Source organism: Anthonomus grandis, chromosome 9, assembly GCF_022605725.1.
Source record: "Anthonomus grandis grandis chromosome 9, icAntGran1.3, whole genome shotgun sequence".
In the NCBI taxonomy this organism is placed as follows: Eukaryota; Metazoa; Arthropoda; class Insecta; order Coleoptera; family Curculionidae; genus Anthonomus; species Anthonomus grandis.
This window is the reverse complement of record NC_065554.1, coordinates 24,274,297-24,346,385: the sequence shown is the minus strand read 5'-3', so window position 1 is coordinate 24,346,385 and position 72,089 is coordinate 24,274,297. Positions and strand designations below refer to the sequence as shown.

The window sequence follows — 72,089 nt, the reverse complement described above, 5'->3', positions numbered from 1 at the left end:
AATTCCAAATTAGGCTTTCAAAACAGCCATATGTAGAAAACTATGATCTTGCTATTGAAATAAAAAGAACGAAAGTATAAAGAAGCTTTTAAAATTATAAGAAACCTATCTATAGTTTCTCCTTAATCGACTATCAAAGTTAGAGATCACTTCTGACTATTTTTTCCTATTTCTGATGAAGTAGATTAATTGTGGTTTCTATTCCTGCCCAATATTTGGTATATCGGAGCCACTACATTCTCTTTCTTCCTAAACCCTTTTTTTCCCTCTATTTTTCCTTTTAATAATCGTTAATTTTTGGGACTTTCAAGATTCTACGATAGATCCACATTTCAATCATACTAACCGTCAACGTCCTACCTTTCATACCATTGAACAGCATGGAAAATAAATAATATTTTGTCAATCTCATGAATAAGCTCCTCACTTTTTGTATCGAGCATTTGATTTCTATTTTATTCGCATTCTTGAACTTATTAGGAAACTCTGGATCACTAAAAATTTTGTCTTTTTTAGGTTAATTTCTCTAAGTCAGCCGTGATTTGTATTGCTGGACTGGAACTATGACGAAATAACCTATAGTTTCCACACCATTACCATCACCAAAATTTGGAATTCTTAACAATGGGTACCACCGGTTATAGAAAAAATATTTCATCATAAATTTGAAAAATCCATTAAATCGCCAATGCGTTAAAAAATAGTCAATAGAACATAAACTCCTCTAAAAAAAATGCAACTATAAAACATTTATACGATATTTCTTTATAGTAAACCATTCACTCAATTTATATCAATATACCCGCGCTACATATTTTGTAACCGTTTATTTATAAGCAGTCACCTGTCAAATTCACGTACCCCTTTTCTTACTCCCCAATTATGCCGCACCGCAGAAACTTTCCGGGGTAAAAAACAATAAAACTCCAATCACCTTCTGATATTCATAACCGCCGCCTCGTCTATGCCTCGCGATCTTACAAAACATCAATCTTAATTACTGGCTGTCAAAAAGTTGGTGGGTCTGTGGGCGGATATTTAATTTTACAGTGACGTAGGTCCGTAATAAAGAAAGGCAAAACATATATTCATTTATTTACCATCAGTTACTAGAGGATGTTCATTTATTTAAAATCAATAATCAATAAAAAAATTATTTCTTTTAAGATCAAACTTTATTAGAGCTAATTCTGTATGATTTTTCAACAGGAGCTAATTTTTCCCTGCGCCGCCCCTGCCTCCGTCCCTTATTAAAACAAAATTTTCAAAGTATCAGGATTTATCAGGCATCAGGCTCCCTTTATTAACCGCCATCCTGATTGATTGTAATTAGCTGGGAACGATGTTTGTTTTTGATGCATGTTTTGTTCCTGGAAGACGTTCGACGGTTCAAGAATTCCCTCCCTTTTCTCTCCCATTTTCTGTCGCTTTCTTGCATTATTATTGTTCGGGATACGAGGGTGTATAGTTTTATTTAATTATCCAGAGAAAAACCATTTTTTTCTTATAAGTAATTATTCAGGATGTTTACTGAAGATCATTAAAAATCGTCAAATTATTGAATGTTTTTTTTCTAATTTGATCAGAAATGTGACACAGTCAAAAGCCTTGCTGAGGTCCCAGACACTACGACGTTCATTTCATTTTAAGCTGTAGCACTTAGCTTTTGTTCTAGTATACTAATTTAATTTGGAAAGGAAAATAATAGATCAATTGATCAAGAATATCAAAACTGAACTACGTAAGATCAGGGTTGGACAGAATGGAAATCTAAGCAAAATATGGGATGTCATCAAGGCCGTAATAAACCATTATCACACTCAATGTTGTAACTAACTTTAAAGAGCTATTTGTTTGACACACTATGATCTGACAGCAGTAATTGACAACCACTATTAAACTTCAAAATGTTGCTATAATAACAGTCTCAACAATAACCAAGAGTTCCCTTGCAGAATTGGCATAGATATCTACGGGTATTAAAAAAAAAAACAACAAAAAGTACGGTTCACAATGTAGGAGAATAACATTTTTTGTATTTATTTAAGTGCTAAATTTACAAGCATTTTTTTTCATAAAAAATCCTTAAATATACCTCAAAATAAGGTATCACTCGACCCCCCGTTCCATTTAAAATTCTGGGGGCCCTTGTCACCCCCGCTAGGGCTTTGCCCTCAGGGGGGCGAAACTAGTATCAACAAGACCAATTTTATGACCACGAGAAAATCAGTTCAGCAACAGAAAAACCTCTGGATCAACTAATAAAGAAAGTCAGTAAATACAACTACATAGAAACGACAGATCAATGAAGGTAATAAGTACATTGAGGAAATTAAATCACGAATTGGATAAGCTATAACCATATTTAACAGAATGTAAAATAAGTTATGCAGTGGAGATCTGCGAGTCAGAATATCGAGGTGCTGTGGTTTCTCGGTGTTGCTATATGAGATGGAATCCTGGACGTTTAAAAAGAATTTAGGAAATCGACTGGAAGTATTTGAGATATGGCCATATAGAATGATCTTAAGGATAAGTTGGGTGCATATAGTAACAAATGTGGAGGTACTGGGCAGAATGAGAAAGGGAAAAGAAATACTGAACGCAATTAAGATAAGAAGGGTGCAATATCTGAACCACGTGGTGAAAACACAGAAATATGTAATATTGCAGAATAATATGTAGGAAAAGAAACACGAAAAAACAAGCAGAGGTAGAAAATCCATTCCCTGGTTAAATGACCTGAGTAAATGATTAGCTTTGATGATACCGAATCTTCTAAAAGGAGATGGAGCTTAAAGAAATAGAAGATGTTAGTTAATTAACTAAAAAACCAATACTAAATTTTTCAACCAACCCTCATATTTTCCACAGAATCATCAATTTACGTTTCGGGCCGTATGGCGTAAATAAGATCGTATATATCCCCTTAAGAAAATTTCAAACAAGTTTTGTTGCCTATATTAATACTTTGCTAAAGTTCACTCATGCATAGGGTGAAGTTTTAACGATAATATGGAAAATAATAACACTCTTCTTTTGCGAGACGAGGCGTTTCGTAGATGGCGGGGCCGGCTTTTAGTTAATTAATTAATTTATTAATTAAAGGGAAAACATTAAGCTTAAGAATCTTATTTGGCTTTAACCGTTATAGTTCGTCATCATCTGTCAAATCAGAAACAATACCAGTGACTCAATATAAAACCCATCAATACTAATATCGCTCATAAGGGAAAGTCCATTGTGCCTAATCGATTTCGTTAATTGTTCTTTTATTGGGGCTAATTTGCCCTTATGGATTAATTTAAATTTTAACGAATATCGTGTACAATGTGTGTTTTTAAAGAATGAAAAAAAAAAGAACGCAGTCGAATAATCAACCTTGGCCCTGCAGCCTAATATTCTCTTATTCGTTAATGATGATGGCCTTCTGATTGATACCCGGGAGGAGCCGCACCGATTTTTTTCGAAATTGACTAATTCGAAAAAGGCCTGATGTCCTCGGGTGATGCTCTCTCTTAATGACACCTCATTGATGAACCGTGAGAAGTATTGTGTCGATTTTATAATTTAGTTTGTTATAGGAAGCGGATTTTTGTTGTCTGTCTCCTAACACATAGAGAATGTATCTTTTAATGAACATGTGTCACGAATATGTTATGTAGAGTACAGGCAATTCCTACTGAAGTTATGTCTTTTGCGTCTGTTTTTATTTTTTTAGGTCTGATAACCATCATTAGTTATTTATTTTAATCTGTGGGTCCACCTCATTGGACCCCATCTTCTATCTCACCTGTTTATCTGGCTATGTGCCCAAAGAAACTGAGAGATGCACTATTGATAACGGTTTTTGATTTTTAGTTCTTGCAGAACAGAGTCTGTGTCCTGCCCATGACACTCTTAAGATTCGTCTGTACATCTATCATTTAAAAACATTAATTTTTTGAAGATGTATTTTTTTTAGTCTCTATGTCTCTATTGTAGTTTGAATTGGCCAGCATTACTTTCAATATTACTGTAAAATTAAAATCTGTCCATATTTTTATGGCTTAGTTGTAGCTGAGCTAGCTATTGCTAATCTTCTCTTTATTTCCTCTGAACAACCTCTATTTTTGGTGAATCTGTCTCTACTTTTGGTGAATCCCAGGTATATAAACTTGTCTACCACATTTTATCTCGAAACGTTTTTGATATTGGATGTGTCATTGGATTGATCGGTTATTACTACTTTCGTTTTTAATTTGTTGATGTTTAAACCATATTTTCTACTGAAGTTATCTAATCTCTTCAATGTATTTATGAATTTTTCTTCGCCTGCTGCAATAATCAAGGTATCGTCCGCATACCTCAAATTACAAATTTTTCTTCTTTTCCAATGGTCAGGAACTTTTCTCAAAAAAATATTATTTCACTCCCCATATATCTCAACACCCATTTCCCGCATTACTTATTTATTATAGTAACGGTCTATCTGAGAAAATGGACGACTTAACTTTTCTATATAATTTTTATAAAAAATAGTATAGTTTTTAAATTTAAGACTATTTTTTTTTATTATTTTGTTGTATTGTTAAATTATTTTTTTAATAATGTATTTCGTCTTAAATAGGATTAGTATTTATTTTCAAAACGTAATTTCAAACATATTTATTATAAAATTTTAAATGCTGTTTTTTTATTTCCACGTATTTGAAAATCGTAGCAAATTTTTACTAAAAAGACAAGTATAATTTAAAAATAATTTTTTTTTAAATTTATAAAATTTGTTTTAATTTTAATGTTAAATTTTTAGAATTATCTTACATTAAAAAAAGGCTTAATATTCATTCATTGTATTTTTACTCACTTATTTTATTTTAATTTTTAGTAATAAATGGTTATTCCCTTCATCAGAGTATTTTAAATAAAAAGAATAATATAAAGTTGATTTAAATTCTTTTCTTACAGACCTTTTAGTATGATATTATATTTTAAATACTTATGTTTTTAATACTTAAAGAAGATTTTAACATTTAAAAGGATATTTTCCTTATTTTGCAAAAATCCCTCTAATTAAAAAAAAAAATACAATTTCGTGAATTTAAAAGCCCAAGTTTTTTCTTTTTAGGTATTTTTGTCTATTTTAATTTAGAAAATATAAAACTGATAAAATAATCGTTTTAGGAAAAATATATATATTTTTTTTATTTAAAAAGGTTTTAATTTTGTATTGACTTTTTTTTAGCTATTTTTTGTATGGCTTATGCATTTTTTTAACCTTATTTTTTAAATTAATATATCGTCTTTACATAACAGTAGAATAACTAGTTTATTTGTTAGAATACATTATTAAAAAATATACCATGACAAACTTTAGCATAGTTAGTATATTATATAAATGAGCATAATAAACAACTGAGACATATACAGGGTGTCTCACGACGAATAGACGCGATCGATATTTCGAAAACTAATTTTTCAAAAATTTTGAAAATTTGGCAACATGGCACAGTCGATGGGGGCTACACAACTAAAATATTTTGACAGTTGTGACGTTTCCGGTTATACCGGAAGTAGGTGTCAACTTCGTTATTTTAAATGGAACATCCTGTATATTTTTACTTTTTTGGCTTTTACGTGAAATTCTAAGTATATTTTGTGTATAATGTCCTATACCTAAGTGTAACCGTTTTTGACATATTTTTAATTTCATGTGAAAAACTATGTTTATAAGCCCTAACATAATTACCGATTACTCCCTTTTAGTAGCTTTTATTTATTGGTTAGTTTTGGTTTTATTTTAGAGGAAGGACCACTTTAAAAGACTATTTTAAAATTTGGCTAAAAAAAAGATACAGGGTGGTCAAAAACTAGCATTAAAAATTAAAATGAAAAAATCATTAAAAGTCAATTTTTTTAAATGGAAACCCCCTATTTTTATAATTTTTTCATAAAGATAATTAAAAATAAGGTTAACTTTGTATAAGGTTATCTAGTCCAAAAATTGATAGTTTCCGAAATATTGGCAGTTTAAATTTGGCCTAATATTAAAAGCCGTATAATACACGGCTCAAGGATTGTTGATTAGTTGGGCATGACGGTTGTCATAGTAACTGCTGGAAGCGGCAGTAAGCCAAAATATACAGGGTGTTCCATTTAAAATAACGAAGTTGACACCTACTTCCGGTATAACCGGAAACGTCACAACTGTCAAAATATTTTAGTTGTGTAGCCCCCCTCGACAGTGCCATGTTGCCAAATTTTCAAAATTTTTGAAAAATTAGTTTCCGAAATATCGATCGCGTCTATTCGTCGTGAGACACCCTGTATATCCAAAAAACCGGCCAAAAAGTTAAGATATTGCCTTTTTTGAGATCTATATCCTGGACACAGCTTAAAAATAAGTAAAGAATTATTATAATTTGAGTGATTACTTATTTCATATAATATAACTTTTATTTTTAAATATTTTTTAAATGTAGCGTTTAAATATTATAAGAATTCTTTTCTTTAAAATATTCTGGTTTATAAATTTATATATTATTTTTAATCAAGATGGTCCAGCTCTAACGTCATTAATTTTAATACGTCATAGAGAATTGAAAAAGAAATAGACTTTCATTATAAAATTTTTCTCAGAAATGTTTAATAACAAAGATACAGGGTGTTAAAGTTAAGAATAATTAATTGTTTATTTAACATAACTTTTAAACTATCAGTTTAATTTTAATTTAATTTCGCATGCGGGTTATTATAGTGAATTATCAATTACTGATGGAGTCAACTTTAACAAAAGCAACAAAAATGCAATGCATGTATATAACAGATAAATTGTACTTACATTTTCTAAAGAAATGAAAATACTTCTTGAACTTTCGAAAAAAGAAATTATTTAATTTACAAACTCTTTTATACACATATGGTATGATTTTATTTAAATTTCCCACTTTTCAGCTTAACGCCATTTAAATAAACAATAAAAGTAGGAACTTAAAGCCTAAGTTTAAATCCAAGATTACGTGTTCAAACCCGCTGAACCGGCAAAGACTGATTTGAATGTATTTTTTTTACGTTTTCAAGCATAACCTGAGCTGGATTATTTCAGTTTTTGATTTTATCGTCTTTTAGGAATAATACAGTTGCCCCCCGGGGGGCATTTATTCTACTCCTAATTAATTTGTTCTTGTTTCCTGTTTCTGGGCGTTGTGAGAAATGGATTTTGCTGAATCACATTTAATTAACTCGGTAAATATATATTTTTATTTTGGATACCGATAATAAAAAAAAAGCAAAATCTGTTTTTCCATCAACGAAAAAAAGATCCGCTGTCTCTTGCATTGACATAACAATAATTGGAAGAGGCAACTCTTGTATTTCTAATATTTAATTTAAATTTAATTCCTGATGTTTTCCGAGATTATTTACGAACAAGCGAGTCGGCTCGAAAAAGAAAATAATGCCAGATGGACAGATTGTCTTATTAAGGAAATTGAGGGACGATTTTCGAATGTAATTTGGCATGAACTGAAAAAGGAGAATTAAAAAAATCGTTTACCTAAAACAGGATATTAGGGAGGTTTGTGGAAAAAAAAGGCTGAAAATGTCATCGAATTTATTATATCCTAAAAAATTGAGTCCATTTGAGGTTTAAAGTATGTTTTATGAGCTTTCTAAGAAATGTGATGTTTGCTCAAATAATTCAACTTGATGCAATTTTGCATCTCATATTCTTGTATTGTAATTTATTTGTGGGTTTTTGAAGTTAAATTTATTAAGTAAATTAAGAGAAATGGATTTTTTTTAAATATTATATTTATTAGTAACAGTTATTTTTGATTCTCTTCTATTATTTTAATTAATTTTGAGTAATGTTCTCCATCAGAGTCGTCGAAATTACTAGTAATACTTTTAAAAATTCCAGTCCAGAGTCCATACCACTTATTAGTCCTCTCTTTAATATGCGTGGGTCTGGAATTATTTATTTGGAATGACTGAATATCTTTAATCGCACTTAAATTTTCTTCTAATAAGGAAATATTTACTAATAGGCTTAAATTATCTGTTTCTTGTAGATTTGTTAAAGGAGCACTTAAATCTAATACCTCTTCATCTAAAGTGAGCCTGAGCAGGCTGAAGGTTCAATATTTAATTTATTTAAAGAATTACTTAATTCATTAAATACCATTTATGAAACAATAATATTAGTACATAAGTTGCACTCACATTGATAGAACAAAATCCTATGAGTAAAAAGACTTGGTGGTGAACCAGTATCAAAATCTTAGTCTCCTCATGAAACTGGTCAATTCTTTACTGCAATTCTTAAACTCTTTCGACCGTGCTTAATATTTGTCAAATAATTGACGAAACGAAAAATTCAATATTTGGTATATTGAGTTTTTGGAAAAGTCTACCGACTGCACCAATTAAAAATTTGTTTCCTGAATGTTTGTTTTTAAAAAAATAGAAAATTATAAAGTACAATAGGTAACTTCTCTTTTAAAGCCAAGCTTTAACTATTTGCTAAAGACATAACTAAAAGCTATAATATAAAATAAATGCTAACATAACAATCTGCCTATATAATAATATTGTCTATACAAAGGGGCATCTAGCTCACTTGTTTCAGCCTGTATCAGGACATCATCAGATCTCCCAATACAAATACACTACTTTGAGAGTAAAGCTGTCTTAAAAACTCAGATAAACAGTACATCTTAAAAAGAAATATGCAATAAAATAATATTAGCCTTCCAAGATGAATTGCAAAAATAAATTTAAGTTTAGCGAATAAGTAAGACAAAGAGTTTATTGTAGAACATCAAATAAAGTGATAAATTCAGGTCGTTGAACATTCAATATGGGTCGAAAAATGTCATTGACACATGATACAATCAAGCTTTGCATGCAATGTAGTAAAATAGTTACTGAGTATTTTCAGGAAGTCGATGTTAGAGTTTTACGCTGGCCAGCAAGCAATCCGAGCTCATAAAGCATATTTGGGATTTGCAAAAGAGTGAGATCTGGAAACAGCTAATCTTAAAGACCTACTACGGTTATTAAGTACAGAATAGGAAAATCATTGATTAGAAGTATGTTACAACGTCGTTAGGATGTGATGCAAGCCAGAGGAAGCAACACACGTTACGAGATTTTTTTTAATTTAAAGGTGATTTTTTTTTATCTTCGATTTATATCTCAATTTATCAAGTTAATTAAATAGAACCACTGTCTATTATTTTTTACTAATTGGACCAACAAAAATTTATTTATTTACCTGCCAATATAAATATTAATTAATTAGCTATTAAATTAAAAGTTCCTATTGAGGATGCTAATGAAAAAGTGTAATCATACAAACAATAACATTTTTCGATATTATTTTTAAATATCATCTTCACAACAAATGCGCAGGGTGTATAGAAATAAATCATGGGTAAATCGGAACATGAAAATATGTTCCAGCTACAATAAAGATATATTTTTTTATAAAATTTTAACTAAAAATCTTGCAGATACTTTAGAGTACAAAATTAAATGGGGGTCAAATTATAGATAACCCATAAAATAGTGCTGATATGCAAACATATTTTTCCAATAAACTTAGTCAAAAAAAATGTGCATATAAGTCAGTCAAATAACCCAACAATTTTTCTTAAGTAAGTTGATTGCCATTCATTTTTAGAATAATAATGAGTCTACCAAACAAATTTTCATCTGGAGTTAATGAGTTTACAAAATGTGTGTAGCACAATAAAACGTGTACACGTATACGCACAATATATTTGTCAACCATTAACTGGCATTGTATACACGAAACATTGATTACATACTGCTTGTAAGCAGTTTTTTTTTCAAAAAAATTTAATCTTGCAAAAATTATGTTTGAATACAAAAAGGACCTCAAAATTATAGCTGACAACTATAGACTGGTTTCTTTTTTTTTTATAGATACACTTTTTGTTCTAAATTAAATACCCTGTCCATTAATCGAACATTCATGAAAATCGGTGGGAAATTAAGGAAATTATACCTGTTTTTCTACTTGGGAGTTCTATTAATTTTACACATTTTTTCATATGTAATTTTTTTACTGTGAAAATATCCAATTTTTAAAATTTTTCATAGATATTATTTTTGTCCTTTTTTTTGCCCTTAATCGGCTATTGTAATAATATTGCGAAAATGGGCAGTGTATACTGAAAGATACAAAATTACAAAAGCATATAGCAAGGCAATTCGGTAGTGCCCATTAGAGCCACATGTCTTTTAAAAATATAAAAAAAAATTACGTGGTGTTTTACTGCATTATTTATTTATTTCAGTTTCTAAGCAGTATCAATAGCCATAGAAATAGAGGAGTGGACTATTTTACGCTATTACCACCCGAAGACTGCTACATTTCCGATGTTGGGTCCTCATCAGATGATGAAGAGGTGGACACAAATGTTTTGGATTTGAATAATCGTGAAATTGATCCACCACATGTACCAGTACATCAATCTAATGATTTTGATAGTTCTGATGACGATATACCATTATCCGTTATTACGGAGAATTTAAAAAACAAAAAACAAAAACAAAAAAAAAGATAAAAAGGCATAATTTGGTCAAATTATATAATTACGTCAATAAACACGTCTCTTAGTGAAATAAAAGCCTTTTCAGGCGTGGAACTTCTTATGGGAGTTGTAAGCATGCCATCCTTTGAAGACTACTGGTCTCTAAATCTTTGATATAACCTTATTGCTGATGCTATGCCGGTAAAAAGGTTTAAAAAATTGAAACGACTTATTCATTTTCAAGACAATAATGCTGATGCCCATAGAGATCGTCTTTTCAAGATAAGACCTTTGTTAGAAAGAATTAGGACTAACTGTATAAAAACCAAGGATGAGAACCTTTATTCGATTGACGAAATGATAATAGTATATAAAGGGACCAAAGCTGGAAATCTAAGACAATATATGCCAAAAAAACCTAAAAAATGGGGCTTCAAGATGTTTGTAAGAGCTGGGATATCTGGAATAGTGTACGATTTTTTTATATATACTGGATCTACTACTTTTAACAACATGATTTTTTCTGGAACCGAAGCTGAACTTGGATCAGGCGGAAGAGTAGTTGTACAGCTTTGTAAAACGGTTCCAAACCCCACTAAGACTTATGTATATTTTGATAATTGGTTTACTTCTTTAGATCTGATTATTTTACTAAAAAACGATTATGGCATAAACAGTTTAGGTACTGTGCGAAGTAACCGATTACAAGGTTGTACATTAGAACAAGATAAATCTTTACTCAAGATGGGTAGGAGGACTTTTGATTATAAAGCTGATAATAATGCAGGCATTGCAGTGGTAAAATGGGCTGACACAAAGTGCGTTACCCTAGCCAGCTCGTACGTATCACACACTCCTACTTTTCAAGTAAAGCGATACAGCAAAGAGGAAAAAAAGAAAGTTGATGTGGTATGTCCACAAATTAAAAAGCAATACAATACCCACATGGGTGGTGTAGACTTAGCTGACATGCTAATAGCTCTTTATAAGACACTCTGTAAGTCACGGCGTTGGTATTTGGGGATATTCGGACAACTTATTGATATTTGTGTAAATAACGCTTGGTTGTTGCACAGACGAGACAGTGAAGTCCTTGGACGGAAATATGACCATTTCAAAGAATTCTGAGTAAGTTTGGCTTTATCGTTGCTTAAAACCGAGTAAAAGACCAAATTTCGAAAGTCTGACTTTGCAAACAATCAGCCAGCAAAAAAGATTAGGGTTCAACTGATGATATCAGATATGACCAAATTGGACATTTTTACAAAAAGGAAGATGTAGGCTGGGTACTAGTGGACAAACCACGGTTTTTTGTCAAAAGTGTAATGTAAGATTATGTTTTGTGCAAGGACAGAATACGCGCAATTGTTTTTTAATATACCATGTTAAAGATGCCTGAACGGTCAATGTATCCCATAGGATACGTAATTTTTCTTTGTATGTAAGCAAAAAAAAAATTTTTTTTTCGTATTTTTTGTACTGTAAATAATATACCAAAATATTTTTTTAATGAAATTAAAAACTTGCTTGATTAAGGGTTAAATACCCTGTCCACTGATCTAATTTTTATTAAAATCGGAGGGAATTTTACCTGTTTCTCTACTTGCGAGTCCTATTAATTTTAGGCATTTTTTTAATTTTTTAATTTAATTTTCAGTGTTTCAATTTTTTATAGAAACACTTTTTGTTCTAAATTAAATTCTCTGTTCACTAATCCTTTTATATCCAAGATTTTTAAAAGGTTAAAAATTAAGATTATAATATTGTATATAATATAATAAATAAGACAAATAATATTGTAAGTACACATCAAAAAGCAGGCAGATGGCTCAGGGTGTCCTTTAAGGGTCAATATAATTCTATTTGTTTTTTCTTTATATGGACTTCCTTCAAATATCAATTAGAATACCTAAAGAACAAGGCTTGATTGTTTAATTTATTGATTATTGCTAAGTTACAGTCACTAAACAATTCAGGGCATCTCCAATTATACCTCAAATTATCTGCACATATAGCAAAGTGGAAATCTAATCCAGAAAAGACTTGTTAAGACGGTTAGGAGATATCGTGAGCATGAACTATTTTAAGGCGTACTATTTTGCTCAAGTTCAAAGTATCATTAATTTTAAATTAATCTTCCGGAGCTCTTCGAAATTCGCAATTGAGATCTTGCAACGAGGACATTGTGTAGAACGAATTTCTTAAAACCAGGCTCTCTAATTTCTTCTAATATTTTTAAAGTTAACATTGATTTTCATTAAAACTTAAACACAATAAAAATAAATGAGTGAATCACACAATAATTAAAGCATTACTTAAACTTTCTAAAGAAATACAAATAATACCAAACAATAAGAATATTAAGAAGGCAGTCACTTTCTTGTTATTAGATAAGCGTGATTACTCATTCTATTTTTCAATTTTCGTGATTATTCGAAAATTTCTAAAAGAATACATAAAATCAATTTTGAAAATAGTCTTATAATGAACTTTTGTGTTATTAAATAGTATCTTTATTTTAGATTGGAATAATCATATATATATACTATAATAAATAAAATATAATAAATAATAATTATTTTAGATGGAAAAATCCTTAATAATTTTTTTTTTCTTTAATTGGCGTTGCTTGTATCTTTATTTATATGAATTTGTTGGCAATAAAGAATAATTGCATTTGTATATATGTTTTCTTTTAAAATATTCATTATTCTCCTGATTCTTGCTAATTGATTCAATGGCGATATTCTAGTTTGTATTTATTAAAACAAAAACCTTGACGTTTAAACTGTAAAAAAAAAAACACAAAAACAAGCAAAGGCGGACCTGTTTTAAATAGAGCTGTCAACCCCCGGTGACATACAGGTATTAAGCCGCGGCTCGCATTGTGCAGAAAAATCTTCTCCTTATTACCGAGAGAAGGAGCAAAACATGGCCGATCATTTCGGAAAATTAAAAAGGCCCGCGGCTGAGGGATCATTTTCATTTTCCTAACTTGCGATGCTTTCTTTTTGTTTATGCAAATGACGACAAAACTGAACGTAATTTAAAAACCGTTTGTTGAATAGATCATATACAGAGTACCACTTTTATTTTAATTAATGATGCCAGACTGGTTAAATTAAGAAATTATGACTATTCCTGAAGGTATCAAAAGAAAACGATTATTTTTTTAATTATTTTAAGGTTCTCTTTCTCAAGCTATTTCAGGCAGGATTTACAAAAATAAAAATAAACCTCATAGTCGAAATTTTTAGAGGCTCCTAGTAAATATTAAATTTTTTTTTCCAACATCGATTAACAATTGTTAGGACTTATATAATTCATAAAAAGCACAGGCATCTATATATTGGGAATTTGAGCATCATGTCCATTTTAATTATGCATTCAAAAGAAAAAAGTTCTTCCTGAAGAAATTTTTGAAAAAAATGTCATTAAAATCTCATTAAATTATTAAACCATAAAAATGATGTCATTATGAAATATTAAAAAAAAATATATTTAAATATTAGAAATTGCTTGAAAAAAACTAATTAGACCTAAATCAAATAACTACAGAAAGACTTTGAGAGCTCTATATAATATTCACTTAGTACCTTTTGCCAGTACAAATTGTGCCAATATTAAATTTTCACGTTCCTATTAAAGCGGAACATAAAAGGAAATAATACCGAATATTCGTAATATTATATGACGAGGAGAAATATTCATTTCGATGTGGTCTCATTATTGGCTAAATTAGAGATGGCTAAATTAGAGATTATTGATGTGCATAATTAATAAATATAGAGGGTGATACGGAAACATTTTATATTAACAAACTGGATTTGTCCTAAAAAAATCATCAAGACAAGTAGGAAAAAGGCCCCGAAAGAATGCAATAAACCAGATAAATATGCCAAATATATACATACATTTAAATATATATTCAAAGAAGCAATTTAATGTCGACTGACCGTCGCTGCCCTTACCCTTCATTCCAGAGGATTTATTGGAATACCGCATTGGCAGCGGGCGCCCTATGATCTACATAAATATAAAAAACCGGACAAAATAGCCGCATTTATTTGTTTTGCCGAATTTACATGCAGACTTTTATGCCAAATTAGCAGTAGTTCTCATATTTTGGAAAAACCAAGATTGGTTAGTTTGTTAAAGTTATAAAGAAGATTTTTATAACAAATTGTATGATTAACTCAAGTTTAAATTTAAGTGAATATTATACAGTTGAGGTCTTGATACGAGGGAGACACTATTCGCATTTTAAGTGTTGGTTCAGAGCTGTTACGATTAAAGATAAGAAGTAGTGATGTGTTTTATAGATTACCAAAAATATATAAATATAAACTCGTTAAAATGCTATATTTAAAAGACATACGCTATTTTGAAAACTTACACTGGAATCTATCAGCTAAAGATTTGGCAACGAATTTAGAAAGGCAAAAAATCATTTAAGGTGTAACAGTGATGTGTCTTCTTCCCACTTTTGTTAAACATTTGCTCTAAAAACATCTTCCAAAGAACAACAATTAGTTATCAAAGTAAGAGGCATACGAATTAGCAACATACGTTATGCTGATGACATAGTCCAATAGCAGATAATATGAATGACTTACCAAAGGCGGAAGGACATAGGTAAAATACTCGGTTTATGGGAATTAACATCAGTATAAAAAAAATAAAATTTTTAATAATCAGCTATGACTTCTTGAATACAAAACTATCATAAGGAAAGACACAGAACGAGTGAAAAAGCTTAACTATGTATGGTCCGCACTTCTGCATGGTATGGAAGGACGAATATTAAAATTAAAGGTTAGTATAATGAATAGGGTAAAATCTTATTATTTATCTTAATAAAATTGATGACATTTTTTACACACGTCAATAAATGTTGAAGTAGATACTAGGCCTAGAATATAAATGTGAAAATAGAGATGCAAAACATATATACAATATACAGTGTGTCCCAGGATGAGCGAATTTATACGTAAAAATAACAAAAAAAAATTGAGGTTGAAATTTGTCCATTTGGCATCCAGCCCTGCTTGATTAAAAAATAAACTTAAGCATATTTTTATTTTTTTTTAAATTAAGCATGCCTTGATGCGAGCACTTTTTAAATTTTATGAGTAGGTAAAGTTGCATTTCTAGGTAAGACAAAAAAAAAAGTTAAAAAGAAAAAGTTGTTTAGAATGCAAAATTACGCCCGATCACTAGATTTCATAACTATAGGTCTACTTTGATTTTTACGTTTAAATTATTTATTATTTATTAATTATTTAAATATTTATTCTCACTTTTTTAAAAGTTTAAAAAAAAACAAATAAATATTAATAGTTAAAATAGTAAAAGTTCTTTAAAAAATTATTGCCCAAATTGTTTATTTCGAGCCAATATTAAATGATAGGGAATTACTAAAATAAAGAATTAGAGATGCTTGTAATTTAATTTCCATTGAAGAACTTAGAAATTCTTTAAAACTGTTAAAATTATTAATTGAATAAATTTAAAATAAGTATAAAATAAATTTTCTTGTTAAATTAGACCTAGATCAGTGATTAAACTATTAGATAGATGAATTAGTTTGTTTTTCTCTAATAATTAAATATGAATAAAAAAATTAATTGGTACACAAAACGTAAAAATCAAAGTAGGTCTATGATTATGAAATTCGGTATTCGGGTATAATTTTGTATTCTAAACAACTTTTTTTTATAAACTTTTATTATATCTTGCCTAGAAATACTACTTTACCTACTCATAAAATTTTAAAAATGCTCGTATCAAGGAATGCTTAATTTAAAAAAAATAAAATATGCTAAAGTTGGGTTTTCACTCATGTCCCTCACTTTACTAGGTCATTCATTAAAGAATTTTGGCCCACAATGCTTAGTCTTAAATAGCTTAGCCTGATGTCACTTTTAAGTCGAGTGATATAGTAATCATATTTACTTTGAGTCTGGTATTGATTCATGTTTCGATATGTATAAACTAAACACCCAAATATATAAAGTGAGGGCAGTGGCAGTTTGTTAAGACCATTAAAAAGTTCTTTCACATCAGACCTGAAGTGGAGACAGATTGAGTAGTCACAATGCAAGTGAAACAGGATATAATATGAACAAGGTTCTCTGATTCATATGCTCATAAGGATATTTCTTAAGAGTTATATGACAAGGAAATTTCTTTAAATCCGTCCCTAAATTATAGCAACAAGAATTAATTCTTGTATTATTGAGAAACCGAAAAATGTTTTAAAGCTAATTTTAGACTCTTAGTCTAGGCACTTAAGTGAGTTTTAGAGCCTGGAATAATCACTTAAATACTCCTAAGATCAGGTACTTACAGAGTAAAATTGGGTGCCTGGAATAAAGATTTAAGTACTTAAAAAGATCTTTCAGGCAATTGAGAAAAATTTGACTGAGTTTAGGACTTTTTAAATTTTTTTTACACTGCCTAAGGGATTTCAGAATTATAGCCTTGGCACTTAAGTCAGTTTAAGTGCCTGGAATAACTCTTCCAAGAACTTGGAGTTAGTTTAAGAGCCTGAATTAATCCTTGAAGTCCTGAAAAGCATCTCTCAAGCACTTGGAGAGAACCAATTTGTATTTAGGATTTTTTTTTCAATATACACGTTCTAAGGTATTTTCAGAATTTTATTTCTGGAATTAAAATAAGTTTTAGAGCTTGGAAAAATTATTTATAGGCTTCTAGGACCCTTCCAAATACTTGGAATTAGGTTAGGTATCTGAAATATTAATTTAAGTGCTCAAAAGCATCTTGAAGACATTTTAAAAAAATGAGTAAATCATGTTTTTTTTTAATTACTTTAATTTTATTGTCTCATTTTTCGTTAATTTTAGAATTTTAGTCGATGCACTTAGGTCACTTTTAGTGCCTGAAATAATCATTTAACACCTTAAAAATATTTAAAAAACATATCTGCCGAATTTAGGACGTTTTAATTTCAGAATTTTATTTCTGATACTTAAGGTAAGGAAAAATCATTTATCACTTCCAGGCACTTGGAGTCAGTTTAAGTGCCTTAAATAATCTTTTAAGTACTCAAAAGTAGGACTTTTTTAATTTAATTTAAGTTACTTTTAGATCCAGGAATAATTAATTAAATGTTCCTAAGGCTCTTTTAGGGAGTTTGAGTTAAATTAAGTGCCTCAAATCCTCTTAAAGGCCTTTAAGCAACATCTTACTGAATTTAAAACATGTTTTTAAGTTCTACACATCTTAAAGAATTTTAGAATCTTATCTCTCTCTCTCTCTCTTATTACTCAAGTACAGCGAAATAAAGTTAAAAGGATACTTACTACAGTCATAAAATATATAGCAGTGTAAATAGATTCTAAGGTACTGGTATGAACCAGAACTTCGATAAATTTCTGGAGTCTCACCTAGAGTAATTAGAAGTCAAAAAACTTTGAACAATGGCAATAAGTCATTTTGGTTTTACGTCTTTAGCTCGTTTTATAGTTTTCTAAAATAAGTGACAAGATTTTTTTAACAGAATATTCTAACTGGAGGTGATATTCGTGGGTATACATGAGATCCTAAAAGGCAATCTAGGAAACTACTACTATTAATATTAAAATTTACATTAAAAATCGCCTTCAATTACAATATTACTGGACTTGACTGAGACGTGTTAATATTTCTAAAAATAGAGTAAAATCTCCACCTGGAGGATAGAGGAATGGTGGACCCATCAAAGAATTTTAACAGCAACAACAATTGACGAGAACGCAAATTGATTGGGACGAAATAACGGAGGAAAACAACAAAATTAACTTGAGACTTGTGTTATGCACCAAAACTTAACTAATAATATAGGGAAGAAGGGGTTTAGACACAAAGAGGATTTCGTGGCTTTAAAATATCAAACCTTGGAAACACTGGATAGATGTTTTTCCTCTAAATAATTTAAACTAATAAAAAAATCACCTATTCATCTGTTTTTCCTTTAATCACTAAACCCACATATTGTTCAACAAGTTTCCTTTTGTCGACAAAAACCCAATAAAACAAAAAATAAAATAAAAGAACCGAGGGAAATCGCAATTGAATAGAGGCCGCGGTGTCGACAAACAATCGACAGTCGGCCTTCGGGGCATTAATCAAACTTTCCCGCTCGGAAAATTGGAAAATTCGTCAAAGGAGGAGAATCGACAAGTTGCGGAATTAGTGGTGTTTTCATTGTATTTTTGTGTTTCCATTGTGAGTCGATTGACTCGCTGATGAATGAATGATGTTTCGAGGGCCGGCACACCATTGTTAACAGATCGTGTTTTGTTGTACCACAAAAGAATAAAAAATGCTCGGGCTCTTTTTTTATTAATGAATCAAATTTGCTAATATTAATGGATTTTTTTTTATTCGAAAATTGGGAAATACACCCACGGTAGTTGATTACTTATAGTTACATGGGCAAATTAAATAAATGATTCCTTTTAAAATAATTCAATCTCTTGTTTGTTTATTGTCCCTTGCTTTTTCTTGTTCATCTCCTAGCTCTTACTCTTATTCTTTTTCTTTTTCTTGAGCTACTAGATATCAAAGTTTTCTAGCTTCAGTGCCTAATACTTTGGCTTTGCTGCTTTTTTGTTATACTTAGTTTAAAAGTCCACCGTTTACAATTTGCGGAAGACCACACTGTATAACAGCAATCGTTTAGAGGCTAAATAAAATCCTATAAGCTGATGATTAGCAACAATTGCCACTGAAGATTTATCTGAATAAAAAGCCGTCGACAGGCAATGGATTGTCGACACTAAATCCTTCGACGACAAAGACATAATAATGCATCATAACAAATACACATCGATGACTTGAAGGTTGTACAAGGTCTGAGAAGTCGAAAAAAATATTTGAAAATTCAATCTTATAATAGTGCTGAGTCATTTTAGTAAATTTATGTTGGTAGAAGAGATATATGGGGACAAAGGTGGAATTACTTAAGTTTATTATTTTTTTATATAAAATAAGCAATAAATGTGCGTTGTATCTTACTGCTTTTCGTACTGTAAAACGTCAAAATAGCACCATACGCAATTACCAATACACTGATTGGATTATTCTAATTATTATTGATGAGGGAGACGTCGGGACGCCAGAAGACGCTCTTCTCGATAATTGGCACGGGGAACGTCGTCGCTACTACGAGATGACGCGGAATTTTGATTATTCACTTGATTAGGCAACGTTGCCGAATCAAAATTCCTCGATTTCTCGTTAAATTCGTTTAAACTCTCCATATACGACAATAATATTGCGATACATCTCTTTTAACGGGTCGAATACAAAGAGAGGCAGGACATAAAAAGTATCCAATTTCCCTGCCAATCTTTCGAACAATCAAATATCAGAAAAGAGCAATTTTGCGCTCGGTTTTTCCGCCCGAAGTCACGAGCCCCGGACAAATTTAAATCACTGCAACGACGAAAAAACTGATAAGCGGAATTGGTTGTGCCGGATCCGATTCCCTCGAGGTACAAATTGGCGTCTTCCAATTCTTTCCTGTTAAAAGTTTTTCTCGACGCCTTTCTTTTTTTTTTTTTTTTTTTGATACAGAGTGACTACACTTAAATATTATTTTTTTGTTAAACTAAAATTACATAGATTTAAAATCTACTTGCTATGCTAATACGATCTGCAAACAAGTTTATTAAAAAAAAATATCAAGAATATCAAAAAAAAAAAATTCTATTCTGCCTTCGAGTATGAAAGTAACTTTCGGCTTTCAAGCTGATTTCTGTTCAAATAGTTAAAAATTCACCAATTTTAAGATCTAAAATTGGCACACTTTGTCCTTCTATAAGTAATTAAGTACTAATTAAGACTATAATTAAATAAATTAAATGCAGTTTAAGTTTAAAATATGTTTTTCCTTAAAATTTACCTTTTTTATTAAATATCATCAATATTAAACCAAAAAAGTTATATATATTAAATTTAAAATGAAATGTTCATATATATTTATTATTATTGATGAAGTTTATGAACGTTTTGGAATAATATTATTCTTAAAGTAATCAGAAAAAATATTCATAAAGGAGTTTTAATAATTATAGGTTTGGGTCAAAAATTTGAATCTTCTTGGTATTTATTGTAGTTTATTTATGGTTTTTATTAAAATAAAAATAGAATAACTGTTTATAATAATTCTCTAAGAAAACAGGGTGTTCCAACTCTATTTACACACAATTTTTTCCCCTTGTATATAATATGAAAAAAAAAAGTTAAAGGATAAAAAGTGTTGAAAATTCGAATTTTGTGCAGAGTGCCTCAACAGCAAAATTTTTATTGACAAGTAAATTTTGTTCAATTAAGCGCCCACAAATTTTTCTCGTCATTTAAACCTCAACTTTTTTATTTAATTCTAATTAAATTAATACGTCAAATATTGATGATTTTGGCATCCTTAAAGTTCCTCTAGCAGAACGACGTGATATGTGACTTCATCAAGATATAAAATTTCCTTGATGATGAATTTGGAAGGCACTGGATCGGAAATAGAAGTCCTGTCAAGTGGCCAGCTCGGTCACCTGATTTTTTCTTGTGGGAATATTTAAAGCGACAAATTTACAATGAAGAGCTAAAAAAATTGGAGGATTTAAAAAACAAATTACACATCTAATCGTCACGAGCTAATAAAATGATACGAACTCTGTCAAACCGAGAATTGTCAGCAGTTTAAATATTTACTATAAGTTTTTTTTAAATTATTTTAGTATTATATTCGTTTTTAACTCCTTTAACACGTTGACTGCCGTAATGCTGGAAAAAAAAATCAGTTCCTCCGGCCAACTTTTTTTTCTTTCAAAAGTTAATTGTGGTGTTCTAGAACACTAATGAACATTTTGTTTTACAAAAAAAATTTAGATATACTAGAAACTTTTTGGTAATTTTTTTATGAGACTTTCGTATGGTCACTCGTGGCCTCAATACATAAAACTTAAATCAATGGCCGTGTGCAACAAATGTTGCGTCTCACTTGCACCTGCCTGAGAAAAGTAGTACTCACTCTTGCAAGTGACTGACTTGACAAAGGACGTATTATTTTTACAGATAATTATTATACAAGTGTGGTTTTCGCACATGCTCTACTTGCCAGAAAAACCCACTTAGTGGGCATTCTTCGATCAAATCGAAAAATGAATCCTAAGCAAATTGTTAACAAAAAGCTCAGGAAAGGAGAAACCGAGGCAGCTGAAAGCACCTCAGGTCTAATTGTCCAAAAGTGGAAGGACAAGCAAGCACAGGAGATGTGCTTACCTTATCCACAAAACACACTGATGAGTTAGTAACCATGATAAAGAATTTCGAAAACTTGCTGCGATTGTTGACTACAACAAACATAAAGCTTACATTGATCTTTCGGATTAAACGAAGTCTTACACCAGTTCGTTACGCAGAGGGGTAAAATGGAACCGTAGGCTTGCTTTTGAGCTTCTTATTGGCAGTGCTTTGGTAAATGCACATATCTTGCACATCAAGAAGTAGTAAATGAAAAACTGTCCATCACAAAGTTCATGTAGAAGATCGTAAACAGTCATAACTTATATATACTTAATAACTTATCATAACTTATATAGGACTGAGACGCCGTTCAAAGCTCACACGGCTATAGTACACAATTACCTCTGAGACACCATAGATATATCACGTGGCTATTATTGAAAGTAACACGAGACACCATATTTATGTCTCACGGCAGTTAACGTATTAATAGTAGATTCACTAAGAATTAAACAATATCATTATAATAAGCAATTATCTGAAAAACCATCAATATTTGACGTATAGTGTATTATGCATTTTAAAAATAGAATTAAAAGATGAGTAAAAATTTGATAAACATACAGGGCGTTTTCTTTAAAAAATCTTGTTTTTGAGACACTCTGTACATAGATGACAGGTGTTCCACCTTGTGAAAGCCGACACACACAAACTACATGGATGTTGAGTATCGTCTTTATTTAAATCGAATAAGCATAATCTGCAATAATTTAATCCATTTAATAGTATTCTATTTAAATATCTATTAACTTTAAATGAAGTCTCTTAATTTTTTATACAAAGAAGTAATTAATATATCATAAAACTCGAATAAAATAATAAACAACATATGAATAAATCTAAATATAAACGCATAGTCTATATAAATATAGATGATAAAATAATAATTGTCGTAGTTAACACAAGATCGCGTTCTAAAATATGGGATGCTCTGGTACCTAACTGTAGTGTGAATGCAACGAAATCTTGAATAGAATACTTGATGATCAAGGAGATCTAATCTACATTAATTTAGTTTGTAATAAAATATGAAACTATTTAATTAATTAAACAAAATACCAATAAATCTATACTAAATAATTAAAGAAATAGTAATTAACATAGGAGTAAATCGAAACATAAATGCATGGTCCATTTTAATGAAAACAAATTAATTGATAATTCTCGTAATTGTAACACGACAATGCGTGCTACAATATGGGATGCTCTGGTATCTACTTGTTGTATGGATGCAACGAAATATTTATTTATCGTCTTAGCTTATGAATCCGGGATAGAGTACTTCGTGCTTATATTTATTATACTATCTAGTATGCAAATAATAGGAAATCTTAGGGCATAACTTATCCACCATAATTGGGAAAAATACGTTCACCCTGGATTTTTTTCTTATATCAAATGATTCTTGTTATATTATAAAACTATTTATTTAACTATAAACCTTAACCGAAACTAATTACTTAATTATGCAAAAACGAATTTAATCTATACCAAAAAAAAATCATAAATAGCATAGGAATAATTCCAAACATAAATGCATGGTCCATATAAACGTAAATAATATCATGACATTTCTCCTAGTTAACACGAGATCGCATGCTAAAATTTGGGATGCTCTGGTACCTAATTATTTTAAATTATAAAAGTTCAAAACAAAAATCTACTTTCTAATTTATTTATATTTTTTTGTTTTTATTACTATAATGTTAACCTAAAAATTTTTATGTATTTACGTAGTGTGAATGTTGTGAAATGACATCGCTCTATATGCAAATCTACAATAGTTAACTCAAGTTCCTTAAATTTCTTTGACCTCGAGAAAGTTGTCTCTCAGAAAAACTGCATAGATGACAAGTATTTTAGCCTGGAAAAAGCGGCTGCACACAAACCACATAGACGTATCGTCTTCATTTATATTAATTAAACATTATCTACATTAATTTAAATCATATTAGGCTACGAAATTACTTATTTAACTATACACTTCAAACGCAACTATATAATTAATTTAAGAAAAAAGCAATCAGTGTATACTTATTTATAATTTTAAGGATAATAAAGGGATCCGAATTTTTGCAGATAGAAATAAAGCACTGAATACGAATCTCATAAATTAGAATTTGTTGTTGTTGTTTCAACTTTATGATAATGTATTATATAGTTTACTTTAGTTGCAAGTCTACAATGGTTTACTAATTTTTGTTAATTGGGTTCACACATTTGATTTGGCAATAAAATAATTTTGCTTTTTTTTGATAAAATTATACTTTCATATCATCTTCGTTTCTTCATTCTATCTTCGTTTTAGTATAGAAACGATATAAAAAATCAATGGCGTACATATTTTGCTTCCCAAATATTTTCGATAAGGTGATGTTCTCTGAGATACGACTGGATTTTTTTAAATAATTAAACCCTTAGGGACTACATTTTCAAACCGATGGTTATGTAAACTTTATTTTCCATATATGAGTGACCAAATCTTAGACGTTAACTAAGTCAAAAATTAAGTCTATAAAAAAAAACTTTATTTTGAGTGTTAGATATCTTGAAAATAACTAGCATAAAACACAATTTAATCGGATCTTCTATACTCTTGTCGGCATCTAGTTCCATAAGCACTTAACTAAAACACCCCTAAGCCAAACAACGAGTTTTTTTTTCCACCCTTAAAACTCATATTTTATTTAAAACAAAATTAAACCCCCGTACCTTGGAAATTAAACAGAAAAACAAGAAAAAAGCTGCTGCTACTGCTACTACGGGATCGGGACACGGGGGTGCCCAATGAAAGAATTAACATCTGCAATGCTGATCAAAGTCGATGTAGAGCGATTTTCGGCGAGTCGAATTTTATAAAATATTAAGAGGATTCGACTCGTAATGGAATAAATTAATTTCTAAAAGCGATACTTGGCTCCGGATTAGGAGCACGGGAGGAAATTAAAGAGAATAGCTAATCGGTTTGCTGACGCCGGAAAATCGATCTATGGTTAATTGATTCGGTTGGTGCGAGATTCTCTGTTGCCTGCTGGATTCCATATATAATTATTATTTCCGTATACCTCTGATTATGTTTCGTTTGATTGTGTACGTTATAGTTTGCTCTTGTGTGAATGCCTAACTTTGTTCTAATTGGTATTTGAATACTTAACTATATGATGATGATGAGTTTTTGAAATCTGATGAAAAATAGATAGATCTTAATCAAGAAACCTATAACATTTAAGGTTGCTACCATGTATATTTATTAATATTTTTATTATAATTTTTGCCAAAACGTTATAGAAACATAAATTGCAAATATGGTTTTTAGCATCTAAAGATTGATAATTTTTTTGACTACATTATTTAATTTTTCTATAGTTGAAGCAATTCCTAAAATAATCTTTTTGATATAATTTCACATGTTAAGAGAAAAATTCCATAAAGCCCCTTAATGATTGTTATGTCTGAACTTAGCTGAGTCTAAAAATAGGAAATTTAATTTGCTTATGTCTATCTCATTTAATTTTTTTTTATAAATAATTAAATAATATTATAAATTAATATTATTTAAATAATATTTAACACCCGTTTCTAATGAACATACATCTGGTATATCATAGCTTGGTAACATACGTTTAATATCTAAAGTTTAAAATCTGGTATATATACGTTGAAATCGCGGACATTTTGAAATTTATAAAACATTTTACGTATATGTTAACGTGAAGGATTGTAGTAGATTATTTTTAACGTTTAATATACGACTCAGTGTTGCTTGGGGTATATTTTTATTATTCGGGCTTAGGTCCGTTGTGAAGACTTTTGTATAAAAAAAATTTTTTTTGATATACTCAGCATATATACATAAAATGCTTCAAATTAGTAATTTGCCTTACTCAACAAGTTTCATAGCTAAAAACTAAACACCCAGGTAACACTAATTACCCGTTTCGCGTGCATTTTTATTTATTTTAAGCTCATTTTTTTGCCTAAATAAGCGCGGTCGTAACGAAGGTGGATCTAGTTTGCATTCTAGCTATATTTCCCGGTACTGTTGCTTGTTAGACCGAAGAAACATTAAAAATAACTTACCTGTAGAAAAGGGCTAATAGCGGACATAAACGGTAAAACATTACGTCGTTTATTAAAAATATGAGTTTCGTATGAATAAAAATGTCGGTCTAATCAAAAAAAAAGTTTATATCTTTTTTTAAATAAAAGTATCATAATGCCGCCCCAGTTGGCATCATTAAGGAAAAAAACTAACGGGACGACGATCCACCCTATAAAAGAAAAGGCGTCGTCACAAATAAAAAACATGAATCAAATACGCGATACAATCAAATTCGGATTCGACAATCGCGACACTTGTTTGGGGGGGAATCAAATTGGGGTAGTTTGTGAATAAGAATGGCTTTTGATAGGCATGTAAAAACTTGGACGAGCTAAAAAATACAATTTAGCAGTTTCTCTTAAGTTATTTTATTGATGTATAGCAACTAAGATAAATTTTCTTTCGATACATCTTCAAAAGCTTACTACCGAATCATTATACTTAATAATACTGAAATAATAACAAGTAAATTATTTCCAAATAGTGAAAGTAGAAAAAAGTATGAAATGAAACGGGTTTTTGCTTATAGGCTTCTCCAGAGCAAAGCAACACACTTTTAAAAGCTTTTTCAAATGGTAAACATTCTTTATAAAAAAATAGCTAAACAAAAAAATTTTTAATTGTGGACTTGACCTTGGAGACACTTATTTCTTGATAGTATATTAACTACATATATTAATAGCGCTCTTCCCTTGCATTTGAATGTACTAAGCTTAAGTTTGTTATTACTGCCCCATGTAGTTGATAAATTCAGTTTGTTCTAAAGGCACTGGAAATCGAGAATTGATGCAGTCTTGAAATCATCGGAAAAAATAGTCTTAGGCATGTCAGACAGTCTGCCAGGTCATTTATAAATAATAAGAACAGTAAAAGGGCCCCAAGTTGAAAGTCTGGGGAACTGCCGACCCAATCACATATCCTAGAAACCTAAAACCTTTAACCTCAATATACTGATATCTATGTAATAACTTTAATAGTTTTTTTGTAAATGTTCCTCCTCAACATCTATTCTTAAACCAACCTGCTGACAATCAATTTCTAATTTTATGTAATAATAATGTTTTTCTCACCTGTAGGTAGACTTGATGTTTTGAAAATAAAGTTGCTTGATAATTATCCCTTATTTCTCTACCGAGTTCAGTCTTAAAGATTGTTAAGAAATATTCTTGTTTTGGAGCAACTAACTTTCTGTTTGTGTTTATGTTAGATTCTTACAGATTACAGGTTTTACTAAAGGTAGAAGCACTAGTTTGGCGGTAGTACAATTTCTGGACCAACTTTATTATCAATATTATCGCCTTTTTATGGACTTAAGTAAGGCTTTTGATTTAATAGGTCGTTCACTTTTTCTTTTGAAACGCAATCATGATCTCAGAGGCTTAGTTGAAGTCTTAATTTAGTAATATATTCTAGATTGTTGAGATTAAAGGAGAGAGATCAATTCGCCTGTACTATATCTTTCACTATACTGAATTTGGGTAAATGACTGACCTTCTTCAATTATGGATAATCCAACAAATGTGGTTATGTTTGACGATGATAATAGTGTAAAGATAATTAGTTACATAAAAATTGTGTGCCGTAATTTGCACATCTAAAGGTCGTTTTCTTAAGAAAAAAATTGCGTTTAAATCCAGATAAAATGGTTTTTATTTATTATTCATCATGATTATTACAGACCCACGTTCATATGATTTTTTTTATGTTTTTGGTCTACGCTAGAAGTTTGTAACATGATCAGCAGAATACCTTATATACCATCCAATTGTAATTTTTTTTTATCACATAAGGTATATGTTCAGACAGCACATAAAGATTTAAAATTGTTGATAGTAAAACCATGCTTAGTTCGGAAGTTAAGTGGTTACACATAATTTGTTTGAATATTTTTGCAATGACATTTATTAAACTTATAGGTCTATAGTTTTTAACATCATGGGATTTACCGTATTTGTAAATTGGTGTAACAGGAGGTGTCTTAAGTGCATCAGGAAACTTCGTGCTCTATGGGGATAGGTTAAATAAATAAACTAGGTGCTTTACTTGAAATTCAGCAAGGCCTGTAGATGTATTATTTGTACCTGTAGATTTTTTGGTATTAAACTTTTAATTATATTTAAAACATCATCCATTTCTACTATTTGGGGCAGACTGATGAGAAGGGAATCAGGATCAGCCCTGTAGCTGCAAGGGTTTTCTGAGACTTGATTGACTGGTTGAAAAAACGTTTGTACTATCTCTAAACTTGTTGAGGATAGAATTATTTAAATGTCTCAAAATAATTTACTCGAGCCAGACTTGGAGCGAATAAATTTCCAAAAGGAGTTGGGGTCGGAATACATAATAGTTAAAAAAATATTTAGTCTTCGTTTTCATTTAGGACATAGTAGCATCCTGTATTTACATATGTATATTATAATTGGAATAAATCATCATAGTACATAGGTTTTAAATTGTTCATTGATTAATTTAATAATGATATACATATTGCATATACACAGAAAAATTCAAGTCGAATTTACAGAGCAATAATATAGAACACTACAAGTTAATTCGTCATAAGTTTAATATATAGTTTTCTTTTATAGAGCAATGTCTTACAGAAATTAATAATTCTTAAATCGTCAAATTTATATGGCAATATTAACTATTAATATTGCCAAATAAATTTAAGGCATTAACTAGAGAAGACTGAAGTTAAAAAAAATTGAGTCAAGTCGAATTTATGACAATCAGACGCATTGTAAAGGAACTTTTTTAATTTTAAAGAAGGCCGTAGATTGATTGATGTTTCTTTTAGAATTTTTTTTTTCGGTAAGAGAACCTCCTTGTAAGAAAACTATAACCTATGTTCATTAAATCAAAATTCATAAAATTAAGTCCAATTTATAAGGCAAGACCGCAAGTAAATTAGTCGCTGTGCGTTATATGATTTATTTTATATGAGAAGGTGTCAAAGAAATTAAAATTTACGTTTGAAAAATCATAAAAAATTTAAATCAAGTCGAATTTACAGGGCAAGACCGCAAGACCATTGGTCGGTATCAAATATACGATTTGTTTTCATAGTGGAAAGGTTTGAAAGAAATTAGAATTTACGTTTGAAAAATCATAAAAAATTTAAATCAAGTCGAATTTATAGGGCAAGATCGTAAGTAAATTGCTTGTTGTGAGATTGCTTGTTATCACAAGTAAGTTGTGAGATGCATAATTTTTTATGCGAAAAATTTTCAAGAGAATGTATAAAAAGAATAAATCAAGTCGAATTTATGACATATTGTAGAGACTATTCTTTAAAATTAAATAGAGAAGGCCATAGATTAATCGATAATTTTCTTTTTATTAAGAGAACCTCCTTGCAAGAAAATTATACGTTATGTTTGATAATTCGTTAAACAAAGTCTATTTTATATAGTAATAATAGAGAAAAGTGCAAGGTAATTCGATGCGATGGTGAAATATATTGTTTTTCATAGCGCATAGCTTTACAGAAATTCATAAATTTTAAATCAAGTTGAATTTATATGGCAATAAATCTATCTTGCTGAGGAACTTTTTAAGCTAATTTAACAAAAATTAAATGCAAGTTAACTGATAATTTTTATTGTGAAATTGATTTTGTCATAGAGAATTTCAACGCAATTATAATTTAGGTTTAAAAGTCCGTTAATTTAAATGTGTATGTTTGTATAGCAAGAGAATCCAAAAAATTTAAAATCATGATTAAAATTTTAATAAGAATTGACTGACGTTGAATTAGTATTATAGTTATATAATATTTTTTTTGATATTTTGTTTGTAAACCTGATATTCATGATTAATTTGATGTTTCATATTATTTGTTAGTGCATTATACATATTTTTTTGTACAGAATTAGCTTTATTTTTATGTGTTAGTTGTAAAGATAGTTTTTTATTAAGTCCAGTGATAGATCAGACCAGTCCATACCTTGCTTTACATAACACTTACTTGATATTTGGGAATTGCTTTGTCTAAGATGCAATATGCCATAAAATTAATTAAGAAAAACATCAACATTTTCGCTTTTAAAAAATTCAAACCCGTTACACGTTTTTACTAATTTATTCAGTAGTAAAAACTTACTTTTTTACGAACTAAGAGTACTAATGTATTTTGTGACGCATGTAGATTGACAATGCTAAAATTTGATATTACCAGATCCAATGATAAAATTTTAGATATAATTAAATTGAATCAGATTATTAAAATTAAGGCACTTATGTATTAAAAATCTTTTTTCGTTATTACAAGTTATGTTGTTTGGTTAGTTAAGATCTCTCATTATTTAAAATATATCACAAATACATAAAAAATAGTTTTAACATTAACACATTCAACATCACAGTTCTAAGTATCAATGATTTCATATTTTTGTTAAATGCTAGGATTACTCCTCATCAGCTTAGGTGGCTATACTATTTCTATCTTTTCTCACAACTCATGCATTCCTGAGCATTACAACTTACAGGACGCTACTTGCGATTCTCGAGTACCAAAAAGTTTGCTCATTTGTACCAGTGTTTTCCGTAAAAAAATAATAATAATAAATTATGCTGTATAAAACCCAAGGTACTTTACATTCAAATTAATTAAAAGACCTATTTGCATTTAAAACCATTGAGAAGAAAATATATTTTATTACACCTAAATACATGTATAATTATATATGTTAATTCGATGATAATCAAAATCACCGAACAAAGCAGCATGCAGCAGAAAAAAACCACATAAAATAAATTCAGCACCTAACAGTACCGCAATAAGATAAATAGCGATCGCGGTACAATAAAATGGTTTTTCGCCTTCTTCCGCATTTTAAATAATTTTTATGTGGGGGCCTTTAAAATGGAGAAAACAAGAAGTACCTGGTTTTTATTTGCCCATTTATCCGTTTGCTCACACGATTTAAATAAAATTAACTGATTAACTTTATAAGATTGCCGGTCCGGACCGAGCAGTACTATTAAACTACTAGATTTAGGGGGCCTACAGGTACGAACGTCGGTTAACTGCCCCTAGAATCTTATTTTATAGAACATTTTATCACTGTGTGATATATCAGAAAGTATGTGAGCAATTTACTAGAGTTCCAATTTAGAAATAATTACAGGCTGTTAAACTCGTAAGAAAATACAGTTAATTGCTAAAAATAATATTCTTTTGTTTCGGTACGACTTTAGCGGTTACACAATCAGTTTTAGCCATCTTTATATTGTGCGATGGCATTTAACCAAAGAGATTAAGCAATAAAAAGGCTTTATTTATTGTTTAGTTTATGCTACTGCCGGACTGAAAATATAACGAGACTAGAAAATCTTTTTTTTTTTTTTTCAGCAGAGACAATTCGTACTAATTCCATCGACGGTAGCAGAACCGGCTGACAAATAGCAGTTAATGAATCAATCAAAGAGCGCATTGTGGCCGTCTCATCATCGTTCGATATTAAAAAATACAGGTAGTTCGATAATTATCATCACCTCGGCGAGGGCAACGTCATGACTTTCAATAAAAACATTTATTCTGAACCGATACAATACACAGGATGTTCATTATACTCGCGCCTTGCGGGGCTACCTGAATCAGTATTTACGATCATTTATTAAGATTAACTTCGGTGTGTGGATTGCGTGGACGCGCCACGGATCTGTCTTGATATTGAACAGGGTTGGAGTGGAGTTTACTTTTGGCCCTTATTCATTTTTTATTTGATAAAGTCCACTGCTCTCTTAAAAGTATTGATATTTTGAATACGTTGTACATTTTGTGGTAGCATTGGATAAACCCTTACCGCTCTAAAATGGGCCTCTTTTTTATGGAAAGCAGAATGATGTATTTGATCTCTGCTTCTGGTTATTATGGCCATGCCATTAGAATAATGGTCAGAATTTGTTAAAAATAAGGTACTGTGCTTTTTTACAAAGAATACCGAGGATAAATGGTAAAATGAAGAAGAATTCTAAATGATTGAGAAGGATTGCTACAAAAGTCCCTAGGTCCCAAAGGCAGCATAATATGGCTTTTTTGGCTTTGAGAAATATGAATAGCTGCCTCAGGTGAGCCCCAAAAAATTATACCGTACTTGATAATTGATGAAATGTGGGCAAAGTAGAACATATGAATGTTATTCAGTGTTAATCTAATAAGATCTAATAAGTTTCCTCAGTAAGGATTGTATATAACAAAGGGTCCAAGTGGAGGCAAAAAAACTTAACTGTGTCTATAGTGGGTATTTAATTTGAAGTATCGCCTTTCTGAACCTCACTAAGCCACTTTTGGTTCCATTTAGCAGTAAACAGTCCATCAACTGTGCCATGGTCCAACCACAATAACCGCGCTATCATCGGCATATATTGGCAAACCTTACTTAAAGTCACCCATCAAAGCAGCAAGCCATTTCTATGTATACACACTGTTTGGGATTCTCCAAGTGGGATCCTATTAGAGATAAACAGGTAATCTCAGGCCACAATCCTCTAGCTTCCCATATAAAATGCTGTTGGTCGATAGTGTCGAAAGCCTTGGAGAGGTCAAGGAAAATTCCTGCAACGACATTGTTGTTATCTAAGTTATCGATTTTAAAAGAAAGCGTTTTAAATATTGCATGCTCAGTGGACAGGTTTTGTCTAAAGCCAAATTGCTTAATAACTAGTATTTAAGGATGATTAAAGATATATATGAAATGATTGTATCAAAGACTTTTAATAATGAAGACAATAGAGAAATGGGTTGTTGGTTTATTATACTAGTGGCATTAATTATTTTTATAAATCGGAGTTAATTTTGCTGTTTTAGGGAGTTCGAAATTTGCCTAGATAAAGCTAATAAAATACGCTATATGTTTTAGAATTACACATATGATAGACTTTCTTTAAGTCTCTTTTTGTCTCTCTTACATAATATTGTGAGTAGTTCTTAAGATTTGTGTTAATCCATTTTATGAGATCATTTCTAATTCTAGTGTAGAAGCTTTTATACAGCTCACCTCTTATCTGACATAATTCATACCATGTTTTTTCCTGCAGATAATTCTTTAGATTTAAGATATTTCTGTGAAAAAAAATTCTAGATGCCGTTTTGGTCAAATTAATTTACAAATAAATAGAAAATTAGCTTTAGCCAGGAAAAATTAATTGAAATACTAAAAATTGTAGACATTTTGGCAACATCGTACTAGAATTTTACAACAATTTTATAAGAAACTGCTTTACTTATGCTCTGCTATATGTTGCGTTTGAAATTTAGTAAACGACGATGCCAAGTTATTCCTTAGATATTTTTTCATTGGAAGTTAGTTATTGAATTTAAAAATATTATGACGACTTCTATAAATAACCATTAGGTTTAATCTATATTAATAATTTATTTATTAAAAAACAGATTTCCTTGCAATTTTATTAAGAAATTAAATATAAATAGAAAAAAAAGCAAATTTGTTTATGTTAATGTTTTTTCCTTGAATGAATTATCTTAAAGTTTTACTAACCTATAAAAAATCTTTAGTTTACTAAAAGCAAAATTTCAAAGTCATACCTACTTTATGGCAAAAAATACCAACAAAATATTTTTCTTTTCTTATATTAAAAAGTACTTGAAACTTAGAAAATACAGAGAATATTGACAACGTTGTCTAAGAAACTTATGCCAATCTTATTAAAACAAGAGTTTTGTTAGCGACGTTGCCGGCGTTCAGTCATTTTACTTGCTTATTTTGTCCCTAAATTTTTTCGCTATAGAGATAAAAGGAAATAGAATAGTAAATAAAATTCCCACACAGTATATCATTTTATGGCAAAAATACAAGCTTTATAATCGTCTTTTGTATATACCGAAGAGATAAATATAGAGAATAATGACAATATTGCCCAAGAATTTTACGCCAATTTTATTGCAGTAAGAAATTTTTTCAGCGACGTTGCCAATTATTTTTTTATTTAATTTAGCCCTATTTAACAACTAAAATTTTCTACTATAGAAATTACCAATTAAAAAAAATAGGTAAATTTTTGATAAATTTACGATTGGTAAATTGAAAAGAGGACTACACACATAAAATTTCAGAAAATAATTAAAATTTCAAAACCTAATGAGTTATTGACCACGTTGCATTACAATCTTACGCACATTTAATTTTTGCACCTGTGTCATGTTGTTAGAGTATAAACAAAACGTTGCCAACTTATGCAGATCATATTTAGTTCAGTCGGTTTTTTCTTTAAATATTCTTGATTTTATTGCGGAGGGTTGTTGGGTGGGGTCAGAAATAAAACAGAAACCTGTTAAAACTTAAATGTCGACGTTTCGACTTATATTAAGTCATCCTCAGGACACTGAAATGGATTCAAGTAATCACAGAGATAAAACAAAGTAATTTCAAGTACATAAAAAACACTATTAAAGTAAATCTTCTTTACGTGTACATAAATTAACACAGAACAAAAAAAAAAACAAAAACCATGACACAATTAAAATTACATTCAGGTAGAATCTGCAAAAAAAAATTTTTTAATAAAAAAAAAATTAAATCTATTTTTTATACATTACACTTCTTACCTAATCTAGGTTTCTTTAATTATAATTTGACATTTAAGTAAATAGGTTTTATTTCTAACCCCACCCAACAACCTTTCGCAATATTGTAGATATTGGGTCACAAACACGAAACTGAAAATTCTTGATTTTTTTTAGTGGTAATTAGAGAATATGGAAACAAATTGAGGCAAAACGTATAAGACAAATAAACAAAAATAAAAATCTGAAAGACCCACTAAATATTAGCAATATATGTAATAATTAGAATTGAGAAATTAGATAATATTTCAGTGATTCTTGTGAAAATATTTCGAGAACATCCTTTAATAATATTATATCTTATATTTATTTAATTTTATCAACTAGTTTATTTATTGTTACATTATAAAACTTAAGAAATAATAAGTTATATAAGAATTATAAACAAAATACCTTATAATAACCTAAATATATAAAACTCAAAAAAAATTAATTGTTTTTATATTTATCCTAAAATATTGGATTTCCTAATATATCCTTAGAAAATTCCTGGTACTTCTTATAAGTGTGTCAAAAGAACATTTCCCCCAAATTCTACTTCTTCACCTCTGTTTTTTAACTGTTTATTTAACATTATGCTTAGGCTTAGTATACTTTTTATATAGGCTTAGAATAATTTTTTCCAAGTCAGCCAATATGGATTAATTAATTATTGCTCTATTTATTCTTTTAAGCTTGCTTTGCTAAGTATTTATTACTAAAAATTAAAAAAAAATTAAATTCCTGACCTGTCCAAACCAATCTGACGCATAAGCTCACCGTTCGATTCAGAACCAAAGAACAAAAAAAAATCGAAGCCTTTTGAATAATAAGAGAAAAAAAAGACGGGATCAGACTTTTTATACTAATAATTGTTATTTATGGTCCTTCGGATCCGTCTTTAAGCCCGTAAATATCGAATTTATTGCATGCGATAATAAAAGAATTTAGGGCTTATATTTAACGCCTTATCGCTGTCAAAACAGCATTTCCAAATCTGCAGATTAATTTTTCGTTTATAAATACAAGAACTGTTTCCTATTTGTATTATTTTCTTTAGTTTTAGGACTAGGAATAAAATCAAGAACTAGATTACGTAAAACGTCGATTACACAGTGCTAGTTTACTCGCCGGTATTACGCTTTTTATCTAGTTGCTATGTGTAATTAAGATTGCATGTTAACTAACCAAGTTGTTTACTGGTCAATATGTGGGCAAGAACTAGCTATACGTCAAAAAATTTTTCTGAAAACTAATATATTATATTGATGATAACGAAGTTGTTTAAGCTGCGTTCTGTGGTGTGATTTTATCATCAGGTCAAAATGTCGCTTAAAAGTACTTAGTGGATTTACTTTAGTTCTTGGTGGTGTATTATAGGAAGAAGTCAGAAAGGATGGTTACCAAAAAAAAAGGCTCAATTATAATATTATCCATAATATTGGATATTATATATATTTCCAAAAACTTACTAATATTATTTACATTCCACGTAATTTTGACGTGATGTTTTGAAAAACACGCAAAAACAACAACAACAAATGCGCTTGTATACTAAGATCACGTTTGTTAACTAGCCTTGTGTAATTATGCACGCTTATTTACACGCCAACTATCTCACTTGCTTGCTAGTAAAGAAGCGCACTAGCGGCGAGTAAACTAGCTTAGTGTAATCGAATTCAAAATAAATTTATTTATCAATAAAATTATAAACATAATTATCAATTTACAATACATAAACCATTATGATAAATAGGACCATGCCTCGATTATGAAATCGTTGGCACAGGTGCAAACCTGTGTAGCAAGGCCTTTTTTTTAAAAAACAAAGAATAATAATAACTACTTACCTGACCAATATAAGTACTTTTCTTAATACAAATTTATTTTTTTTGTTTTTTTTTTAGGAGTAAAAGAAATACCAGAGGGAGGTAGGGAGACGCGCAAGGGATGCAAAGGAAAACGTGGCATGTAACAAATGCTACTTGGAAAGAAATTTTTGATGAAGGCGAGCGGATACCAAAGCCCTATAAAATGTATTTTCAACACCTCATTTGTATTTATTCCAAATTAAGTTAAGCATTCCATTGCTGTTTTTCAAGGAGATAATCTTGAATATATTTTTTAAATACTCCTATTGAAAATTGTTTAACATGCTCAGGAAATTTATTTCAAAATTGATGTATGAACATTTGTGTTTCTATTTTAAAATGTTATAAATAAAGGTAAACATATAGCATTTTCTACAATTTTTCATATTTAAAATAAAATTGTTATTTAAATAGAATGTTTCATTTGAAGATCAGGCTAAAGCAGACATCTTAAGAAACGTGGAGGATCATAATGAAATCATACTTTGAAGTAATCCAGAGATTATTAGAAAAATTAAATAGGGTAGAGCTAATAGAAAATCCAATAATTTTCCAATTTTCAGACGCGATAACCCGAAAAAAAATTAAAATTCTAAAATCGTCTCGACGCTGCTCCGGTTTTGAATATCGCTGCCCGGAACAACAACTTTGCATTTTGTACATATACGCGCTCTTATTTGATTTATAGAACTAAAGCAAATCCCAGGTTTTATGTTTGTATAAGCCGGGCACGTGGTTTCATTAAAAATCCTCTAAATTAGCTATATCTCTTTTATATTTTGCTTTCCGCCGCCGCTCCCGGGTGATATCTTCTTATATTATACGTAGTACGCGTTATTTTACGTTTAAATATTCATGACGCATCTCAATAATGTAAAGGGCTATTAAAAATTAAAATTTAAAACACCAGCCATATACAGAGTCTCTTCAAAGTTTATGTGTCCTTCTAATAACTTTCAAACACAAAAAAAAGTCATGTTTTAGCACTGTTTTCAATTGTAGTAATTCGTGTATCCTAACGAGGACACTTCTAAAATGACATAAAATTAAGAAGTTATCAGCGATTTTCAAGAACAAAAAATACCGTTTAACCTTAATAGCGTGAGAAAAATGTATTATTCCGTATATTTTCGTAATAATAAGGCCATACTCCGAAGCAAATAGGCACTTTTCTGTCAACATCGAACTTTTCTCATCGTATTCCGTGGTACCGTGTAATCACGTACAACTGTAAGAAAATAAACATCGAATTACTTTATAAGTATATAGTATGTGATATGTGGCTCTTACTGCATTATATGTAAGCATATTGATACTAAAAAAAGGTCTAATTAGAATCTATTTGGCGGTGAAGTAAGTTTTTAACATAAGAGACGTAACTGCAATGGTTTTTTCTATATCGTCGATTTGTTTCTCTGGAAATTGTCTTTTTTTAGGGTAATTTATCGAGTTATAATATAAAAACCTCATTGCTATAGCATATGATACCGTAAAATGATCTAATGATGAGTGATAGATTCTTCCACCTATTTTATAGCACAACGTTGATTTAAAAAAAATCAATATTTGTAAATTACTTGGGATTATCTGGAAATTATGTTTTTTTTGCAAAGTTTATTGTAAACATCATTTTATTATTAATGCTTATGATTCCTTATAGTAAGACGGTGATACAACAATAACCTTTTTCCACATTTTTCCTATATTATCGTTTTATTTGTAAATTACTATCTTACAGTCTATATGGTCCCTCCATATCTCCCTGGTAAAATATGGATATTTTACCATCAATAAAGTTGACGGATCAAAACTTCAGGCACTGAACAAGGTGACAACAGGAATTAAGGTGCGTAGCTGAACGGAGCAAATCTCACACATATCAAAAAAACTGGCAACGCTTTAAATGCGCTTTCTACAAGCCACAGGCTTAACCCAAATTTACCAATCGATGACGTATTGAAAGTTTTCTCAACCAGCTTTCTCCCTGAATATAAAAGCGCCAAAATAGAAGAAAAATGATAAATAACTGGAGAAAACCACAGTCACAAAAAATCCAAGAACAACCTGAAGTAAATGACGATAACTGAAGTAGCAAATATAAAAAAAAAATTCTTTTAAACTGGGATGCTCTATGCAGTCTCGAGAAACTATCATGGATGCACGATCCATGATATATAGGCCAAAAGGTGTCAAAATAAATAAATTGAAGAATATTGAAGTCTCACCCAAGACAAAATTTTTTCAAATAATAATTTAAGGCGCAATTTTAAAAATCGGATAATGAATTATTATAAATAACACTCCAGTTCCAATTGTTCCAGAGGCAAAAAAATTTGGGTACCATATTTCACAATTTTCTCTTATTTGAACACCATGTAAAAAATAAAATTAAAGCAGCCTTTTTACGCCTGAAAAACCTTTTTAAATTTAAACGGCACTTGTCCACAAAACAAAAATATTTACTCTGTGAAAGCCTTGTTTTATCTTTGTTCGATTACGGTGATGTGGTATATGGTGGCTCTTTAGGTTCAAGTACCAAAAAGGCAATTCAAAAAATTCAAAATTCCTGTATGCAATTTACCTATAATATCCCATATAGAAACAATTACAAAAATTGATTAAATTAAATATGATAAATAGACGAAAGCATCATATGTTTAACTTTATTAATCGGATTATAAAGGAAGGCCAACCGGCTAACTTGCGAGATGAATTTTTGGATTTTGAGCATGAACACATGACGCGAAACAATAATATTTTTGTTGTGCCATGCCATAGAACCGCATCATTTCAGCGCTCTTTTAAAATTGCTGGGGTTAAAATGTGGAATAGTATTCCATCCAGCATTTAACATCTATCTTTAAACATATATTCTAAAAAAATTAAATCACAGTTGCTAGTTGAACAGAGAATGGGTTAATTAACATCAGATACAAATTAGGGTAAAAATCTAACAAAAAAAAATTATTAATTGCCATTAGTTGAAAACTGTCTTTGCCCCTTGTGGACATCGACATTTTGCATTTTTGCCTTTTTTAGGGTCTTAAATATTGGGCGTTACTTTCCTTTATTCTTTTCATCTGTTTGCATCTGCCTCTCTCCCGTTCAGGATTAATTTTCTTTATTATTATTATTATTATTATTATTTATTTCCTTTTGATTTATTTGATATAAATTTATTATTTTTAAGGGTTGTCTGTACCAACAGATTAACGGTTTTTATAATCGAGAACTAATTCTTTTTGTGAAATTTTATTTAGATTTATAACTGTATTTCATAAATTTATATATGGGCAAATAAAGCATTTGAATTTGAATTTTGAACAACCTATAGACAAGGTAAATCACCTAGGTACATTATAATGTTTGCCCTAGACGAAGTAAAATGCTTCAATTAGACGCAGCCTTAAAAGATGCAGAAATGTACATTATTTGCTTACCAAAAAAGAACTGAACGTTATACTCACTTCGCAATTAGATTTATGCAGAGAATACTTTAATATTGGCCAGGGAGCAACTGGACTTTGCATTGTTAGATTTAAGCTTAAGCTTTCTTAATATTGAAAATTGTGTAAGACTGCACTTCTGATTTTTAAGAAATGAACTTGTTATCTGTATTTATACCCAACCAGGAGGCTGCTTTGAAACATTGCTATCTGCTGTTGAGGGGGTTTTGAGTCACGTTGGTTTCAACAGATGTTCTTTGAAATAACAGTTGAAGAAGCTTGCCTGGACAATGTGTTTGTCACTTTTCATAGTAATAATTTCACTTTAACGATAGTAAATTTTAATAATATCTCCTGGAGCAAATCATAGGTTTTACATAATAAAAACAAAAAAAGTCGCTTAAACGAAAAAATCTATGTGGCCAATGCCACAATAAGGGCTACACACTTTTTACTCTGAACTGGAAAGTGCTACCTACATAAGACTAGGTAGTACAAGCACGAATATTAAGTAGATGGTCCAAAAAATTTATAAATATATAAGAGGAAAAAATTGTTACACTTTGAAATGAGGTAAGCTGGTTTAATACTGATTTTAAGAAAATTAGAGAATTTTTGTGCTTTCTAAAAGATACCTATAGACAGTATAATAGAGCTAATGAACTACAAACATTGAAAAGATTTTAAAGTAAAGTATAAGAGGGGTAACCTTGAGAGCAAAAGGTCAGCTGATGGTTGGGCTACAGCTAATCTTGTGAGATGTATGTAAGATATAATTTACAAAAAAAGAGAATGTAAGGAGAATAATGATACTGGGGGCTTAAGTATATCTTAGAGAAATTTATACAAAGCACAAATTTCAAATGTAGCAAAAAATACACCGGTATCTCCACTTCCAGTAATCTCAAAGGTATTTGAAAATACAATGGCTGAATAAATAGTTGAGTTGTTTGAGGAAAGGGGCTTATTTGCATATAGACAATTGGACTTTCGACGAGGAAAGAGCACCACCCTCGGAATCCTTGACTTCTTAAAAGATGTGATCAACTGTTTTGAGGATGGAAAATATCAGTGCTTTTTTATGATCTAAGCATTTGACTGCGTCTTCTACTAGATTTTGCTGCAGAAGTTGAAATATTATAGGTTCAGTGAAGATTGAGATTGATGAGATGAGACGAGATGTCAGAAAAAGTATTAACTTGATGAACGCTTCCAATCAGTGAAAGTAGGAAGAGTTCCATCTGCATCTTGACCACTAGAAGTTAAGGTCCTGCAAGGATCTACATTTGGGCCAATTCTATTTCTTATCTTTCTAAATGATTTAGCACAATCCCAAGATTTTTGATGTTTGCGGATGACATCACCTTTTTAGTTACAAGTGAATCCCTAGGCGAGACTGAGGTAAGAAGAAGTATGACTAGACACACCAAGGAGGACTGATTTGTTGATAACCGGTTTTTTTGAACACAGTCTATTTAATTTTCCTTAAGTGATTCTACTAATAATAACAACAATATTGCACAAATTTTCTAGGGATATAGATAGCTAATGTGGAAATATTATATCGAAATTCTATGCAAGAAGTAGTGTATTTGTTTTACGAAACCTAGTGAGGTATGCGTCACCAGAAGCACTGAAAATAGCCTATGATGCAGTCTTTCAAAGCCTTTGATTTAAGGTTGCTTAGCTCATGCTGCCAGGGTCTTTGGGTTACAAGACCTACCATACTTTTGCTAGTATGGGCATTTTAATATTTCCTGCAACATATATCCACGAATTACATAAAACAAAACGAAAAGATATTAGCACAGAACTGACTGGTAGCTGCATACTGTTGACTGCGAAGATGTCAAACTTCTCAATTAAATAAAAACTCTATCTATGAATTCGTGTCAAATAACCGTTAAACATCTATTAACAACCTTAAAAAGCATAACACTTATGTATTGTTGTTGAAATTCTTTTTAAGAATTGTAGCTGTTAACCATATACTACTAATTTAAAATTAATTAATAACTTAAATATTATTTGAGTATAAATCAGCATATTAAACTAAAATATTCTTATCCGAAGAATGTTTCATATTATTAGACACAGCAAGTGCTCGAATATATTAATCCAATACGAGAAAACAAGAGAGCGTCTCGTCGTATATACACTTTGCAAATACGAATTAAAATTTTAATAATCCAGAAATTCATCTCCTAAATATTAATTTCGAATTACGAAATTTCAAAGTATTCTGCATCAAGTATAAGAGACAATTGCGCCTCGGGCGTCCCGGATAACAAATATCAAATACACAAGTTCGGTCGCGAGATATGGATTCCGTATATTTCTGGAAAGTAGTTATATTTCCTAAGTTTGTATCAGGCAAACTTTATATTGCTGTCTGGATAGACAACTTCAAAAGATTGAAATGTGGAATTTACTTGAATTACTAATGCTCATTTCCTTTTTGAATAAGTAATAACATTTAAATGATGAGAACACAGTAAGAATCTACTGCTGAACTTTAAATAGTTCATACCAATTTTTTTTTTCATTATTTGATAAACCAGTAATAAAATGCAAATCAATAGAACAACAAAAGAACTAAAAAGGGTTAGAAGTATCCTTATTAATATATATTGGAAGAAGGGGAGTCCCGATCATTGTGTATCCCTTTCTCCTGCTACAATATTGATGACAGTCCCGATGAAAGCCTAAGAGCTTTTTCACAGAACGTCCGTATCAGGATTTAGCAGGACGTGAAGGAGGAGTAGGAGGCATCAGGCGATCATCGTTAGGGTTATTTCTTCCTACCGAGCATAATAGCGACAGGATAATGGATCATTATTGTGTGTTTGCTTTTCAATGTTTTCGTACGTTTTAAAGACGACGATAATGGTTAATTATAAATGTCCTGATCGATATTCTATTTGACTAGATGGTTTGGTCAGATAAAATAAGGGTTTGGTTAAAATTTTATTAGTTAAATAATAATAAAACAATAAATTGATTTTTCTATAGTAATATTAGCCTGAGATAGATGACCATTGTTTAAAATTGACTAGAGACTTGAGAAGAAGATTGTTGTAATTTCCAATTTTTGGTAATTTTATGGGTTGACATTTTATTTTTTCATCATAATTTCAAAGGTCACTTTGTTTATTGAAATTATGTACAAAATTCTTGTTATGTCGAGGATTCTCATTTTGGAAACCTCGTAAAAGATACCAGAATTTTATATATTATTAATTCATAATTTCAATATTCATAAAAGAATTCTTTCTCATGGAAATTAATGCAGGGAAATTAGATAGTAACTTATACAGGGTCCGGCAAAATGATCTCCCACATTTTGCACCGCCACTGAGCCCGAATCACTAAAGAAGGAGCCAGCTTAGCGTAGTCGGTTGGCTACGCGCGCCTTGCCATTTCTGTTGTCGCCATGAACTGGACGGGCGAGCATCGTGCCTTCGTTATCGAAAAATTTTTCAAAAGTAACGAATCTGTGATTACGACACAAAGAAAATTTCGTACTCACTTCGCGCTTGGTAGACATGATCCAGTTCCAGATCGCAAAACAATACTGTTGTGGGTTTCAAATTTTAGAGCTACAGGTTCAGCCCTAAAAAGAAAATCAACTGGTAGACCCAGAAGTGTTCGGACACCTGAAAAGATTGCAGCTGTAAGAGAAGCAGTTGAACGATCTCCTAGACATTCAGCTGTTAAACATGCCACTGCTTTGCGTTTGTCAGATCGTTCTGTGAGAAGAATTTTGCACACCGATCTGAAGTTCCACCCATACAAAATGATGATCGTGCAGGAACTTAGTGAACGGGACTGGAAAAATCGCCGAGAATGTTCCAATGATATTCTTCAAAAAATGCGGTTGGTCCCACAAAATGCGCTTTTAATAACGGGTGACGAGGCTCATTTCCATTTGTCTGGCTGTGTGAACAAGCCGAATTCCTTTCTCCCTATTTTTCCCTATTTTTTTGAAGAAGGAGGGGTAACGGTTACCGTAACTGCTGATCAATATGTCGACATGCTACGTAATTTTTTGGAACCAAAACTTAGGGAACTTGAACATCCGGATATGTGGTTTCAACAGGATGGGGCTACAGCTCATACGGCAAGAAGGACAATGGACCCGTTAAGGGAAATGTTTCCAGGACGGGTAATCTCGTTACGTGGAGACGTTGGGTGGCCTGCGCGTTTACCCAATCTTGCCCCATGCGACTTTTTCCTTTGGGGCTACCTGAAAGAGAAGGTTTTTCAACATCATCCCCGAACCATTGACGAATTTAAAGCAAAAATACGCCAAGAAATTAAATTATGCCAAGGAATATCGCCTCAAATTACTGCTCGAGTAATGGAAACTTTCAGAAATCAGCTTCGAATGTGTGTCAAAAGAAATGGTCGCCACTTGGACTCTGTAATTTTCAAAAAGTAATAAAAACAAAATAGCATACCATATATTTTTAGTTAATAAAAATTAAAAATATAAATAGCATTTACATTGGCGTTTTTATTAAAAATCAAAATGTGGGAGATCATTTTGCCGGACCCTGTACATAGGTCTTATAGATAGTAGCCCAAGTAATTGATAAAAAACTTATTAGCTATAATACGGATCTGCTAGTTGTTACTAAATATTTAGAATTTTGTAAAGTAACAGTATCAAGATTTTTCCAATCCATTAAATAACTCCAAAATGGCTCTTATTACGGGGAAACTTAAAATTACCTTTTTGGAGAAGACACTTATCAGCCCTTATAAGGTCAACAAAATTGTTATATTTCTTTTTAGTTCACTAAGATTCTTCTAAAGCCTTTGACAATATTAAGATTTTTCCAGTCTATTATTCTAATTACTCAATAAATTCATAACTGCTCTAATTATGGAAACATAAATTTATCTTTCTGGTGAAGGCATCTATCAATTAATAAATTGTTACATTAGTATAGGTTTTTCTTAATTTGTGAAAAACTACGCAATAACTTTTACATATAGATTAAATTTTCGTACTCTTTATAAGAGCGTCAGCTACAGTTGCCTTTAAAAGCATAATTAAAGTGGATCTGATACTCAAATTCCTATTATGTAATTATATCTGTGTGTCTATATAAAACACATACCCTAGCATTATGAAACCTATATTTTTATTATTTAGCAATTTACTGAGCCATACTTACTGTTGTTAAATTTTTTTTTACGAATTTTTATATTTTCTCTTGATAAGATATTGTAAATGAATATCTTAGAATGATCCTAAAAGACAACAAGGGTTTCAAATATTTGAAATACATTTTTAACAGGCTTTTACCCTAAATTTAATCTTTAAAAACCATTTTATGTATATACAGGGTGTTCGAAAAATAGACATAGATATTTCAATGGGTGATTCCTTGTAAAAAATATGAGAAAAAGTTTTTATAAACATGGGTCCGGAAATGCACAGTTTTCAAGATACAGAGTGATAAATTTTTTTGAAAATATTAATTGTTTATTAATATTAATTATTTTTCTTGGAGAACTGACAGTTGTCAATGTCAAATCTTCATGCAGAAATTATTTTTTATTTTCCAAGGCACCGGTGGTTTTTTTAGCAAAAATTAATAAACTATGTGCAGTGCATAAGCATAAATAAGCATGTCCAGTGGCATGAAATAAAACGGTATTTTTTTTTCTCGAAAACGAAGTGAGATACGAAAAAAATACAGGAGGCCAAAAAGTTGTATTTTTAAATGTTTAATTAAAAAACAAATATTAAAGTTGAAAAAAGGCAGTAGTGTACATTTTTTTAGCAAAAATATTTGTCCCTCGCGACGCCACTGGTCCTTATAATTTTAATCTAATTAAAGCTAAGTTAGCCTCTTAACACAACAACTAATACTACCAAATTTCCATTGAAATATCTCCGTCTATTTTTCGAACACCCTGTACATGTAAAAAAAGGTATGGAAATATTTAATTTTTTTAATTATTTCTTACAATTACCATATCAACGAAAAAGAGTGTTTTCTATATTTGCCTATGAAATTTAAGCCAATTTAGTGTTAAATTTATTTTTGCAAATTGTAATAAAATAAAAATTCCAAAACACGAATTTTGTTGTTCACAGAACTACGGAAACGTTTTCACATATTTTGTTTCATAAAAATTTACTTTAATTATTGCTCGGCCTTACTAACTGGTAGTTTATTGAAGTGTTACCAAATACTACGCCAAACTGTAAAAAATAATGCATTATACCAAAACGTTGTAAAGCAAATTGACATTTCTAAGCGTCTTAAGATAAGAAGGAGTAGGGTTTCACGAGATTCTCGAAATTCGAGATTTCTCGTCTCGTCTCGAGATCGAGACTAGACTGAGGTTGTTTTTTCGAGACGAGATCGAGAAAATCACTTCGAGATTTTTTGAGATCGAGAAATTTTTTCGAGATTTCTCGATATCGAAAGACTGTATATGCTGCAATAACTCAACAGCCTTTAAAAGGTTAGAAGAATGAAAATGAAAAACTATGTTGGAAAATAAATTTAATTCATTTTAAACATAAAAAAATTAACAAAGCAAAAGAAACATAACAAAGGTAAAAACTGAAATAATTTTATATTTTTAAAGGAAAAAACTTCTAAACTAAAACATAAATTCTTAACATTTAAAAATGAACAAAACGTAAAATAAAGATTAATAGAAATACGAAAAGTATAGATAACAAAATTATTGCTTATGCACTCATAAATATATGTTTGTTGCATAGCCAAGAATTTAAACATAGTAAAAATTGAGCCGATTCTCCAGTCAATCGGCTTCGTTCTTTTCTAATTGTCAGTGTTGCCCTTGAGAACAGTCTTTCTGCAGGAACTGAAGTGGCCTGTATACCTAAAAAATCACGAGCCATTTTCGATAAATTTGGATAAATGGCTTCGTTCTGTCTCCACCACTCTAAAATATCTTGATTGCCTTCAGCTCTCTTAGATAAACAATATTAATCAATTTCTTTTCTCCAGTTCTCTCTGTCGCCCTTGTTTTTTTCAAACAAACTTTGCAGATTAAGGTAATCAGTATTGTCATCAATATCATCGGTGAAAGGTTGAGATGCTAAAGGCATATCAATATTAGAACTAACGTAATACATTTATTTATACAAGTTTTCAAATTTAGTTATGGCTTCTTGTTTTAAGTTTTTTCCCCAGTTCGAAAAGTTAAATGTCTCAGTCTTATGTCGTGGATCCAATATTAATGCAACACAAAATATCTAATTGCTTTTTGAATAGTGTTTGACGATTTTATCCCTTGCTGCTTGAAGAGCTTCTATAACCTTTTCATCGGTTGTATTCCTATTTGGACAATTATCCAGTCCAAAAGCCCAGGTTTCCAATTTATCTAGAAGCATATTAACTCCTAAGACGACCATAGGTAATGTGCAGTATTTTTCGCCTTGAAATGAATCGGATAATGTTTTAAAAACTTTTAAATTGCCATACAAAAGCGCGCCGCTGCGCCGCCGCCGCTTTTGCAGGTGTCAGCTATAAAACCTATTAATTATTGTTGTAAAAGACACAACGATAATTAAGATAAGAAGCCCCGCTCAGTTCGAAAATCGCGTTAAAAACGGGGCATTTTTCGGACCTTCAAACTCGTCTAATATATAAACATTTTTAAAAAAACAACCAACAACATTTGTCTCAAGACCCATTAAAAAAAAATATGCTATTCTCTATAATTTAGTAGATCTTGTGTCCAAAAGAAAAGAAGTTGTATCAATATAAGTATTTGAAAAGGTACGCACATAAATGTTCATTTCTGCACTAAACCAAAACTTTATTACTATTATAAATGAAAACATAACCTCTTTATAAAAATTAATCAATTATCAAGCATAATCAATTAAAAGCGTTTTATTGTTTAATAGATTTAAGTGTTCTGTGACTAAAATGGATTTTTTTACCGCGCCTATTAAAATAATAATACCTACATTAATAAAATATTAATTATCAAAGTCATGTCATGTTAATCAATGAAGAACAAGTAGCGCAGTGCGCAGTCTGTATATTTAATCAACTAAATTTTAATTTTAATCAATTTTAAATCCATGGATAAAATATTATTATTAATAAATAAACGATTCGTTTGGATTTGTACTTTTTTAAACATATATAATATGTTTTTATTTTCGGGTCAAATTTTGCGTTTTTTTTGGTTATACGTGGCATATAGTATTTAGTTCATACTATACCTATAGCTCTGTATTTTTTTTTAAGTATTTTTTTACCGAAAAAAAAATCTAGTATAGACTTTATATACAACATGATATTTTTTAATAATAATTGATTGTTTGTTTAAATTATATGTAAGTAATTGTTTTAAATAATTTCGAGACTCTCGAAATTTTGAGAATCTCGAATCGAGATCGAGAAAAACATCGAGACGAGAGTTTGTCGATTTTTCGTCTCGTCTCGATAATCGAGCCTTCGAGAGTACTTTCGAGATTTCTCGTCTCGATGAAAACCTAAGAAGGAGTACTGTAAATAAAAATTATTAACTGTAGAGCCTGCCGTGAAAAACTGCGTGAAGACTAAGTAATTTTAATAAAATCCAGAAGTTACCCAAAAAAACTACCGTTGATATTAATAAGGAGTACCCAATAATGTAATGTAATATAACATCAATAACATAAAGGTCAACTTGACTGTCAATACTCAGACTCTCAGTACTTTTTACTGATGTTTGATTTATTTAGGAGTGATTCTACAGGTTATGTAAGAAGGCCTCTTGGTCAAAGATTTTACCTATAGCTTTTGATTATAACTGTCAAATTTGGTGGAGGAAATCTAATGAAATAGGAGTAATTTAGGTGACCTGGGACTGGTCTCTTAGTCACAATTAATAGGCGTATGGTTGCTTAAAAGTACATTGACGATATTTGAGATTAACTTGATGCCATATAAAGAGGATCCTACCATTGTCCAGGAAAATGGTTTTAAACACACTTCTCAACTAGTTAAGAATTGGCTTTAAAGAGTATTGGATTGGGCCTTTCCAATCACCGGATTTGAACTCTATAGAGAATCTTCAGGAACACTTGGATAATATAATATGTTTGCAATACTATAACTAATTTTGCATGAAAAAATGGAATAAAATCTTAGTCAATTATTGTGAGGGCTGTGTAAAAGCAAGGTAATGCCAAGTAGTCATTACTACCAAGGCTAACTAAAAATTAAGTTGAATTAATAATGAATGAATGAATTTAAAAATGTTTTCATACTTTTGCTAAAATATTTCTTCAATGTTTGCGATTTATGGCTCAGGAATTTTTTGAGTTACACTTACGTTTTAAGGAACCTAAATAAAAGGAATTTAATTTTCCCAATGTTTATACGGATCTTCTCTGTAGTTTTCTTTAGATGCATAATTTAAATGGACATGATATCTATATTCTTATTATTTTTACTCTTAAGACAGCACTTTTAGTTATCGATATCTATTTCTAACAGTAATAATACTTTTTTCGATGGTATAACTTGCAATTAAAAGGGTTTAGTTAACAATTTATTTAATAAAAGACAAAACCAACATAAATTAAAGCGGTCCTGATATAATAAATCAAATAATAATTATTATGGTGCCACTCAAAATACTGCGTCGGGGCAACGCAAACAGAAAACAATATTACCAATTGAAATCGCGAAATCCGGACCGCGAGTAGTTTTGCAATTGACAGCCTGGTCCGTATAAATCAACCATTTAAATCAGGGAAAAACGGTCCGTATTTAACTGACAAATAGGGGCCAGATTTGCTGATCGTCCATCTGAAATTTGAAATAAACCAATCGAGTGCGTATACGGTTACGTGTTTATGAATTCGGGTGCTTGTGAATTTGAAATATCGTTTTGATGGCCTTTTTGGATATAAATCGAGGAAATGGTTTTACGAGGATTATTGATATTTGAACAGTATATGTGAGTGTATATATAATTTATTAAAAAAAATATTAAAGGATTTTATTTCAAAACCTATAATAATGAAAAATTTAATTTTGTTACTTATTGTATTGTTAAGCCTTAGTTTAGTGTCCTTATTCATTGTACAACTGCCAGCATTATTGGTTACTGATTTTAATTTTATAAATAAATAAATAAATTTATGATTTAATTTAATTAGTTTAAGATTTTCCAGGTATTTGACGTCATCTGTACGGCTTTGTTTTCAGTCAGTGTTTCTTCCTAGTAGTCAGTTATTTTCAGTTCAGAGATTTGGAGTATTTTTAATTTTTTGTAGGCTTAAAAACTTCAAAAAAAAAGTCTTAAGATTTATCAAGAAAATTTAAAATTATTCTAATATAAAATCATTACTACTTGAAATAAAATAAAACAAAATTTAATATATTAGTAGTGATTTCATTTATCTGAAACAAATTAAAAATGGCTTAAATTAGGTTAAATTGCCTGGAAGAATTAAAAATAATTTTATTGAAAAAAAATAAAAAAATAAATAATTAATATCTTTACTGTATTGCCTATAAATGTATCTTATATTATTTATTAACACTTTCATAATGGTAGTGGAAATATTAAAGAACTTCAGTTGTAAAATTGTATCACAAGTAACAGATGCCAAACAATTGTACTTTTCATTATAATTCACTTGATTCAAGTTCTTAATTAATTTGGAAAATATACAAATAAACTACACTTGTGCATCGTTTTAAAACAAATATTTCAAAAATGTTCTTTTCTTACAGAGTCAGGCTTTTTGGCTAATTTATGAAACCTGACCGTTGAAATTATAAAAAGACAATTTATTTAAATATTAGTGGTACAACACTTACACACACTTGTATTATGTCCATGACGTTAAAATCCTTAAACAAAACTAACTTAACTACCTTAGAACTAACTTCAACTGCTTGGAAAAAATTAAAAATGATAGTAGTTAACTGGAAAAAATGTAAATTGTTTTAACTACCTCACAAAAAATATTAAAAGTAACTTTAAACATTTTTTCTTCCAGTGGTCCAGATGTACCAAATACATTCCAGTGCCAGTCTATCCATGTTTCCCTAATGATATTTAGAACACTTAAAAATTTTTATTTGCGTTACAATGAGGGTTCTTCTTTATTTTACCTATGGATGATCTGTTTAACCTAATGTACAAATGAGCATCTTCAATATTCCCAAAGACAAATGTTAATGTTAAATCGTGCTGAAACCGAGCGATTCGAACGGTTAGTTAAAGAGACGCCGCCGCCATATCGTTTCGACGTTCATCTGTTATTCATTGTATCGGGTCGCGCCATTTAATACCATTAAGGCCGTTTCACATCTAAAAATTACCCGGCGCAGCATTCGCTGATTAATTAGGTCTTTACGGGCGATTGTTCTTCCGTCTCTCTTGAGAGGAAATTGGAAGTGTCGCGAATGGAATACCTAATCAATGCCATTAATTACTAAGGGAAAAGAGGAAATACCGGAATTATAGGTATTAAGTGGATACAATTCGAGTTTGTAGTTAAGTTTCTTAATTATCTATGAGTCTTAATTAATTTAACTTATTGATATTAAATAATTGATTTTAAATGCATTTTTTTTAAATAAAATATAGTGGCGATCACTTCGAAGTAATTTATTACCATGAACCCAAATATCATCATACGTCCTGGGTACGTACTTTTGGATGCATAGTTAGTACGTACGTACATACATTAGTTAGATCCCGCCGACGTACATACATGTATGGATATAAATACTTTGAAAATGTTTTAGCTCCTATGGACTATACAAGAATTAAAAAAAAACATAAATTTTTGTTATTACACAAAACTATATGTCAGGACAGATTTTTTTCACATATACCTATTTTTAAATATTTCTTAGTTCTAGTTTCAATATTTCTAATTTCAGTAGGTTAAACAGAAAAAACACCATTTGCGTGCTTCTTTGCTTTGTTAGAAAAAGGCAAATAATTTACAAGTTAATCTGGTAGAAAAGTAATTAGGTATAGGATTTTTAAAACATCTAAAGGCTATTGATAATGGAGTATTTGTCATAATAATGTAACGAAATTCGGAAACACACTTTTATTGTCAACATCAAAAGCACTAACCTAACTCGCCTTAACTGTTGTTTAATTGTTTCCAAGGTAAAAACTGACTAAACAATTAAAACTGAATGAATTGTCACGAAGCGCGTCCTTTTTAAAACCCGATGGAACAGTTTCGAAATATATAGAATTATCTTCATTGTTTTTGCCCAAAGAGACCAATAATTTTAGGAGAATATTGACAGTCAAAGCAAGCAAGTATACAAATTCTAGAAAATTAGAACTACAGCGATTTACAATAATATAACCTAAATAACCTTAATTGAGGCCAAAATGGGGCTCTCGAACAAAATGAACTACTTAAAAACTAAACACTATAGATAAAAATAATAAACCAAACGTAAGTAGAACCCTAAAGAAACCCTACGAATCAACTTTAACTACAGAATACTAATAAAATTGTACAAAAATTAGCAGAATAATTAACGTATTTACATTTTCATAATAATAATATATCAAAATGATCCAAATCGGCTGCAAAAGCAACCCAATGTTTTTGCTGTTCACTAACTGCCAAATAAGTAATTAGCAACATGGGGAAGCAAAGTTGACACTGTTGACAGTGTTTAAGACAAGCGACAGATGCGACAACGAATGTCCTTTCAGACTTTAGTCGGCTTGGCTATTGGCATCGGTTGTCGCTTCGTAATAAAAGTTTACTCTCCTCTTAATTTTGGATTTATCAAAGTATTCGGCTTTTAATAAGATTTTCTTATTACATTTGAATTTAGTTTTACTTGCTTATTTTAAAATTTAATTTTAAGGTACAAGCTACACACTACAAGCAGGGATTGGAAGCGCAAAGAAAATTGAAGACTGTATTTCACAATGGTAGCGAAGAACAAATTATGTTTTTTTTTTGTATTTTCTTAAATTTTTATTTTTTGCTTTGTTTTTTAGACTTATACAATTAGGGCGGAGCAATAAAAAATTTTTTTAAGACATCTTATCCCCGGGTGTCGAATAGTTGTCATTTAAGGTTATAATTTAATTAAAAAAAAAATTATTGTGCGATGACGTCTTCAGGTTCCTTTTTGAATGCAAAAATTTAGAAAACTTTGAAAAATCCAATTTTTTAAATATTTTTTATTTAATGATTTTTTGGGTTTTGGGCATCCCTGAGTGCACAATAGGTACAAAATAATCGTCAAATACCTATAAAAAAGAAATAACGCTTCGCGAAAATATTTTCAGGTTCCTTAGAACATTGAAAGGCTAGAAGAAGCATGCCGTTGAACTATGGACAGGTTTGTTTGCTTGCAACATCTCTGATGCAATGATGCCATATGCTTATACAGAAATGGCAAAAATCACTTTATAATATCATAAAAATTTTCAGTTGTTTCCGAAGGCTCAAAACAATACTACTGCTTCCCTTTAATAAAATATCAAGCATTTTTTTAAAATAAATTTGATAAAATACTCTATATCGAAGTCAATATTAACTTTAAATAAATGAAAATAAAGTACAAAGAAACGAGAAAACGGTAATGGCATCGCAACGCCGCTCAATCCCATTGTTTATGCCACCCATACAAGCACTCTCTACCAGTGACGTCGTCAACAAATATTTACCTGATAAATTTTTATTAATTATTATAGAGTTTGAGTATAAGTAATATTACCATTTATGAGCTATTTATGTGTTTTTTTAACGGACTTCGTTAGAGGAAGGTCCTAATAAAAGGCACCATTTTTGTCAAAGCATTTTTATGGAAATTAAATATTTTAATAATATAATATTATAGATTTCTTAATAAAGCATGTTTTAAGACACAAATTATTAACATTTTGCAAAATTTTATTGTTATTCTTATATTGGACAAAACTCATGTTTACATCACTTACTTTATATTACATAATATATACTTCTATGGTGCTGACTTTTTCAAAGGGACAGTATTGATTCAGCGGAAAGAGTTAAAACTATAAGGAGGTTTAAATTGTGAAGGAGTTGCAGGTTTTTTATAGGTTATAAGATTTTTATTATGAGTATTTAGCCTGTACAATAGATTAGATTAAATAGTTTATTAGTAAAAATATACAAACAAGTACTTTTACAAGTCAAATAAAATATGTTGTATGTTGGACTTTTTCGAAAATCATGTTATTATTTCTTAAGTATTTTAATAATAACTTGAGACATCTAATTCAATTTCTTTGGGGCAAATTTGTTTATTGCAATCTTCGAATTTTAATTTTTTGCTCTTTATTTTTTTTCCATAATTTGGTAACAAGTGATTTAGCTTTTGAAACGGTAAAATCATCAGTGCTTAGGTCCTCAGGATATCATTTTGATTTTACCCTAGAATAATATACATAAAAATATAGTATTACCAATTAATTGCATTTAATTAAACAAATATAACACAATAAAATACTATATCACTTTTAAATAAGATATATAGAATAGGATGATACATGGCATAAAACTAGTAGTCTATTTTGAGTGTATTTTTACCTTTTCCTTGGCAGAGTCAGGGAATATGTAGCAGTTAAACAAAAACGGCTTGGATGAGAAATAGTAATTGTTGACCTAGACTCCACGGTTACTGTAGAACTATTAATCTCAGATGCAGTTATTGTTGATGATGAATGATCAGATCTATAATTATACAAAATTTGGTGTATCTAGAATATTAATCTATTTTAATTATCCATACTTGTCTATATCAGCTTCACTGTTTGTACTATATACCATTTTGGAAGCTAAAGAAGTTTTTGCACTCTTCAGGAAAGCTACCCCTGCAGCTTTGAAGGGTAAATCACTTGGTAAATTAACTGAATTATCAGCTGCTGTGTTTTTAACCAGTGCATCAGAAATCCTAGTAAAAAAATAGTTTTACATACATACCTAATTTAATAAGTATTAGGTATAAATGAGTAACACTAATCCTTTTTGTGACGATTTTTTTATACTAGAAAAATATATTTAAAAAAAAATTACCTTTGAGGTAGAGCTGATTTTTTTAATCTGTCTAAGTCTGGCTACTGATAATATTATCTTCCTTATATAAGAAATCACTTCTAAGGATGTGATCTGAACAAACAAATATGTTCTGTTTAATTGTGTTGATTTCCATTAATGAAATCCATTGTTCCCTTTGGGCATATATTAGGCAATCTATAATAAGTATTTGATATTTAATCAAAAAGCAAAAAAAATTACAGTAATGAATTAATATGTGGTGCCAATTTCTATATATATTATTGTAAGTTGCAATATGGTAAAACAAAAAAAAAAATATCGACCAAATTTTAGGGAAAGACAAAATTAACTTTATACATAGATATCAATATCTAAATAATTTTCAAAATTCTTTAACGGCAATAAAAAATTAGTAATTTCATCTATCTACCTAATGTCTATATTAAAAAAACATAACTATACATAGATAGGTACATGGTTATTAGGTATGCCTTCTTTCTGCCAAAACAACAACAAAAAAACATAAAATCCTGTAATAAAACCAGGGACAAAATTCTAGTTTTATATTTTTATAGCCTATTGATAGATGAATATGTTCAAAAAAATATTTAGATTTAAAAATATAAATATTTTGGTACACTTTCACATTCAAGTTTTTATTAGGTTTATCTATAAGATCCCCTATTCTACGTTTATGATGATGGTTACCCCATGATGTGATGTTATGAAAGTATCGGTACTTACTTGTGAAAAGATCGGCTTGAATCACCTTTTTATCATGATGCGGCACAAACGACACAAGTTTTTCCCATCCTAGCAATTTAAAAAAACACTAAAATGTGGCCTTTTTCCTTTTGAAACCGAAAATTAAAGAAAATACACGAATCCCGAAAATAAACAAAAAGCCGTTTGACAGATGACACTACGCGTATGGCTCAGACGCTTAAGCTCCGGTGTTGTCGCTTTAAATTTTTTAGAAGCAGTTTTAGGGATAACAATGTTAGTAATTTTGTTTTTTTTTTTGCTTAAGGATATTATATTTATTCTTAAAATAGGTTAATTGTAGTATTTATTCTTTTTATTTTAAATTTTCCTATAAAATACAACACAAATAAGTTAAATTAACGTTATAATGGTTGTTAAAATATAGCTAAAAATTTCCTCCGTTGGAAATTTGCGTCGACTTGACAACAGAGAATCGGCAAATATGTTTGTAAACAAAACACCCCTCTTGCCCCTGTGCACATGTTGGACTCAAACAAAGTTGTTGTTTACTAATTCTAGCCTTTCAATGTTCTAAGTCAGGTTCCTATTTTCATGTAATATTTTTATAAACAAACCAGCACTGACTTGTCTAATCAATCTCGTCTTTGTTTACTTTGTCGTGGAAGGGGAAGGCGCGCGTAGGAGGCTTTTGTTTTAGTAATTTAATTTACCAAATTAGTTTACGCAAAATGTGTTAAGCATAATTCTAACTGTTTTAGTTAGAATTATGCTTAGGAAAACCAGTTCATTGGTTTATATGGCTGTTGCACTGGAATGAACTTTCCCTTCGTCACTTCTAGAAACAGACGGTAGGACCAATGATCCTAGAGGATTTACTGGTCCCATAAGAAAGCAGCTAGGTAATTGTGAAAAAAATCCGGTTGTGCCATTTCGGATTATTAAACCTGACTTCAAATTTCCAATAAATTTTACCGATTTAAGTACAGACCAAAAGTACTTATATGAAATGGTTTAGCAATAGTAGAAGGTAAGCGCTCTCAGTTGAGCGCTAAACAACCAGGAAAGATGTCCCATGCACGATGGTTGACAACAGCTAACAGAACATTAAGACTGTATGTTACAATAGAACAACTATCGACTGAATTAAATATATTAGCCGAGTTTGTTGTTAAGGTATATGCTACAACCTGGTTCATGATAAAGCACAAACCTGCTTGTAAGTATGGACCAAAACATTTATTTCATTTAATTCAAGCTTCTCGATATTTACCGACTAAATAAAAACATTGTAAATAAAGTTATCCAAAGAAACGCATTTTTTGCCCATTCAGAAAACATTTTAATTGCAATGCTGGGAGATGACAGAAAGCACATTTAAGAGTTGGCCTTGCGCCGAATTTTAAAATGTCGTAGTTCTAAAACTAATCACCAGCTTCGTGATTTTAAAGTGCCAAAACTGAACTTTGATGCTACCGATTATACAGAGCTTATTGATTGGCAATCAGATGAAGTTACGGAGCCTTCATTGACAAAAGGCATGTCAGAAATAAATTTTAGAGAAATGGTTGCTAATGTTCCCGATACCATAGAAATTCTAAATTTCCCATGCCAGACTCAGGGAGTCGAATGACATATTAAGATGGTGACTGAAGCGTCTACATCAGTATGTGGAAATACGGCTAGAGATGGCTTTATGCGAGCAAAAATTGCTTCTAGAAAAGCAATACCCCAGATGGAGACAAAAAAAAATTTTACTTTGTAGGTTTTTAGTTTAAGGGAAGGATGGAAGGGGGAGGGAGGGGGTGGAATCCGCTTTGCAGCCACCTCCTCGTGGTGAATTCTGGGCTGTTTTTTTTTAATCAATAAAATTATTATTTTTTATTTAAAAAAAACAAGCAAAGAGCTGCAAGAAAAATTGCATTTTTTTAGATTTTTCGCGGTTTTAAAATAAAAAAAGGAACCTGAAGGACCAAATATTTTTTGACAAAAATTCACCAATTTACTTAATTAACTAACAGGCAATTATTCCGAACCCAGGCTAAATAAAAAAAGGATTTTTTTTATCTATAACCATTGCTCCGCCCTATTATACATATTTTGGTTTATATTTTTATATTTATTCTTTTTATAATCAATATATTTTCAGTTCTTATAAATGAGTTTTTTTTTCTCCCAAATACATTTTACCGCACAAGTCAGATAAGCATCCTAGATACGTCATAATATGTCCAATACATGACGTAAAATATCCTAAAGTTACTTACAAATGACGTCGAATTCTGCGGAAAGTGGACGTCCTATTTACGTCCATATTACGTAATACGTCTTTTGGGATACGTACTGTGTACGTACATTACGTGGAGTACGTACAAAATACGTCTTTAGTACGTATCTGTGTTGTTTGGGCAAGTTGAATAACACTACTGTCTATATCCCCATCGTCGTCAAAATGAGCCAGCAATAACCTACTCTTAATGTGAGAAACCTTAGAAGATATAATTCACTGAAATTTAATAAAAACTCAATTTACATTAAACAGAATCACTAAAATTAAATAAAATTGTATAAATATAAAAAAAAACAAGTAGAATTATGTAGCTTCATACAGGTTGTTTACTATACATGTGGAAAAAAATTTAAGGCATTACCTATTCCTTGGACTCTTCTAAGAATATTTTGTCCTAATATGATTTTTGATATGACGCTTTATTTCGAAGATATGGGGCGAAAAAGTATTTCAACCATCCACTTTTTGTAGTCTTAAAATTATTAACGTAACCAAAATAAAAGTATAGTTTACTACCTTGGACCTATCAAGCAGTAAAAGATCTAACTATTCCCTTGGTATCTTTTAAATACAGTCATATGTTAACGTAGCCGAACAACCACTGAGCTTGTCAATCAGTGTCAAAATTTAGATGTGTATTTTCTGTGTTTAATACTTAAACACAGAAAATTACTATGTATCATGAATGGCTATACGAACGCCAAGATGGCTGACCTGCATTACATTTATAGACTTGCTGATGGCAATTCATTAGAAGCTAGTCGGTTGTACCCTGAACGATTTTCTAATCGTAATGTGCCTAATAGAAAAACTTTCCAAAGCACGCATCAATAACTTCGTGAAACAGAAGCATTAAAGCGAAGTGGAGGACCAGGAAGGCCAATGACAGTAAAAACGGTAGAACTAGAAGAGAAAGTGCTGACCATGGCAGAAGAAGAGATCCAGGTAATTCGAAAAATGGCAAATACTTTAAATGTACCTAACGGGACACTTTGGAAGATTTTTAGAAAATATTTGTTGTGCTCATACTTCATACAACGCGTTCAGGCTGTTACTGTTAAAAACTGATAAGCCACATAGCATTTCTTGTAACCAATGGTACATCCTTCAGAAACTGAAGAAGAGTTTCTTCTGAAAAGTTGTGATGTACCTCTTGGGTAAGTCTTTCTTGCAGAAATACCTGTCCAATTAGGTCACCTATAATTCCCACCCAAACGTAACGAGAACTCATGTTAAAAGCGATCTTCTAGCACATCCTGCAGAGTTTCTTCAATGTATTGCATTCTGTCACTGGATGTGTCACAGTTTAGTTTATATTCCTCATTAACTGACTCTTTCCATAGCCAGTTTCTCAAGAAATGCAATGCAAGAAATTTTCACAATAACTACGTTTGGGCAAGAGGAAATTCACACCTCATTACAGACATTCTGAAAATATTCGAACGACCTTTCTTTTATTAATTTTTTTATTTTATTCTAATGATCACAAACAGCTGCGACATACCAGCTGTTTTCTATCATTCAGGAATCATCTCCTCCGCAGCCTAGACGCGAAGGTGCGACAAAGATGAAACGAGTTACACCTTTCGACATCTCGGGGCATACCTCAACGATTAGCGAGTTTTCTAGAAATAATGGTCTACTTAATATACAGGTTGGAGAAATGAAAATTACGTATTGCCCAAAATATTTAGCGGCCACCTCTGGTCGTCTGATTATATTAGTGTGATTTATAAGTGTAAGAATCTTCTATAGAAAGAGTCCAGGAGCAAAAACGACTGAAAGAAATGGTTTGTCGTATCCTAAAAGTGGTTTCAACACGGTCAAGTAGAATTAGAGAGCGACTGAGTACTATAAAACTGTTACCAGTATTTGAAAAAAAAAAACTACGGTAAAAACTTTTCAAATATTTCAAAACTTCGGAGATATTTTCCAAAGACCATAGAGCGATGATGGAAATGAACTTTTTTTACGAAATATTCTATTTACAAATATTTTCATTACATAAGAAACACAATCCTTTCATTGTTTACATCAGTATGATATCAGAAACTCTGAAGTATCCTTTTTTTATTAACGGTAATTATTAAAGATACCTTGAGTTTCTGCAAAATCAAGATTTTCCGGTCATTCAAATTTACTGTGATTTACACCTATAAAACCACAAGACAGCTGTCTTATTCATAATGCGCTAATCATAAAAGAGTTTTCAACACATACTTCTTAATAGTTTATTAGTGGGACTGGCGATATTAAATGGCCTCCCAGATCTCCAGATTTGGCACCAAGTGACTTTTATTTTCGGGGTTATCTTTTACAAACACGAATTAAGTTGCACAAGTCATTTCACCAGAAAATCTTTTGAAAGTATAAAATGGCTTTTATAATAAGTTAACTTATCGCTAGTCACAAAAGAAGGTCTGTATGAGCTTTTTATTTACAAAATCAATTTTTGCAAAGTTTATTTTTAGGAGTTTAAATTTTATTCTTGGACGGTGTTTAAAATTTTTAAATAACGCTTTGATTTTTATTATCCTATACAGAGCATAATAAACATTTGTAGCTTATCACTTTTTTACGTGTAATTCAACTGCCTGGAAAAAATGTTTTATTTATTCTAAGCAATTGAAGGTATTCAGCTTATACAAATTATAAGGATATAATTCAACTATTTGAAAGAAAGTTTATATTTAGTTCAGGCAGTTGAATACATTCAGCTTATAGAGGGCTTTTAATTTAACTACATGGAAGAAAGCTTATGTTTATTTTAGATAGTTAAGTGCATACATTTTCTAGAAAGAATTAGCCTTTAATTCATCTGGCTGGAAGAAAATAATAAATTATCCCAGACAGTTAAATGCATTGTAATGTAAAAACCTGCATCAAAAAACTATTTTAGAAATACCTAAAGTTTCGCGTAATATTTTGCAATACTTTATTAATAAATAAAAAAATCATCACTCCTGCCAAAGACAGACACTTGCTAACGTTCTACTTAAAAATCATCATAATCTCGTACGTTTCCTAGGCGCGAAGGTGTGACAAAGGTGGAGCGAGCGTCGGGCCACTTTGCGACATCCCGGGACATGTGTCGAAGGTCAGCGAATGTTCCGGAACAATACTTTATCTAATATCGCCGCTAGGAGGCGGGTTTGAGTTTAAATATTGGCGCGACTTTTAAATCGAAATAAATATAATGCAAACAAATGTTTCTAATAATCCTTAATCATAACGCTTAGTGTGTACGTGGGTAATGATAATTATGTTATAAGTATTTAACGAACCAGTTGACTCGCTTTTGTATATTAGGTATTTTTTTGTTATCAAAATTATTTTTAAGGCTTAATGTTTTAAGCTTTTTGTGGATATTATTGATATATTCTTAGTATTCTTGCCATGTAATTCTGTTTTTAGGGTCGTTTTTGGAGAAAAGATGTCTTTATAGTTTATAATAAATTACAAAAATTTGCTGCTTTTCTGTAAACGCTACTACCGCCTTTATCCTCAGGGATCGTACACGCCTGAGTCAAAACCTAAAATTTAAAAAAAAATTAACATTTACTAGATCTGTGTAGAACAAGAAAAATTACATTTTCTCATTCCATCTGGATATTAGCAATATATGCCCCCACACAACGCACATATACACAAACACACACATGTCGGTCCCAAGATCCGGATTATTAAAGTAAAAACAGGAACGGATCTGTAAATATGGCGGGCCGTAATCAAAGTCCATGTGACGATTGTTTGCGACGTTCGTAAACATCGCTCAAATGGAACCAACCTGCGAACCATATCGCACTTCGTCTTCTATTTGTGTTATTATTTGGCCGTTTATTAGTCTATTTTATTGATGTCGGAGACGGGGCTTTATGGTGCTCCATATTTACCACCCACGTTGTTCCTTTCACACGCTTTATCGGGTTTGTTTTTTTTTTTTTTTTTTTTGGAAAGATTTGACCGCTTAGAGCAGGTTTTCTCATTAGCGGTTCACACTGATAAAAATTGAAAGAATTTTTAATATTTTAACGCCCAGTTTGCGGTTTTTAACTATGAATGAAGGAATGCATAGTGGGCATGGTAAAAATAGATAAGTAAAATAACGTAATATAAAATAAACATACGAAACATGTGGAAAATATCTATATATCAATTATACTTATACTTCATTAAAGTGTATTTATATACGCTAAATAAATTTTAAAATCTTGGTAAGTGAAGAACAATTTTAATAAAATTTAAGGCTTATCAAAACAATTAATTAAAAAAAAACTCTTCAAAATAGAAGATATTGTAGATTGTGCATTCCAGTTACATATACATAAATAATTCCTAATCAATTAATATATAACAACAAAAGTCAAAGTCTCTTTTCTCTAGCCATCACTATCCCAAAGGACTTTTAAGGATTATTGTCTTAAATTGGGGACCCCTTAGGACCGGACATACAGGATCGGTGCGGTCGAATCCCTTGTAATCCAGCTTCCGATAAAGGATTCTTACACTTCATAACTCCTGATATGGTCAGCTAATATACTCTATCCAAAACACTAATTCTAATAGAGTTCGGTCCTAGAAGGGTCAAGTGTGTAATTATTGAGTGTTTTGGCCGGATTATAGAAACTGGTTTATGGTGATTACGTCGCATACCTCCTCTAAATAAAATCACTTAAAGTGCATTTAAAACGATCTTTAATAGCTCGGGCCAGCTTTGAAGAACAAATGAAAACAACTGTCAACGTTTTATCATAATCGCGGGCCACGTTTGTTTTCTTTAAGTCATAAAAACAGACATTTGTTTTTAATACAATATGAATGGTGTTTATAGAGGCGACGAAAACTGTATGTTATCCTAATAATAACAAAAGGCGGCGAAATTTATAGCTGCAAAGCAAATGGGGTAAAACACTATAAAAGTTATACAGGGTGTTTCGCGCTTTGTGAGGATTATACTGGATGTAACACTTATATGCCACATATGTTTTAATTAGTTCGAGGAAGCTTTACGAAATTTCTTAATTTCCCTATATGTATAGTTCACTGGTTAATTATAAAAAGAGAATCCTGAAAATTTTCTTTTATTTTCAATCACATATTACTGACGATATAACTACGGTTTTCAAAAAAAATTTACTTATCTTAAATTTGCTACTAGTAGATTATACCAAGGCCTTCGATACCATCGTTTGCAACACTACAGTTTGGATAAATTTATATGTACTGTAAAAAAATATTTTTAATAGAAGGTTATATCATAGATATTCTGATATTTCTTGGCCAGCTAGATCGCCAGATTTGATCTCATTAGATTTTTGCTTACGGGGTTACTTAAAAGAACAGGTATATCAACGCAGGCCATTCACAAACTAATTATTACGGAAATTTAGGGTAACTCCGAATATAATCAGAAATGTATTGAGGGAATTTTATTTTATAACGGAAATCTGAATTGTGATAGAAGGCAGATACGTTAAAGCAATAAGTGAATTGATGATAAATTTACACGCTTCTCAGGCAATTCACGAATTTAGCACTGCATATAAAGTAATTATTGTAAAATAAATGATTTTGTTAATTATCAATTATTTTAATGCATCATCAAAATAATGCAACATAGAGGTTAAGAGTCGTAAAGGTTATTAGATGTTTAACGAACAAAGAGATTCTTGAGCAAAATTCATATTTTCTGATATACCTCGTACACCACTGGAAAAAATTAATATTCGATGGTTGCATTTTAGGTTTTGGAGCAAGCAGAACTTTTTACAAAGAATTTTTTTTAATTAATAAAAAAAATTCATATAGTGCGACCTTGATACACTGTAAGGAGGGATGTAACTTTCTAAAATCCTATAAAATAACTAAATGGAGTGTAATTTTCTTATATTGAACATGTTTCACCATTTGAGTTTATTTGATTTCTGCATCCTTTGGACTCTCTGGGTGTCGCGACCACCAAGACAACATAAAATATCATAATCAATAAACTCTGATAAAATTAGAGACTCACAAAGCTTCTGTTTAATGTTTGCTTCCAGGTAATGTCTTTGAGAATAAATATTAAGGAGATAAGCACTAAGGAGAAAACGACGTTAAAAAACTAAATAAAACTGGTTTCAATATACTTCCTATTGCTCTCATATTATTAATTTTTGATTGATTTAATTGCTGGTACCTATTCTATAAAAAAAGATGATCAATATAATTGCCCCATTAATAAAACCTATAATTCAACAGAGCCAACAAAATATTATGATTAAAAAAGTCACACAGCTTTCCAAATTTCAGTTGTAGTAAGTCAGTATCCACCGCATCCGCCAAAGCAACTGTTTAATTTTAACCACTTCAAAAACGCCATTGTTTTTGCGGTAATAGTAGCTAACGAATCTCTCTAGGATTTTCAACATTATCGCTCCAATTTAAATAAGTATTTACTGACCTAAAATGATTGTAGCATGTAGTATCACTAATTAAAAAAAAAGGTATCACAGTGACTTGCAATCAGGAAAATGGTTCGCCTTTAACCCCTTACCGCATACTGTGCCAAATTTGGAACATGTTTTTTAAACCTAATTTTTAAACAGGCATTGTGGTTTTATGCCGCGACCGAAATTTGTCCCATATTTGACACCTTCGCTTCTTTATTTTCAATGAATACTGCCGCCGCCTAGTCCTTATTTTGTGAATTAGGTCAGATCTTGGTTAGCCGCCGGCATCCACGTGTTACGACGTTTATTTACAAAGCTGAAGTGATCATAAACCACATAAAAATCTTTTTTCCTGTTTGTAAATTTATCTATGTTTTGGTAAGTATTTATTTATGTGATCTGGGTATAATTACGCCCTTCAATGCATATAGTTGTCAATTTTTTGTCATTTATTTACTTGTGGCATATTTGACGCAACTTGCAGTAAAGGCAAAAATCATTTATTTTTTCAGATGGATCCAAAACGGTTTTACGGTACTAAAATTATTGATATTCCATATCAAAGTGGTAGTGAAGATGAAAGTTTGTTAGACAACAACCTTTACCAAAACAAAACACTATTTTCTAAAGTTTTATTGGAACAGTCCAGCGAAGATGAACAGATTGAGAGAGAAGTTGAGGATGTCATAATTTATGAAACCGATTATTCTGATAGTGAAGATGATGTTCCCCTTTCAACCCTAGCTGCATCGTACAAGAAAAAGAAAACAAACAGGGTGGTTCTTGAATGGGAAAAAAAACATATGAAGGTAGGTGAGGAAGACAAATTATTCAAAGGAATCGATATTTTGAATTTTGATGGTATTATGATTTTGTCTAGTTTTTTTTTACTGATGAAATGTTGGTGTATATAGCGGAACAGACTAAGATATATGCTATCCAATGTAGACCTGAAAAACCAGCAAATATAAGCAAGGAAGAAATAAATATTTTTATTGGAATTTGCATATACATTATCTGTAGCATACCTGCCATCTACTAGAACTTATTGGAGCAGTACCTTGGGTATTACTGCAATAACCGAAGCTATGACATGCAATAGATTTGAAGAAATAAAACGTTGTATTCACGTTGTGTTCAATAATACTACACAATCATGATGAACCTGACTATGATAAGTTTTTCAAAATCCGTCCCTCTTTAGAAAAAATGCGAGAAAGATACTTACTTGTTGCAAAAGAAGAACATCTTGCAGTTGACGAACAAATTATTCCTACAAAAGCTCGATCAACCCTAAAGAAATATAACCCGAAAAAACCTCATAAATGGGGTTACAAAGTATTTGTACTAAGTGGAGTATCAGGCTTCAGCTATGATTTTGATTTCTTTTCTAGACCAACTAAGTTGCAGGCTCATCAACCAGATCTTGGAGCAGGTAGTAAGTCAGTTCCAAGGAATCAAAATTACAAAGTTTTTTTTGATAATTATTGGTCTACGAGCCTTCCACTACTTGTATATCTCAGCAAGGAGGGCATTTTGCCTCTTGGTACTGTTCGCAAAAATCGAATTCCACATTTAGATTACTTGAAGAGGCACGGTTGTTGAAAAAGTAGCTCGAGTAGATGATACAGATGTGTCTGTAGTTTCGTAGTTTGATAATAAAATAGTTACTACAGTATCAACCTATGTAGGCAGTCAACCTATTTCTGAAGTACAGAGATTTTGTAGAAAGGAAAAAAAGCACATTATGATCCCTCTTCCAAAGTGTATAGAAGTATACAATAATTATATGGGCGATGTGTGTTTACCTAAGATTTTTTTTTCTCGACATGTTATATTGTAACTGTTGGATATTATGGAGAAGATCGGTCATAAGTACGAATTCTGACGAATGTTATTTGCCAGTGGCTGTGTTCAAACTTGGATTGGCGAAAATTCTAACAAGATCTAATGTAATATCAAGAAAGCGGGGCAGACCCAGTTACTAGAATTAAAAAAAGAAAATATCCTTTTGTGCAAATACCAGCCCAACAAATTCGTCGCGATAATCTTCCTGAGTGGTATGAAGATCGCCAGAGATGCAAATTTCCGGAGTGTAAGGGAAGGGTAAAACCCAAATTACATGTGAAAAGTGTAATGTCAGGTTGTGTTTAAATAAAGATCGAAATTGTTTTCGCCATGTTCACGTGGAATAATTAAATATTCTTAGGGTTTATATTTAGTTTAAATATTTTTTGATGTATTTATAATGTTTTTAAATAAATACGTTTTCTGGTAATTTTTTTATTTTCTTTCCTATGGGAAAATTTGTGCCAAATCTGGCACATGTCAAATATATTTAATATTTTTTTCCAAAAACAAAACATTATTAATTTTTTTAAATATTTTTCTACTTAAACTTGCGGCATAAACTATCACATGTATTTTTTTCATCTTAAAATTAAAAATCATGCAGTAAGGGGTTAAATGCTTATTTATTATATTACGTATGTAATATTTTCATATCTATGTATCTTTATTCAGAAGATTTATTGAATTATTTTATTTATACATACCTTTAAACTGCTGAGGTAAATTCTTTGTTTTGAAAAAGATGAATGTCTTCCTATTTCCTTTGATACAACACTTATTAAATTTATGTTTATAATAGGTTTTTTGTTCCATTCGTATTGACGATATAGTTAGACATATTAACTTAAAGTAGCGTTCTTAGTAAGTAGCGTAGATGGAGTTCGCAGGTTTAGGACCAAGAAATCAAAAACTTGCCGACGTTTCGACGTTTATTTACGTCTTTTTCAAGGCTGTAATTAAAAACAACATTTTTTTTTTGAAGCACGTTACTGAATAATAATTTTGAAACATCAAAGTTATAGACATAAATTGTTTTTTTTATAATATAAAAAATAAAAATTTCCTTTTTACTTAATTTATAGGCAATAAAAATGGACAAAAATAATAAATAAATAAAATAGAATACAACATTAAAATCACAATATCATTAAAACTGACGAACTAAAGAGTTTATAAAAATTACCTATTTGCTGTGAAGAAGCTTTTTTGTCTACTGCATATATACTAATGGCAACAGAATAATATATGTATATGGGCACATATTATGCACATATTAGACAATAACTTTTTTTATATACTTTACATAACTAACATATTACTTATAGGATATACATATATATTTACAAATAAACGAACACGGTCAAAAGCCCCAGATAAACTAAAATATTAAAATTAAATTAAAATTATTATAATTAACTTCATTATATTCTAAGCCTGTCACCAAAATAAACATCTTTAGTTTGTCAGTTTTATAGATATTGTGACTTTATTGTTGCATTCTATTTTATTTATTTGTTATTTTTGTCCATTTTTATGACCTATAAATTAGATACATTTTTTTATTATATAAAAAAACAGTTTGTGTCTATAATTTTGATGTTTTAAAATTAATATTCAATTACAAGTAAAAAAAAATTTCCGTTACTTAATTAGAGCCTTGAAAATGACGTTAATAAACGTCAAAACGTCGGCACCTTTTCAAGGAAGGTTTTTGATTTCTTAGTCTTAAATCTGCGAATTCCATCTACGATTTAGTTAGATTTCTAAACCATCTGTGATATAACATTTTTCCTGCAACTAAATTCCTGAAGAGCTGTGTCTCTAAATTTGTGCATTGTTTTAATGTCTTAGTTTACCTACGATTGACACGGTTCAACCCTGTAGATTAGTTTATATGGTCGCTTAAATACCACTTCACTTTCTTCCATTAAATTAATGATTGAAAGCGGCAAGAAAAAAAACTTAAGTACAAAATTGTTCGATTTTACAGGCTTGTTGTCCCTATCGGACCAGACATCTTCGGATCGGAGCCAATAATTTTACTCACTCATGGTTGTTTATCATCATTTCGGATGACAAGTGTAAAATTTTTATTTGATTTTATGAATTTGTCGAGGGAACGCCAGCATTGGCTTTTTATTAAAATAAAGAGTAAGCTATAAATATTATAAAAAAATTATTGGAAATCATGCTCGTATAATGACATTTTGGAATTTCTCTATAAGTTAAAAGTAGTTCCAGACCGTCAATTCGGTTTCCAAAAATCACTTAACATTACCACAAGTGAATATGATTATTGGTATGACATTAAAGAAATAACTTGGATAACCCTGAATAATTAATTTATTAAAGCCTTCGATACAATTAATCATAAGTTACTATTAGCTAAATTCAAAAAGGACTTTTTTAATGTGTTATCTCGATGGTAGCTATCAATGTGTTAGAGTAGTAAGGGATCTAGACCTAGAAAACTTCTTGACAATAACTGCAGGTATCCCACAATGGCTCTTAGGACCCCTGCTTTTTTCTATTTATGTGCCTAATAGGGAGGTGTACTTACCATATTTTAAGTTGCAGTAATACGTAAGTGGTACTCAAGTGTATTAATAGCTTTAAATAAAATGAAAAATAATTTGAAGAATGTGACTCCGTTCGCTGAAATTCATAATTTAGAACTAAAACTGTTCTTTATTGAATGTTACAATAAAAATAAATGAAATAAAATTATGTGTACCTTTAAAATAATAACTATAAGGGATGAAGATATACCTGCTGTTGCTGAAAAAAAAGTTTTATATCACACATTAGTAATAAGACTAAAATAAGATGCACATACTGAATTTAATTATTTCCTGTTGAAACTTTAATTTTTTTTTTCGTTTGATTTTAATTAAAGGTTAGATTGGCCCTGCATTCGTTGAACTAATTAAAAATTAATAATATAATAAAGTTGACCAACCGTAGATGGTTTGCCTACCACTTGAAATTAGTCGTACCATATTTAGATAAAAATGCCAAACAGTATGTTTTATATAAATTGCAATTCATGCCACTTATCTGTTTATTAATTTAATTTAAAGCTCTAAATAAATATGTGTTATTTATAAGATTATAAGTTTGATAAATATAGGCTAAACGATACAGATAGCCTATACTTATTTATCTGTAAGCAATTAAATACCTAAAAAAAAGGTTTTTACAATAAAAGATTATGATTTACTCTATTGAAGGCCTTAGCGAGGTTCATAAACACAGTTATAGCACAGCTATACTTGTATAAATTATTATACAATTTTAATGTTACTTCTGCAATGGCATCTTCTGTACTCTCCCAGCAATTTGTAACTTAGGTATTGTCAAATGAATTATTTGACAATACTCTCCACATACCAATAATTAAAAGACTACATAGCAACAAAAAAAGAGGTATGTGTAAATTTATTTTGTACTATATTAACGATAATACACTGTAAATCTACTAATTCTAATTTATGTGAAATGATTTACCTTATGAAATGCCTTTGAGAAATCAGTGTAAATAATTCAGTTTTGGTATAATTACTTTTAAGTGACTGTCTCTCTCTTTAAAATATAGAAAAGACTTATTTTGTATAATAAGATTCTCACTTTTTTACCTTGTTAATACTGGAATAAATGATTGATTTCTGGAAAGTTTTCAGATAATTTAAAAAGCAGCATTCTAGTTTCTATACCAAAAGTTTCAAAGACGAGTTTTATTAGTGCTCTTTGCTTGATAAACTTATTACCTACTTACTACTATAACTATACCGGTAGACAAAATCCTACAAACTCTCTGTCCAAGCAGTTAAAAGACTATTTGGGGAATATTGGATTCTTATATGAAGGTTAATCAGGATTTAGGAGTAGACACTCGTGTCAGTCAGGATCAGTATGTGGTAATTACAGAAAATACATGACTGAATCAAAATTAACCTTAGGTGAATTTATAGACTTAAAGAGTACTTTTGAGAATATTGACAGATATGTATATGTAAGTGGTAGTGCTTTGGACTGGATAAAGGATTTTTGGGCCAAAAATATCACTGTACGAAGATAGAGAATAAAATATCATTTGCTAGAGAGGATGCGTGGAGCGTACTACACACAAGGAGATGTATTAGAGCCTCTGCAATTTATTATTTATGTTAATATTCATAGTTGCATAAATAATTTATTTGTAAACCTTTTTGTTGATGTTACTTTAATATCGGTTTCTGGTATAGATTTTGAATTGATAAACAACCCTTTGAATGACAAACTTATAAGCTTAAATAGCTAAAACACTAAATGTTTAGTTCTGGAATATAGTAACATAATCTTTCCCAATTTTTTTATCTTTAACAGGATATGATAAAGCTTCTAGTTATTCTTATAAATTGTAATAGATAAACTCTTATACAAAGTATGCTCATTATTTTAAACTGGCTTGATGTAAGTCAGTGTATTAAGAGAGCGAACTGTATAACATAATTTAAGAATAAATCAACACTTTAGCATACCATAAATGAGCCCTCAGGTCATAGGTAACAGCATTTCAAAAGTTATTATTTATTATATTGCCTTACCTGACTATAGAAAGTGCAATTTCATTGAAGATATTTAGTTAGTATGTTAGAGTTTACTAAAAAACTGAACTTTAGGGATTTTCTTTACATTAATGAGTATAGGCTAGCCAAACTCTATAGAAACATTTACTCAGTTATTTAAGTATGCATTTTTGCACAACAGAAAATGTATATTTTCACAAAGAAAGCAGAAATTTGAATTAATTCTTAAAAGTTTGAAATGGCATATTAGAATCAAAATAGTATAGAAGAGAAAAAACATAAAACCATTGTCTCTTATCATTGATGGAGAATTTTATGTTTTCTAGACTGCATAGGATACTGTGGTAATATTTCAAACAAATAAAGTTATTTTTGAAGGTTTATCCAGGAGATTGAAAAATTTTTAGATAATTGATGAGAAACTTCAAAAATATGTAAGTTATAGAAGTTTCCTCCTAATTTTTTTCTATTATTAAAACTTTAGACGTCGAAAAGTATTAAAAACTTACTGCAATTGCGTAAAAACGATAAAAAACTCCCAAATATTCCTGGAATAATTTCGCGATAGCTTTTTACGTTTGTAATTGTATTTAGGGAATTAAAATTGATATAAATACTTTAAAACCCCAAAATAACTTTAATTATTAGACTTTTAATTTCGTATAACTATAATATTTTGCCTCCTATTTTGCCTTTTTTCATTTAGATATAATAAGAAATAGTTGTTACATGAAAAATGTTTTAAAACTTTAAGTTCAATTTGTTTAAAATCAATTTTGAAATAAAGCCAGGAAATATCAAGTATAGTTTACTAACATCCTTCCAAACATAAGCAGAAAATATTATGTCTATAACCGCATTACGGACACTAGCCAATGTGTCCAGAGATAATGTGGTTCATATTTTCGTGGCTGGTTTCGCTTTCGATTTATGGATTTTCTCCGAATTCCCTGCTATCGCTAATTTCAGTAAAGTTTCTCTTATTAGGCATAAAAACTTAGAAAATTGACCCTTTAAGCAGTAAATTCATCAAAAAAAAACGTTAATTCGAGATTTCGAATTAAACGACAATGGTACAGTGAAAACATCTTGTCGAACTTGCATTGTCTTATTTATTTAATGTAACACGATGTTTCGGCTGGTAAGTATCTCCAACCGTTATCAAGTGTAAACTGATTTACGGCTTCATACTTACCAGCCGAAACGTCGTGTTACATTAAATAAATAAGACAATGCAAGTTCGACAAGATGTTTTCATCACGTTCTATAATAAAATATTTTAACTTATAATAATTTTTTTTTTAATATTGACGACTTCATATGTTTCGAATATACTAAAATCAATGTAAAGACTTAAAA

General features: G+C 30.4%; 1 protein-coding gene and 1 long non-coding RNA gene across 3 annotated transcripts; one reads left to right on the top strand and one right to left on the bottom strand.

Moving 5' to 3' along the window:
- Positions 1-11,054: 11,054 nt before the first annotated feature.
- LOC126740155 (piggyBac transposable element-derived protein 2-like) lies at positions 11,055-11,673 on the top strand. Its single transcript, XM_050446084.1, has 2 exons — positions 11,055-11,538; positions 11,618-11,673. The coding sequence occupies exons 1-2, from the start codon at positions 11,055-11,057 to the stop codon at positions 11,671-11,673; spliced, it is 540 nt and encodes a 179-aa protein (XP_050302041.1).
- Positions 11,674-54,034: 42,361 nt separating this feature from the next.
- Positions 54,035-56,163, bottom strand: LOC126740439 (uncharacterized). 2 transcript variants are annotated; one of them, XR_007661910.1, is made up of 5 exons: positions 55,612-56,163; positions 54,886-55,062; positions 54,602-54,763; positions 54,400-54,543; positions 54,035-54,243 (listed from the first exon to the last, which is right to left on the bottom strand). It is a non-coding gene; the product is annotated as an uncharacterized LOC126740439 (long non-coding RNA). The 2 variants fall into 2 exon arrangements; XR_007661909.1 differs by having other exon boundaries at positions 54,602-55,062.
- Between the last annotated feature and the right edge of the window lie 15,926 nt (positions 56,164-72,089).

Coding starts and splice junctions, on each gene's coding strand:
- LOC126740155 (XM_050446084.1), top strand. CDS start 11,055: ATGATTTTTTCTGGAACCGAAGCTGAACTTGGATCAGGCGGAAGAGTA. Junction 11,539..11,617: donor AGCTCTTTATAAGACACTCT/GTAAGTCACGGC, acceptor GTTGTTGCACAG/ACGAGACAGTGAAGTCCTTG.